The 72,089-nt window shown below is 32.2% G+C and overlaps 5 protein-coding genes, 3 long non-coding RNA genes and 1 pseudogene across 9 annotated transcripts; 5 read left to right on the top strand and 4 right to left on the bottom strand.

The window, feature by feature from the left end:
• Positions 1-1,044: 1,044 nt before the first annotated feature.
• Positions 1,045-4,034, top strand: LOC107940178 (uncharacterized). The gene is made up of 3 exons (XR_001695382.2): positions 1,045-1,138; positions 1,611-1,693; positions 2,549-4,034. It is a non-coding gene; the product is annotated as an uncharacterized lncRNA (long non-coding RNA).
• Positions 4,035-5,632: 1,598 nt separating this feature from the next.
• Positions 5,633-8,602, top strand: LOC107937830 (uncharacterized). Its single transcript, XM_016870815.2, has 2 exons — positions 5,633-5,838; positions 6,526-8,602. Exons 1-2 carry the CDS (start codon positions 5,810-5,812, stop codon positions 7,529-7,531), a joined length of 1,035 nt encoding a protein of 344 aa, XP_016726304.1. The 5' UTR covers positions 5,633-5,809; the 3' UTR covers positions 7,532-8,602.
• On the top strand, positions 8,281-10,827 carry LOC107937850 (DNA polymerase delta subunit 4). 2 transcript variants are annotated; one of them, XM_016870857.2, is made up of 5 exons: positions 8,281-8,436; positions 8,974-9,117; positions 10,048-10,247; positions 10,332-10,487; positions 10,622-10,827. In XM_016870857.2, exons 3-5 carry the CDS (start codon positions 10,094-10,096, stop codon positions 10,645-10,647), a joined length of 336 nt encoding a protein of 111 aa, XP_016726346.1. In that variant the 5' UTR covers positions 8,281-8,436; positions 8,974-9,117; positions 10,048-10,093; the 3' UTR covers positions 10,648-10,827. The 2 variants fall into 2 exon arrangements, with proteins under 2 accessions (XP_016726346.1, XP_016726338.1); XM_016870849.2 differs by lacking the exons at positions 8,281-8,436; positions 8,974-9,117 and having other exon boundaries at positions 9,909-10,247; positions 10,332-10,827.
• Positions 10,828-18,994: 8,167 nt separating this feature from the next.
• LOC107922572 (uncharacterized) lies at positions 18,995-24,365 on the bottom strand. The gene is made up of 9 exons (XM_016852665.2): positions 24,237-24,365; positions 23,389-24,047; positions 22,753-23,282; positions 22,082-22,132; positions 21,901-22,008; positions 20,130-20,225; positions 19,931-20,029; positions 19,714-19,773; positions 18,995-19,419 (listed from the first exon to the last, which is right to left on the bottom strand). Exons 2-9 carry the CDS (start codon positions 24,002-24,004, stop codon positions 19,351-19,353), a joined length of 1,629 nt encoding a protein of 542 aa, XP_016708154.2. The 5' UTR covers positions 24,005-24,047; positions 24,237-24,365; the 3' UTR covers positions 18,995-19,350.
• Positions 24,366-27,193: 2,828 nt separating this feature from the next.
• On the bottom strand, positions 27,194-39,490 carry LOC107937822 (dual specificity protein kinase YAK1 homolog). Its single transcript, XM_041109161.1, has 18 exons — positions 38,684-39,490; positions 37,458-37,657; positions 35,849-36,002; positions 35,662-35,771; positions 35,461-35,530; positions 35,263-35,345; positions 35,090-35,168; positions 34,946-34,986; positions 33,694-33,816; positions 31,982-32,132; positions 31,735-31,849; positions 31,532-31,614; positions 31,372-31,446; positions 30,783-30,857; positions 29,923-30,683; positions 28,295-28,447; positions 27,610-27,905; positions 27,194-27,445 (listed from the first exon to the last, which is right to left on the bottom strand). Exons 1-18 carry the CDS (start codon positions 38,846-38,848, stop codon positions 27,369-27,371), a joined length of 2,811 nt encoding a protein of 936 aa, XP_040965095.1. The 5' UTR covers positions 38,849-39,490; the 3' UTR covers positions 27,194-27,368.
• On the bottom strand, positions 33,927-34,855 carry LOC121225143 (uncharacterized). The gene is made up of 2 exons (XR_005923038.1): positions 34,768-34,855; positions 33,927-34,260 (listed from the first exon to the last, which is right to left on the bottom strand). It is a non-coding gene; the product is annotated as an uncharacterized lncRNA (long non-coding RNA).
• Positions 39,491-51,423: 11,933 nt separating the features above from the next.
• Positions 51,424-55,543, top strand: LOC107940168 (benzyl alcohol O-benzoyltransferase-like; annotated as a pseudogene).
• A 4,947-nt stretch (positions 55,544-60,490) lies between these two features.
• LOC107937814 (benzyl alcohol O-benzoyltransferase) lies at positions 60,491-63,591 on the top strand. The gene is made up of 2 exons (XM_016870793.2): positions 60,491-61,084; positions 62,542-63,591. The coding sequence occupies exons 1-2, from the start codon at positions 60,638-60,640 to the stop codon at positions 63,457-63,459; spliced, it is 1,365 nt and encodes a 454-aa protein (XP_016726282.1). The 5' UTR covers positions 60,491-60,637; the 3' UTR covers positions 63,460-63,591.
• Positions 63,592-68,161: 4,570 nt separating this feature from the next.
• LOC107937810 (uncharacterized) lies at positions 68,162-69,220 on the bottom strand. The gene is made up of 2 exons (XR_001694770.2): positions 68,810-69,220; positions 68,162-68,524 (listed from the first exon to the last, which is right to left on the bottom strand). It is a non-coding gene; the product is annotated as an uncharacterized lncRNA (long non-coding RNA).
• Between the last annotated feature and the right edge of the window lie 2,869 nt (positions 69,221-72,089).

Here is a 72,089-nt window from a genome sequence, read left to right on the forward strand (position 1 = left end):
CCAAATCATGATGATTTTAACTTAAAATCTTAATTTCTCACATAATCTATATTTTCTCTCTTCAAACATGAACCCACCACTTCTATTAAAAAATATAAGCTTGTTAGGTTGTAAAACACTTAATATAACTAAGTTTTTTTTAGAGAAATTTGATGGTTTTGAGTTTGAAAAGGCTTGAAGGACCAAATTGTAAAAGAAAAAAAAACCCTTCTTTTTATCCAAGAGTGTAACGTGAATAAGGAAGCCATCCTTCTTCTAAAATTTAATAAAATAAAATAAATAAAACAATTCAATTTAATATAATATAATAATAGTCGATGAAAACTAAATATTATTATAACTAAAAAAAAATCTATCCATCATAGTTATTCACTTGATCTTGATAAAATTACTTTTCATGTCCTCACGCATTTTACCACTTATTCAATTTAATTCTTTTATACTTTTAATTTCTCTCCTTGACCCCAGCACTTTGGTAAATCTACAGTTTAGTCTATACCTCAGATTAATATTTTTCAATACATCAGTATTTTAAATTTTCTCTAGTCTCCTACTATCTTCTCCACTAACACTTATAAATAACATTTTATTTATTCTGACAAATTCGACTCATAATTGCTCAAAATAATATTGTTACAATCACAAGCTTTTCGAGGATGTTACTGTAATAGCCCGATTTTGACCCTCATCGGAATAGTAATTTTGGAACCACAAATTCGAGTCTAAAAAAATATTTAATATTATTTTCTGTGTTAATTATGTGTGAATTTACATATGTGAAAGTTTCGTGAATTAATTTTATTGCTTGTGAGCTTAATTTGAAAAAAAGGGCTTAATCGCGTAAAATGAAAAATTGATGGTTAATTAAGAAAGTGCCTAATTGTTGTTGTCTTTATAAGTTGGAGGCCTTATGTTGTAATTTAGCCAATAATAATAGTTAGTGGATGGCATAATGATGATATGGGATTTATATATATATAAATAAAAGTTAAAATAATAATAATATAATAATATATGTTATAATGAAACAAAACATTAAAAGCCACCATTTTATTTTCATCTTTCTTCACCGAATGTAGAAAAGAAAAACAAGGTTTGAAAGCTTGAAACATTCGGTCATTTTGAAGCTCAATTCAAGGTTGGTTTTTGTTCGGTTTTTGATAATTTTTACGTTTTTGAGATCATTGCTTTGAATACTTCAAAACCCATATCTTAATTTTGTGAATTGTTGATGATTTTGAGAAATGCCATTGATGAATGCTTGAGCTTTGTGATAGTTGATGATGGAATATGAAAGATATGTGAAAGATTAACATGTTTTGTCTCTGAATTTTTTATGAATTTGAGTAATTAGGGTTAAATTGTAAAAATAAATTTTTGAGGGACTAAAATGTGAAATAAATGAAATAAGTGGGCTTGTATGGACACTAGGAATATTCGGCCCTTAAGGAGTGTAGTCAAATTTTGTGTATTTTGTGTTTTGAGCAAAAAGGACTAAATTGTAAAAAGTGTGAAACATTATGGGCAAAATTGTAATTTGCCAATTTATGTGTTTTTAGGCTAAATTGAATAGAATGATGTTTAAATAAACTTAATTTGAATATGCTTAGATCAAGAATTAAAGAAATCGGATTTGAATCGGGGAAAGACAAAAGTGGTCGAGTAGCCGATTTAATAGTCGACGACATCCGAGGTAAGTCTATTAGCATATAAATGTTGTTGAATTTGAAAATATATAAATGTTATTTGTTGAATTGAATTTTGTGGATATATATGTGTATTGGCCGAATTTGTGATAAGCTAGGAAGTTTTATTTCGTGTTTGATTCGTTCGAGATACGTTGTCCGAAAGCCGTACGAACCTTAGGAATAGATAGGATACATATGTCATGACATAGGATTTTCGATATATGTTATCGTGTAAGACCACGTCTGGGACGTCGGCATCGACTTGTGTTTACGTGTAAGACCATGTCTGGGACATTGGCATCGTATTTGATTCGTGTAAGACCCTGTCTGGGACAGTGGCATCGATATGTGATTACATGTAAGACCACGTTTGGGACGTTGGCATTGTACGAGTCTTTCGACTATTCGAGTATCCTTTTTAATTCCGAATAGTTCAACGGGCAAAGATAAGTTGTGTACGAATGTATAAATCAGGCTAAGTGACCAGGTATGTGATAGTTGATTACCTATTTGAAAATAAGGTAAGTTGTATACTTGAATTGATGATATGAAGTTATGTGAAATATGAATTATGTGATTGTATATTTGAATATATATGTATTCGGCCTTTGATGTATATGTGCATTGAGGAAAGTGATGATTGATTATATTAATGTTCAATTGATTATTCGGTAAAGAGGGAAGTTATTACAAATTATATAAGTTTTGATATATAAGTTGATAAATTGAATTATATGTGAAATTATAATGATTTATTACTAATTGTCTAGCTTAATTTATGTAAATGATTAAATGTTTATTTGCTTATGGCTTGCTAAGCTTTAATAGCTTACTGTGTGTAATCGCTTTCAATTTTATAGATTTGGAAGTTGGTTAAGAACACGGGAATCGTCAGAGAAGTCTATCACACTATCGACTGTTTTCGGTATTTTACTAAGTCTGAATTTAAACTTATGGCATGTATAGTCTAGTTAATATGTTTGATTTTTGGGTATGTAAATACGAGCCATGCAAAAAAAAAAGGCTTATTTATTTTGTTAAGCATGGTTTTTATACTTTTGATCAAGTGATAGATATGTTGATTTTGGTATTTTAGCTATGGCATATTTATTTATGTGAATTATGTTTGATATGTTTTGTTAAGAAGGTGGTAAATAATTCGGCATAGGTGAGCTTAGTTAAAGCATATAAGTGAAGTGAGTTTGGTATAATATGTTAATCTCTGAATTGGCCATGGTGTATATGTATATATTATGGTGTTTTAGTCATGTGCTTCGGTAATGAGGTAAATGATATACAAGCTTAATTAATCTTGGTTATGTGTTATATATATATATGATATGTGTGATATGTTTGGTTTTAGTCGTAGTGTTTCGGCTATGGTTTATTTATAAGTAAATATATGTGAATCTTGTTTGATATGCTTTGTTAAGGTATTGTTATGTAATTTAGTAATTAAGTGAACTCGGAAATGGCATATTTTGACTTATGATTTAATGGCTAAATCTTGTACAATTTATGAGGTTATTTATGGATGTCAAATTTGTTATGAAATAAATTAGAAATGTGGAGTATTTAATAAAGGTACGATTTGCTCATGCAAGTGGACTTAATATTCAATTTTATATTTGTAAAATGATATGAATTGTATGGATTTTTTTTTTGATATGGCTAAAATGGTGTATTCATATGCACAAACTTGTAATAGATAAATATACATGTTTTTGGTCTTTTAAATGATATATATAAATGATTTTAAGGTAGGTTTAAAATTTATGAATAAGACATACAAATTCGGGTAATGATAGTTAAGTGAGTAATACAAGTTTGAATTTAGCTTTTATAAATTTATTGGATTAGTCGATTAAAGGATAAGTTGATTTGTATTGAGTATATATAGTTTATGATTGAATGATTTCATTGAAATGGTCATATGTGTATAATATAATGACATCAAAGGTATATACGGCCATAATATAATGTTACTAATGTTGTAAATGTGATTGGATATTAAGTTGTATACATATTGGTTTCATTATGTACATATACAGAAGTTATGAAATGCAATGTTTGATATTTAGATAGTGAAATTATGTACGGACATATTTTATATATATGAAAAGTGAAGATATATGCTTGAATATGATTTAATTATGAAAATGTCATTAATATGATGGATTTAGGGAAATCGAATATTGAAAGTATTATATAATTTAACATGACTCTGATGTATACAAGTTTGGTTCGAATTTGTTAATTATAGAATATGTTCGATTGAGCTTTGATGTATGTTTAAATTGAATTAGTTTGAATTTTGAAATGTGTTTATTTGTGATACATGCTTAGTAAGGTATGATTGATTTTAATTGTAATTATCATTTTATATATTTGAATTTAAAATAAGTAAATTGAGGATATTCAAGTTTGATAATGTTATAAATGTATCGTTATTCTTTGGTGTATGAAAGGAGATAAATGATTGTGCTGAACTGTGTCTTGTTCGGTAATGCCTCGTAACCCTAATCTGGTGACGAATACAGGTTAGGGTGTTATAGTTACAAAGTTTAACTTTTTTATACAATATTTAAGGTTGGAGATGGGATCACATGAACTCGTGCCAAATAGGTGTTTGAGAAAAATTTTAACCACCGCTTCGTATAAGTCAAAACAAACTTCAAGCTACTTTTAGTGGGTGTTTGGTAGGCTGAATCTAACATTATGGCATGTAATGTTACAGTCTAAAATGAGATTATTGTGTTCAAGATTCTCAACATTTTGACCGACTCATAATCTTACATTCTTAAATAATGATAAGATGCCATAAGAGAGGGTGTAATCTCACATTCTTAGATTTTCTAAGATTTTGGACGGAATCTAAAATTGAAGTTAAAATAACCCTTTTATTCTTATTAAATTAATCAATATAATTCTTTTTTACACAGAAAAAATAATTATAATTAAAAACAAAAATCTCTTATTTTTTCTTATCCTTTTCACTCGGTAACTTTGACAACCAAAATATAATTCAGATTTTAATACAACAATTTGATAATTCAAATGTATTTCAATTTAAAAATAGTAAATATATCCTAAATAAAAATAAATTAAAACTAATGCTTATTTTTAATATAAGACTTAAAGGTTTAAATTTTCTATCAAATATATTGCAATCAACATTTAATAACTTCCTATTCTGTACTGCAAATTTTCAAATTCAATAATTATAAATTGAGTGTTGAAAAAAATTATAAATGATTTATTATATTTTAGTTCAAATGTTATAATTTTTTTTTAGTTTAAATCTCCAATCATGTTTAACTAGACTTGTTCATGAGTCAAATTATTCGTCCAGACCCAAAGACTTGTGTGAAAGTCAGGAGGGTTTGGACAACAACATTAAGCTAAAAAAAGATGGACTTGGGTAAAAAAAAGTTGGCACATTTAAAATTTTTTAACAAAAATGTTGAAGAAAATAAATTTAAACAAGATAAAATTTTATAATAAGAACAATATAGTAAAAATTGTTTTTAGATAATATTATATTTCATTAACCAAATGTTTAAATTTTACATTCCAGCCACATGAACCACCCATAATTTTATTACAAAACGTAATTCAATTGGTATTTTAGCTTTTTCTTTTTTAATTATCTCATTATAAGTTTTTTTTCATATTTATTCTTTTTTATACAATATTTAGAATTATTCATAGTCCCTCCTCAATCTATAAATAAATGGATAATACATTTCAATATGCTCAAACTCACATTCTCTTATATTGATAATAATTTTTATATTAATTAAGCTAACACTCAATCCACAATTACTATATTAGCGTTAATTTTACACTCTTTGTTCACGGAACGGTATGGCACGGGCTGTGAAAGTACTATTCGGCGTTACATTTTTCGTTGGACCCAATAACTAAAGTCCTGGGTGTAATTAACGCTAATCGTGTAGCCAAACATTTGGGATTTCTTCCATTTCTAAAACCCTTCCGCCTAAACACTTTTTCTTATAAACTTGAGCTCAGCCCTGTAGCTCTTTCGTTTCATTTCTCAAATTAAAGGTTGAAATCGATGTAAATTACTCTTTGTTTTCCTTTCTCAAATCCCAGTCTCTATGCAGCATTCTTCTCACAAGCTCTCATGGTTAGTCTCTCTTTTCTCTCTGAGGATTTTTTCTTTTTCTTATTCTTCTTTGGTAAGTGTTTAAAGTGTTTGATTTTTTGTCTCAATGAACTTAGATGCTGTTGTTACGATTTTTTTCATTCCTCAGCATAAATACCCTTCTTTTGTTTTTTTTTTGTGATTTGATTGTTTTCCCATGTTTTCCTTTGTGGTTTTAGGTGTCTCTTCTAAGTCAAATAATAACTTTTATTTTCTAAGAATTACTATGAAACTTAATCATTTGAGTCTTTTGATGGATTCTTTCTGACTTTCTTTATGTTTGAAGTATCAGAGTCTTTTTGAAGTTTGCCATGGCGAATGAACTTTTTTCTTAAATTGATTAGTAGCATTGATGATATGGAGCAGTTGAGTCCAGTTTTTATGCTTACAGAGCTTTTGATTTTCATAGGTTCTGTTAGTTTAGTTTTTAAAGAAAAGGATGGTACAAAAACAAAACCACATTTTTATTAAATGAATAATGACTTGAATGAAACCCAAATTTAAACTTAATTGATAATTGTTTTTCCTGCAACTGCAAACTTTACACATTTCTTTGCAAATAGAGGCACATCTTCAACAAATTTTTGCTTGCGCCCTCATATTTTAATCATGATTGCTTACCCTAACTCTATCCTCTCTTTTTGTTTTTCTATTTTTTCTTTTGGGCAGTGAAATGCTTGCATATTGCTTTCCTTTAATCATTCAGCTATCAAATTACAAAAGCAGGATTATCCATAACATTGGTTTGCTTGTGGGTAATTTGAAGTATAGGAGAACATATTCCAGCCAGAATCTACTTGAGCCAGTTAGTGGAAGGATCATCACTAGTAGTCAATTTGTTAATCATCCTTCTCAAAGAAGTTTTAGTCAATCTAGTTGTTATCAGAAATTCGCGCCTGTTGAAACTCATCCTATCCTTCGGTGCAGTAGTCTTCAGCATCGGTTCAAAAATTGGCAAGAACTGAGAAAGCATAAATTGACAGCTAGCACATTTGCTGGGGCTATCGGCTTTTGGCCTTTGCGAAGGACCCAGCTCTGGCTAGAGAAACTTGGGGCGATTAAGCCTTTTTCTGGTAACTTAGCTACATGTTGGAGCAATATCAAAGAAGAGGAAGCACTTGAAAGATATAAACTGATTACTGGGAATACAATTGAGTTTCCTGAATTTCAGGTTTATGGTAAGATGAATCCTGAAGACAGTTGGTTAGCAGCTTCACCTGATGGCTTGGTGAACAGTGTTTATGGGTTGCCTCCTGGGGGAGTATTGGAGATAAAATGTCCATATATTGATGGGAAAATGGAAGAGACTTTCCCTTGGAAGCGCATCCCCCTCTATTGCATTCCACAAGCTCAGGGTTTAATGGAAATCATGGACCGGGAATGGATGGATTTCTATGTTTGGACTCCTAACGGAAGCAGTCTGTTTAGGATTTACCGAGATGTAAAATACTGGAATGTTCTGAAATCAGCACTCTCTGACTTTTGGTGGAAGCATGTTCAACCAGCTAAAGAAATATGCAGTAAAAATGTGATAACAGATCCCCTCAGAGAATTAAAATCAATAAGGCCAGACTCCAGGCATGAATCATGTGGCGATATAGTTCGTCAAAGCAAACTTGTAGCTGATAACTCCAATTTATTAATTTGTGAAATAAATGGACAACTGATAACCTGATTTGATGACTGAGATATTGAATTTTAAATCACGTCTAATTCATTAATACCAATGCTTACTTGAGGTTTTAACAATTATTGAAAATTTTGGTTACCATGAGTTTCCTCAGAGGAAGAAGATCAAGTTTGGAAGTGCTTGTTCATAATGGTTGTTTTTCTAGATGAATGAAATTACTATTAGGGGCACTTCTCCCTTTAGTTGGACAAAGCTGAATGCCTATGGTTGTTGCAAGAGTTCACAGGAACCTCAGCTGGTAAGTGAATATTGAGAAATGAAGAAGACTATATTGCTAAATAGGGTCTTCTGAAGTTTGCTATCCATCATGCTTTTAATTGTATGATAATGTGTTTTTTTTTCTTGCGATGCTTAAAATGCTCTGGAATGGAAAAGCTAACTCTTGGTTGAATCTGGTTCACGTTGGCACGAAGTTGGACAGCAAAATCTTGTAGGCATGTTTCTAATAAAGCATTGTTACATGGTTGTAGCAACTTGTTGACTAGAGGTTGGCATGGATAATATTGCACTAACCTTAGAGAGGCTACGAGTATCCTAATCAATGAGCTTATACAAGGAATTGCCCGGCTATATATTTGATGATCCTCCAGCCTGGCTGATTCCTGTTGTAAGAAGTCATCCTTTCTGGTTGTTTGGCTCTAAGTTTGTCTCAGTTGTAATTTTAACTTCAAAGGGAGATAGGAAACCTTGTTGGGGACCTAATACATTTTATTTAGGTCCTTTTTCTTATTTCCTGGAGTGGACAATTGTGGGACATTTGAAGAAAGAGGCTACAAATTGACCTTTAGGCAATGGTAGAAAGCTGATCAAGGCAAAATTCTGCAGCCAACTGATCTTTAAGGGGACTATAGGCCTTCTTCTATGTAGATTCAATGATGACTTATCTTAAGGTTAGCATTTCTAGTTACATATCTTATATTGGGGATGGGCAGAAGAAATGCTTAGAAGCATGTTTGCTACAGATTCAAATGAGACTGATTTATCATGATAGGTGTTTCCAAAGTGTAATCACTCAACTTTTAATAAAGTGAACTACCTATGTGTTTTCTTGTGCTATATGTTCTGTATCCCTTGCATATTTAAACGTGTAAATTAGAGATGCCTGCCATTAGATAACTGTTACTTTGGGGATACCATCGTTTACGATTGCAAATTTTTGTCTGCTGCCACATTAGCAGTGGCATCACTATTACTTGTGCCTTCGATGTTTTGTCTGTGTCCCATGAGCTTTTGAATTCCATACACCATACTCCTGCTGAAATGAATGGATTTTCACACAAAATGAAGAAAGCTTAATACATAGGGTCAGTTGAATGCAAGACTAGTGACGCTTGATTGTATATGAAAAAGTATAGAAATAAGTTTGTTGAAGCCCATCTTCATGGACTCTTTTATGAAACGAAGTGTGATGTTTACTTTGGTTGCAGCGTAGTGCATGACCTGGGAGATGCATTGCCATGGGGTTTAGTTCTTGGGTATGTGCCTGATTGGATTCATCTGGCTTCAAGCTGTTATGACAATCTTTATAAAATCATTTGGCTGAGGAGCTTTATGTGGATTCATGATATGAGGTATGATTAAGACAGTAGAATTCAATATATTATTCTACACGATTGGTGTCAATCCAACCATTTTAATCATTTTTATTCTAAAAATATTATGATGTACAAAGGGATGTATGTATGATATGTAGATGATCCGCTGCTTGAAAATATCATAAAAACACTTGGTAGTAAAGGCCTTCCCAATTTCAGACAGAATCCCATCCCACAAACACCCATTGTTCAATTAGGAGGATTTATGATATGTTTGATGATGGTCGGTTTTTGAAATAGATGTTGTCTATGACGATTCATTTTTTTAATGTATATCAAGTTATGTTCCTTGGATTCATGTGTGTGTTAGATGTATAGGTTGCAAGTTGTTATTGTTGCTGATATGTGTGCATGATTGTTCTTTGCCGACCTGATGAACTCATATTAGATGATAACCAAACATATTTGCAGAACTTGAGCAGATGATTGAATAAATCAGATGTGCATTTGGTTTCAACTTCTTTATTATGTTGATTAGCTGAATTAATATTATTTTACATCAACAAGTTAAAATTACATTTTAAATCTTAATTTTCCTTTTTATAATTCAAATTATGTATAATCTAACAAATAGTGTATTAAAAATATGGTATTTTTCATATATTATTTTATTTATATATGTAAATATATGTTGTTTTGTGCGAAAAGCTCATCCTTTTTGAGCCGGTTCAAATTAACTTCTATTTCGAGTTTGAGTCGTCTAAGATTTTCAAATTTCGAATTTAATTTTTTGGCATTTTTTATTTCAGATTATTTGTTTCTATCATTCAAGTGTTTTAAGCTATAATTAATCAAAATTTAACAAATTATTTAATATTACTAAAAATAAATATAGAAACGTAAAAAGAAAAAAAGAGTTAAAATCGAGTCTGCTTAATCTGATCCGATGATGTTAGTTACACGCAGAACGACAGCCCAAGAAGAAGAAAATTCTTGAATTTCAAGAGAAGGAATGGCGACACCATCGAAGAACATGAAGGCTTTCTACAAGCAAAAGAAGAAGAAGACGACGGGAGGCACCACCAAATCAAAATCCTCAAAGTCAACCAAACCTGCCGCTACTGATATCGCCCAACTGCCCCATGGCGTTTCTCTGGATCTCAAAGGTCACTCTCTTTTTCTTTTTTTCTTTTTTTGCCCCTCAAAAAATGGGTATTTTATAAAACCGAAACAATGTTTGTGAAAAGCAGATGCTGATATTGAAGAGGAAGAGAGAGCGTTAAGGGAATTCGACATGAACATGGCGTACGGACCATGCATAGGGATAACGCGGCTGGGTCGATGGGAAAGAGCCCAAAGATTGGGGCTAAATCCTCCTAAAGAAATCGAGAAGCTTGTGAAAAGTGGTAAGGTGAAACTACAATCATTATTTGATGGGCGTATGTAGTAGCATGATATGGGCAATCCTTTTGAATCAACGTTAGATCATATTTTTCATCTATTACTCTTTCCTTTCTCAAGATGTTAGATTCAAGTGCAGGTAAACATTACAAAAGATCATTCTAAAAGAACACTCACGCATGCTGGAATTTAAGTTGGAATAAATTTACCCAATGTACGCATGTTTTTACGCAAAGCGAGCCTTTATCATTTGGGACCTCAGCTTTTGTCAACGATATTATATTTATTTTATTAAAATATGCTTGAATTTTCTTAATTAAAGTTCTTTTTAAGGTTTTGACATTGTTGATAAGGGTTCAACCTCATAGATTGTCATGTCTCCTTTATTGTTATTAGGATATTTACTCTCAAAATTTTCTTTAACTTAAAAGAAACAAAAATTTCAACTCAAAAGTGAAAGTCATGTGAGTTGTTTAAAATTTTCAATTTTTAAATTCACATTATACAAACGTCTTATATATTAAAAATTTGGGATAATTCTTAAAACTACATTTGAACTTTGATTTTGTGTAATTATACACATGAAATTTTGTTTGTGATTGAAAAATATACATTGACAATTTAATTTTGATTCAATTGTAAGGAATAAATACATTGATTTATTTTTATGTTAGATATATATCATGAATTAATTGCACCGTGCATCCCTAAACAATAACCATCATTTTAAATTGATCCCCAAACTTTAAAACTTTCTAATCATACCCCCAAACTATCAAAGTTATATCAATAAGGTCCTTCAATTACTAAAATCATTAAATTAATTGTTAAATGAGATTTCAAATCTTATGTGGTATAGTTTAAAATGAATAGTTGAAGTTGTTAAAATTTGGGTGTTGATTTTAAAAGCTTTTATAAAAGCTTTACCGTTCACTCTATTTACTCGGTTTTACTTTATATTTAATTTTTACTTTTAAAAGTTACACAATAATGTTTTACTTTTCTTTAAAACTTTCATTTTAAATTATGTCACATTAGATTTGATGTATCAATAAACTGTTAAATTAATAGTTTTAATAATCGAAAGACCTGATTGATATAATATCGATGTTTTGAATTATGGAAGCCAAAATAGAATGAGGATAATAGTTTGGGGATGTCTAGTGCAATTAACTCATATATAATTATTTGTATTCAATATGTATACTTAAAATGCTGTTATATCAATAATTATGCTAGTAATTTGTGAAAATTGAATTAAATTGTACAAAATCAAAATTTATTAATGACATTGCACATTTAACCAAAGTTCATATTTATTTTGAAGTTTATCCCCAAGAATTATAGTAAAATATTTCATTTTTAATTTCAATTAACATTTTAACAAGCTTAACTATTAAAAATTAGGCTAAATCTTCAATTGAAAATTTTAACTCAATTGATCTCTTATCGGCATAAAAATAAAATAAAAATAACATCACTGATGAAAAACTAACAAATAATGTAATCTCAGAATAAACTTGAATAAATCAATGTCAAATCGATTAATATCAACTTATCAACTTTGTATTGCTTAGTGTCGATTAATTATCAAATCGATTAATACCAATTTTTATTTGCTAATAAAGACTCGATTGGGTGGAAACTTTTTATGTTTTTCCCTGTAAATCATTTCTCAAAATAAGAGAAATGCGGGCAATTTACAGAGAAAAGTCATTTTTTTCAAAAATTACCGAAATTGGCCCATTATTTAATTATTTACCGGAATGGTCTATTTTCCGAGAAATCGCGGCTACGTCAGTGCGAGTTACTGACATGGCAACAAATCGCGCCCTCTAGGACGCACAAGTATTATTGCAAATAGATATACGAGGATTACAGTCTTCTCTTGAAGATATACGGCTTCTATTGGACCAACGGTCGGAAGCACAAGTAAATATTATTGCAAATAGATATTTCCATACATTCGCTAGTCGATTGATATTTAGTATTTAGTATTTAGTATTATGTATATAACTAATATTTCTACCATGTTCATATAGTTTCAATGGACACCATACGAGGATCTGGCAATTCGGGCAGTAATCCCGGAAGAGTTTTTACAAAATCTGAATGCTTGGCACGTGAAAGTCGTGTTGATCAACTATGCAACCTTGGAGCCGCACCAGACAGACAGAGTGCTACGACAGTTTGGATTTAGACAACCGATTCCCGTGGACCCTGAGGTGTTTGACGATCACCACAAAATTGACCTTCAGCTATTGAATACGGATTGGACTAGATACTGGTCCGAGTACATGGAAATGTGGGAAAATCGGCATGAATATATACCTACTCGGGAACCAATCATCGTTCCGGAGTTAGCGTGCGTTCTAGAATACATGCCATGGTTTAGGATCCATGGCAAGCCATATTTACTAACGCCAGAGGAGAGGCAACAACAAATACATGTCGAAAGGGAAATGAGCGGGCCTCTAAATCCAAGACGACGAAGGCAGCCCCTCAACGAGGCCTAGACATTCACCCGGCTTATCATCAGCGGCCATCCAATCACCAGGCCCAACAACAGCACCGACACAGTCACCCGACGCAGCAGTTCAACCGATGATACCCACTCAACCGCCTTTTTTGATAATGTCAGGTGCGTTTCCTAGCCCTTATATATATCCTAACCCTTATATGTATCCTTTTCCGAGTCCTATGGCAGGTTGGAGCCAAATGCCCAGTTCAGCTCCATTTCCTGTTATGCCAAGTGGACCGCCGATGTATAGGCCAGCGGCGCACGAGGGATCGCAAGAGGGGCCGTCGGGGAGCTCTCCGTTTTACCAATCCCTAGCAACGTACGGGTTTCAAACACCGTCGCCCTTCGTGACGCAAACACCTCCACATACACTATTTTTTGAAGGTGGATCATCGTCTCAAGTCCGACAACCAGATGCCGTACCGGAAGAACCAAAATCCCCGCCGGAAGAACAACAACCGCCGCCGGAAGCTAGAGAAAGGAGGAATCCAGCGCTTAACAGTCGACGGCCGCCATGTGGCACTGAATCCCCCGAGCATAGACATTGATTGTCGTATTTAAAATTATTTGTACAAATATTTTGAGTATTTTAAAGTTTATTTGATGTAATAAAATAGAAGTTTATTTGATGTAATAAAAATAGAAATTTTTTTGAGTTATTTTGATATTATTTGATGTAATAAAATAGAAGTTTATTTGATGTAATAAAATAGAAATTTTTGAATATTTTGATATTATTTGAGAATTCTACTAACCTAATTAAATTGAAAAGAAAACCCTAATCTAATTAAATTGAAAACCCTAACCTAATTAAATTAAAAACTCTAACCTAGTTAAATTGAAAACTCTAACCTAATTAAATTGAAAAGAAAACTCTAACCTAATTAAATTGAAAAGAAAACCCTAACCTAATTAATTGAAAAGAAAACCCTAACCTAATTAAATTGAAAAAAAACCCTAACCTAATTAAATTAAAAACCCTAACCTAATTAAATTGAAAAAAAACTCTAACCTAATTAAATTTAAAACCCTAACCTAATTAAATTAAAAACCCTAACCTAATTAAATTGAAAACCCTAACCTAGTTAAATTGAAAACCCTAACCTAATTAAATTAAAAACCCTAACCTAATTAAATTGAAAAGAAAACCCTAACCTAATTAAATTGAAAAGAAAACCTTAACCTAATTAAATTGAAAACCCTAACCTAGTTAAATTGAAAACTCTAACCTAATTAAATTGAAAAAAAAAACCCTAACCTAATTAAATTGAAAACCCTAACCTAATTAAATTAAAAACCCTAACCTAATTAAAAAGAAAACCCTAACCTAATTAAATCCTAAACCCTAACCTAATTAAATTGAAAACCCTAACTTAATTAAATTGAAAACTCTAACCCTTAACATTCACATAATGTTAGATTTGGAAAAATGTTTTTTCCTGGTACTAACAATTAATAATTTTATATAATTTGATAATTTTACTAACAATTAATACAATTTATCGGATAATAATTTTACATTCACATAATGTTAGATTTGGAAAAATATTTTCACTGGTACTAACAAATAATAATTTTATATCGACCCTTTGGTTTGCGACGTAATTCTCTATCCGGTAACAGTTTAAAAGGAGCAAGAGATACGGGCGGCCACTTACGTTCATCTGGGACCGGTGGGAAAACATGTCTCCAGACATTGTACATGTTTTCTAATTTGTACACTTCGTCCACATAACTCATTGGATCCAGACGGAGATCCTGACAAGCTGCAATAACATGAGCGCATGGATAATGAAGTGCATCAAACATCCCACAGTCACAAGTCCTATTTTGCAAGTGTACACGATATTGCCCGCCAACAACACCTTGTTGCGGTCTGTCAAACTCTGTCACGTGAAACCATAAATTGTCTCGATCGTGACACACTATGTACATGGTGTTTACCCTCGCCTTGGCCTTGTTAATTTCTTGAACTACCTTACTGCACCATACATGGCCTCCCTGCATCTGGCCTGCATAACTTGCTGCTCGCTTTGGAAATAGCATTGCAAAATAAAAATATGTCTCTCACACAACCGATGTTATCGGTAGATGGCGCGTTCCTTTAAGAACAGAATTTATGCATTCAGCCAGGTTCGATATCATATGGCCATATCGTAGGCCGCCGTCGTATGCTTGTGCCCACTGTTCGAAACGTATGTTATAAAGGTAGTCCGCCCTTTCTGCGTTAATTGAACGTAAAATTGCCAACATCTCGTGAAAACGATCTTTATTTATTTCATACCCTGCCAATATAAGATCATAGCGAATAATTTATACCACTTCTACCAATAAAACTAATTCAAATTGACAAACGAAATAACACAGATATAGACTAAATACCCATGTTGGTCACTTGTCGTCGTTCGCTCTTAGATGGATATTGCCTGTAGTAATTTGAAGCAACGTGTCTTAGGCAATATCTATGGTGTGTGCGCTGTCATAAGCTTCCCTGTCGATCAAATGCAGCTAGTATACCGGTGCCCCGATCTAAAATAACACAGATATCAGGTTGGGGGTACACATGCCTCCTTAACCTAGAGAGAAAGAAATCTCAGTCATCAGACGACTCCCCCGGTGTTACTGCAAATGCAATTGGAAGAATTCTCCCACCGCCATCTTGTGCCACTGCAAGCAATAGCCGATGAGTATGCCTCCCGAACATAAAGGTACTGTCAATTTGTACCAACGGCTTGCAGTATGGAAATGCATTTCGGCATTGCTTAAAGGTCCAAAACAGGCGTTTGAACACTTGGCATCCACGTAGCAATCGGCCGTTGTAGTACGCATGTTCCGTTTCAAGGTCTGTGATGGCACCTGGGACGTATCTCTCTAGCACCTGACACCACTGCCATATTTCATTATATGAGGTGTCCCACCCACTATACATCTTCTCCAACGCCTTTTTCTTAGCTATCCAAGCCTTGCGGTAAGAGGGCGTGTACCCCATTTGGCTACGAATATTGGCAATTAACACCGGCACTAAAGTCCTGGGATCTGCTTTTACCGTGGGTAGTATCAAGCTAGCTAACATAGCTGAATCCATCTTGGGATGATCTTGTGAAACACCTATAAACCGAGTACATTAAATAATGCAACATTGCATAATAAAAGTATTGTTCAGAAACCGTCAATACTATACCTGCAGCACATGTATGTGGACCTTTGTACTTTTTAATCTTCCACAACCCTGTTCTTTTCCTTAACGAGGCGTAGATTTTCCATGAACATGTGTCGTCTTAGACCGCACACTTCGCCTCAAACTTATCAGATTTGGATTTTAACGACGTGGTAGTTAACGACGTTTTTGATGCTATGTTGTTTCAAAGCACCAATAAAACTATCCTTGTTGGTAAACTGATTACCAACTTCAAATTCACTGGAATCTACCTCCGAACTTGTACGATCACGCAACTGGTGTGGTAGATCTAGAAACTCTAACGCATCATCTACAGACAGATCGACATTATGCATGTGGGCTGGAGGTGAGTATGCTCTGAATCGTGGATGTTCTTCTTCATCTGAACTCCTTCCAGCATCTTTAGGTTATGTTGGAATAGGCTTCTGTTCAAAAAATAAGCCAACTTCTGCACCATCCGGCCCGGGCTCTCGAGGTGGATCCACATCGGAGTCATCTTCTAACCCACAATCATCTGCAGCGTACGAGGTCCCCTCACCGGTTGACGTCGTAGGGAGTACGTTATCCCTTCTTCTGGGCATTTGATAACGTCCCCAATTAGATGTAGATTGCCACCCACTAGAACTTGATGTCATTCTCCAGTACGTATTTTCAGCATTAAACGTCGAGCCACCAACGTACATGTCCCATCCACCGACAGAGTGTCTTGCGGGGGATGTGCATTCGACACCGCTACCGAACATGGGTTGTTCCGTATTTTGTAACCCGCTAACCGAGTGTCGGCCAGGGGTCATGTATACATCTCGAACATCGATCGCAAGTACATCAATTGGCGATGTAAATTGTACATATAACTCAATATAAGGTGCTCCACTAGCAAGATGAGTCTGCATCATTGCCTCCAAGCTACGAGCACCTTTTATGTCGAACGAGTCATATGTCACCGGATCAACATAAGAACAAAATCGATACGTGATAGACAGAACTTTCATTAGCGTCGTTCCGAAAATTTTACGCCTAATTCTTTTACGAAGTTCTGTCAAATCTATATTCTGGTTAAAAACCAGTCGCACCGTATTCTCCGACAAAAAACCAACACCATTCTCGGTGTGGCAAGCCTCACCATCGTAGTAAATAACAACACTAATACGTTCACTCATATATGAAACTCTAACCTTCTTAGCCTCTCTAAATTGTTTCTGCTGTGACTTATGCATTCTGAGAACATTTTCTGCCTAATTTATAGCCTCGGCCCAAACATGCTACTGTAGCTAAAGCGCGTCCACAAGGGCGCGATTTTCACAAATTCTTCTCAAATAGCATCCTGCTAGAAGCGATTTTATACTATTTGCTCAGAAACGTCAAAAAAAAATTATTTCATCCATGACCTACTGTAGCAAAAGCGCGTCCACGAGGGCGCAATTTTACAAATTATTCTCAAATAGCATCCTGCTAGAAGCGATTTTATATTATTTGCTCAGAAACGTCAAAAAAAATTATTTCATCCATGACCTACTGTAGCAAAAGCGAGTCCACGACGGCGCGATTTCACAAATTCTTCTCAAATAGCATCTTGCTAGAAGCGGTTTTATACTATTTGATCAGAAACGTCAACTCAAAATTATTTCTTGCCGAACCTAAAAACCCTAAAAAGCCTGAACCCTAAGCCCTAAAAGCCAAAAAAACCTAACGTGGGAAAAACGGCAAAATCGCTTCCCCCGGAACGCGCTACGTGGCGTCAGGATATAGGACGCGATTTGTTGCCATGTCAGCAACTCGCGCTGACGTGGCCGCGATTTCCTGACGCGTACTCTGACATCGCGCTGACGTGGACGCGATTTCCCGAAAAATAGACCATTCTAGTAAATAATTAAATAATGAGCCCATTTCGATAATTTTTGAAAAAAAGGACTTTTTTTGGTAAAATGCCCGAGAAATGCAATATATAAAACCCAATCACAAAGTCCAATGTTTTCAACATTAGATCAATAATTGATGAATCCATAAATTGACACGATTAAAATGATGGCTCAACCGATTATACTAGATTTTTTAATTTTTATTTTTAATCATTTAATAATTTATTTGCTTTGAATCGAACAAGTGATCAAATTAGTCAAACCAAAAATTTGTAGTTTGACCAATTCAACCACAAATTTAGTTTCAAAAAATTGCAAAATCCAAACGAACAAATAATAGCTTTAATTTGTAAAATGTAATTAACATTAGACTAGCATACCTATCTACCACACGCGTATTTGTATAGAAATTATATTTTAAAAGCCACATATTCATATAAAAAGTAACACATATAAAAGACACTTGCAAATTAAATGAATTAAAATCTTATCCATGGTGACACTAAACCAAACTATAATGAAAAATCAAAGTTAGATTCTAATATAAAAGTTGTAAATTTAGTCCTATATATTTAATATGATCAATTTTAAAGACATAAATTTTAATCTCTATACTTTTTCAACTTTATTCCTAACCTAAACAATAATAGTTCAATTCGCTTATCTTGTATCATACTTATAGTTATAAATTTAATCTATATTCAACAACTAAATAATTCCAAATTCCTATACTTTTCGAATTTCAAATTTTCAACTTGACCCGTTAACTAAATTTTTAATGAATGATACGTAAAAATAACAAGTTAATATATCTTTAAACATATAACTATGTTTAGTGCATCCAATTTTAGATATAATAAGACTTAATGTATTTAACAATAAGGAAATTTTAAAATTTGAAAAAAAATACAAAGAAAAAAAATCATCAAATTAAATATAAAAAACTAAATGGTGTTCCACTCCAACCCAATTATGTATTCATATTCGCATATTTTACGACATTTGATACATTCAGATCGTGTAATTAAGGCTAAAAGACCTTTTCCAAAGCACTAATTGGACTTAAAAGAAAAGAACAAAAAAAAGAGGAGAAAACCAAGTTCAGAAAAAGAAAAAAAAATTATCTAAAATATTTAGGCACAAAACCAGAGCCCCGAATTATTTCAAAAGAAAAAAAAATGGTTGAAATGGGTGCTGGGCTATGAAACCAAATACATGGCAAAACATCAAACAATGACAAAACTTTGAAGGGGTTTTTCTTTTCAATTTATCTGATCCAAAATACAGGGTATGAATTGGGGGGGGGGGGGCTATTGCAGCAAGTGTTTCTCAACAACCGTTCTCCCAAACTTCTCCTGAATGTCTTTTGGTGTTTCAACCTGCAAGCACGCATTTTTTATTCTTATGTTATTCAGGCTGCCAAACATAAATTCAATTTAAGGTGTAATCGAGCTTGAATTTGAGGTTTGGCTCAGCTTGAGCTCAATCCCAATTAGGCTCTCATTTAACTAGTAAACATGGGATCCCGTGCAAGACATCTCAATTATTTACGCGCACCAGTCAAATTCAGACTCGACTCAACAATTACCGAGTAAAATTCGAGTTCTTTTAAGTCAAATCCAAATGAGTGGTTTAAACCCTATTCCAATATCTAGGGTGAGTGAGTTACTTACTGCATTGAGGGCTTTAAAAACAGCCTTGACGGTGTTGTGAGGGTTCCTTGAGCCAATAACCTGAGAAGATATATAGTTCAGATTAGCCATTGTAAGGAACCCACCCTATTCACTTCTACATGCAAGTATGAGAAATGAATCTCTAACAATCTTCCAAATGCATGAAAATTCTTGGCAAACATATATGCCCGACTCCGAGTAAAACAAACTCTATTACCTTAGATTTGACATTCTTGAACCCAGCTAACTCCAAAATGTTTTCAACAGTTCTTCCAGCTTTCATACCCGTTGTAGTTTTTGCAGGCCAGAGATAGACCTACCAATGCATATCAAGTTTTAAAAAGAGTGAACAATTAGGACAAACATAGATTGAGATTAAAAATGGCGATGAAAGAAGATAGTTATGCATTGCACACCTTAGTCTTCTTATATGTTGTTTGAATTGCATGGGCTATCGTATGCTCCTCATGTCGTTCAATATAGTGAAGATTCTCAAAGCATTTCTCATGCACCTGTTGGTAAGTTACACAAGTCATGTAAATTTATCGAGCTTCTAACGTTAAAAATTGATTAATGATTTATTCAACATGTTCATGATGGACAATATTGATGATATTATACACCTTTCGAATTAAATTGATTTCACTACTCCCACCCAGACATCATAGCATCATGGTACGAGAGTAACCATATAAAAACCAATCATAAGAAAAAACAGATAACCTTAACAGGGATTTAAATTGCGGTCGCGGTCGCGTTTTCGGTCGCATTGCGTTTATCGCGGTTGCGGACATAACGGATGCTATTGCGGTCATTGCAGGTATCGCGGTCGTGAATTTTACATTACTTATTGTGTATTGCGGGTATAGCGGGTTTCGGCAGTAGCGGTTTCGGACGGTGCCGTTACCGCTATATAACGGCCGCTATTTCGGTAACGGACCGCTATTTAAATCCCTGAACCTTAATATTAGCAAGACTAGGCCCCAAAAGTAGAAACTAGGTCAAGAGCTAGAACAAGGTTTATTTGAAACATACAGCTTTGAACACACAACGAAACATTTACATTATAAGAGTTTCTAGTGTAGCGCTGTACGAGTTTGTTGTATATAAAATCTAAAACATGGATATCGTACTAAACATACACAGAAAAGCTATCAATAAAATGAGAAAATACACGAGGATTTTTAAAATTTTGAATATTCTCAAAATATTAGCAACTGTAATTGTAATTAATAGTCACCTTAGAAAATTTTAGTTTACTGAAAATTCATTAGTTAAAAAGTATTAATAAAAGAAAAATAATGACGTTAAAAGTAAATAATATAAACACATTTGCAAATTTTTTTAATAGCATAAAATTTTAAAAATATATGTTAGAAGCAAATAAAAATTATATTTTGAAGTTTAAGCTTTTTTTATTTTATAGTGGGACTACGAGTATTAAATGAAATAAGATTATCAGAAATTTTGAAAAAAATCACATTTTTAGGTGGAATTTGAAGGAAGTAACTCAAATCCCTTCTTGAAATTATTCACAAATTTTGAAATTCTCCATTATTTTTACCCAAACAAGTAAAACCATTTTGAAAATTTGAAAACCTAGATGGGAATGAAACCCCCCCAAAATTTTCATACAAAGACATCCACATCCATCGTATTTTTTGACATGAATATACGGTTGTGATCCTCCCAATAAATAAGAAAACCTTTAGAAAAAATGAAGACACCGTCACACCTCCATATCCAACGCTCACACCTCAGTCTAACTATCCTAGTAACATAGGTTAAATTTGTAATTTGTACATCAGGACGAACCAGTGTCAAATTTTCATATGCTTTACCCTTATTCCCACTTACATCTCTAATTCGTAGGTCACATCTAACACTCACACTTGAGTTGAATATATTGTAATTTGTACATCAGCACCAACCAGTGTCAAATTTTCGTATCCTTTACCCTTATTCCCACTTAAATTGCTAATTTGTAAAAGGTCATATCCTCAAGCTCATGGCATGTTATATATTATATTTGAGGAAGTCAAATGTAACTGCATACTATGCCTTTTTCAATATTAAAAAGGAACTATACTGGTATAGGGTTAAAAATGTAAAACATGTGTCTGATTCACCTATCGATGAAGAGTGCAAAACTAATGAACAGTACAAATAAAAGCAGTGAACAGTTACCTTTTGAAGTGCAATAGGGACTGCTGGGGCTTTGGCTTTTGCATATCCAACAACACCATGAAAGTTTCCACATGCCATCAAAGCGGTGTACTTGACCACTTGCCCTCCCTGGACAATATCAACTTCAAATGAGTTACATAGAAATCAATCTAATAACAAAACACAGATGACATGAGGTTACCTTTGTTACTTTACAAGTTCGGTTTACATCAATCAACCTCACATCAAAACCCTGCCATCATTCAAAAACAACCCAGTTTGTTACATGCAACACAGAAATGTAATATCAGGAAAGTTTTATCTTTTGGCATTTCCAAAAATGAAATGGGCTTTTCTAAGCAAAACTCCTCATGCACTATCCCATACTCAAGTTCAATTATAGCTATTGAAAAGGCAGCTTTAGACATTGCTCAAATTTCAAAGGAACAGATAACTGCACTGCATAGTCATTACGGCATACCCAAACAAGTAAGCTGGTGTCTATAAAGCACATCACAAGGTCTTTTATACATACATCACATATTTCTCCCATGATGCCAATGGCACTTTTTTAACTTAAATCCTAAATAAACAATGAATATATGCATTCATATAATTTAGAGAATATGAAGAATAAAATCCAGTTAAGGTAGTTCAATAGAATTTTCTCAATGCTATAACCCATTTCATTCTAGCAAGGTAATGACAAATGGGAGTGAAGGAGAAGAAGAACTTCAACTAGCAGAGCCTGCCCATGAAAGGCATGAAATAAGTAAAATATATTAGGTTAGATTCTGTCCCTCAACCATTCAAAAATAACTAAACTGTTTGAACTTGGAAGCAATATAAATAGAGGATATTGTATGCACTTACCTTTCTGTAAAGAGGTGTCCTTTTCTTCTCTGTCAAAGCATTTCTTTCCTCTGCAAGATCTCTGATCTCCTCCTCAAGAAGCTTTCCCTTCCTGCCGAATGTATAATCCAACTCTGCCAGCTTTTCTTCCAGTTTCTTGTCAATAGCATTCAGCTTCTCCAAGAGAATATTATCCCTCTCTTTCATATCATCAAATTCTTCTTCATCCTCCTCATCATCATTGCCTACTATTTTCTTCTCATTCTCATTCTCAAGTTCAGCACCTTCCTCATGATCACCAGAAGGATCAACTTGTTGTTGCTGAATAACTCCATAATTGGCAGGATTATTGGGATCGTAAGCTTCCTTCCATTGAAGAAGCCTCATTGCCCTATTCAATTTTTGCTGAAGGATAAATTTCTCCTTTCCTTCAGCCACCTTAAGTAGATTCATCAAGTCACCAATGACCCTATATTCAAGACGAAGTTTAAAATGCTTTTCCTCAAACTTGTTAACTTTCTCCATCCATTTAAAAGCATCATCGAGTGTCCCTGTCAAGTACAAAAGCGTAAATTTTGTCACCAATATATCAACTAATGAAATTTCATAAATATCACTTATAAATCAACACAATTAAAACAAGACTTGTTCATTTACCCGCCTCACAGAAGTTCTTTAACAGCTGCTCATGCATCTTCTTTTTCTTCTCAAATTGCAATTCCCACTTGTTGTCATCCCTATCATTCTCATCCTCACTATCTTCTTCGGTATCCGAATCCGTGGGGACCTCAAGCATTAGATCAATATCTTGTTCCGTTAACTCCTTCTTTTCAAGCTTGGCTATCAATGGCGTTACACCCATATAATCTTCATTATCCTCTTCATCAATATCCTTTGTATCCAAACCTTTTCTCTTCCTATCCTCTCGTTCTTTCTGCTTCTCCAGTTCTACTTCAGCAACAAGTTCTTCAAGCAGATCATCGATTGCCTCGTCCGATGTAAAGCTTGTAGAGAAATGACATCTCATAAAAGAAAGTGGAGACTTTGGTGTTTGGTGATTGGGAAAATAGGAAAAAGTTGAGATTTTTCGGCAAAATGGGGAATGGGGTTTTAAGAGGGTTTTAGGGATACGATTGCGGAGGCAAGGAGCACTTGAGTAATGGGTGTTTGGCGATGAGATTTTCCGAGAAAATGAAGGCGGAGTTCTAGGAGGGTTCTGAAAGGTCTGGTTAAGGAGCCTAAACCATGAAGATGGCTGTGACTTGGTCGACATTTTCTTCAATATCAAGTTAACAAATGAGAAACATAGAACAAACCTGGCAAAATAGGAGATAGATAATAGTGAGAAAAATATAAGCTAAAATTTCCTGAACAGATAGATAGATGTCTTGGATTTTACACTAAACCTTTGCTTAAAACATTAAAAGAAATATAACAGAGTGAGGGGAGAAACAGAGCAGATAAACATTGTTGAAGTTAAAAGTTTAGGGTTCCAAAATGTTTACCTGGGGGTTAAAGAGGGTGGTGCTTGGTTAGGTCTGTGGTTGAAGGGCAGAGAAGCTGGGACACAGTGGTGGTGCGAGGCTTCTTTGGCGGCCAGGGATCTATGAACACTGATGAGAGTGGGTCGGGAAATTTTAGAATTCTTTTATATATTTTATTTCTTATAAATATTTTTTAGGTGCAATTGCCTTTTAAGTCCCTATATTATAGAAACTGGATAAATGAATCCCTCTATTTTTTTAATCTCTCTTAAATTTATTAATTTAATCCGCATACTATTAAAATAATCAACGAAAACCAACATGGTTAACATTCATTAATTAAAAATTGACCTAACAATTATTATTTTATTTGTATTTCAATTTTAAATAAAATATTTTATTTTCGAAACCATAAAAAGCTTTCAAAATATTAGCTCTGTTAAATAGTAAATGTTAACTTTATCAAAATTTAACAATATTTGATTTCTTTTAATAATATAATGATAACTAATTTGATATGGTCACGTATTCACCAATTTTTAGATATAATTTAATATGTATATATAATATTTACAAATATGGGATTAAATAAATTTCAAATATAAAATATTCATAAATTGTATAAAAGGTTAAAGTATGCATTAAGTCCTTGTACTTTTTTTATGTTTGGAATTTAATATACTTACTTTTATTTTAAGAAATTTAATCCTTCTATGTTTTGAATTTAAATTTTTCTATTAATTTTAGGTTCAGTATAAAAGTAATATTTTAATTGCATGGCTATCAAGTGAGTATTTATTTAATTTCAAATTGTACACCAACAAATTTGACAAAAATAAATTTAATAGTATTAACAATTGAACATGATTTTCCAAATACGAAAAGTAGGAAGAATAAATTCGTGAAAATAAAAGTAAATAGACTAAATTCTAAGTGTCAAAGAATACAAAGACTTAAAGCTTATTTTAACATTATATAAAATGCTCCTCAATAGTGTTCAAAAATTGAAACCAATCATTCAACAAATCCAAAATAACCAAAAAAAAATCATGTAATATATTATACGACGGGCAAATGAAATTGGTAGATCCTATTATCGAAACTAAATTGAATTAGTCCCTTTACTATTAAATAGATCAATTTAATCTTTATATCATTAAAAAAAAGACTAAATTTAAACAAAATTAACATTTACTCTTAACAAAAATGTCATTTATTGTTTAATAAATTTACTATTTCGAAAGCTTTTATGATTCTACAAAAGGAATACATTGTCTGGTAACTATTTGTTACTCAGTAGAAAAATAGAAGAGAGAGAGGCATCCCTTTTCTGATCCTTTCTGCAAAGCTTTGGCTCATGCTACATCGAGTGATGCTCCAATTACAATTGATCTTCGATTGGTCCTTTGCTTGGATGATGCTGCCTGTTCAGCTTTTATTTTGTCTGAGGAACTTTTACCATTTGCTGGTTTTTCAAGCACCTGTGTGTGTGTGTGTGTGTTTAATGTTGTAATCTTATTTCTTCAATTAATCTGACGTCACTTGAAAAAAAAAAAAAAGAAAAAGCAATGGCTCACCTCAATTTACTCATTTACTTCCCAACTCATATTCCTCAATTTAACTGTGTCATCTAGCAATTGAAAATGATAAAATATGTGTTCACCATATTCTTCAACGCTATGAAAATGATAAATTAATCAAATTCATGCTTAAATATTTTAAAAATTATAAATATTAAATGTGGTTCTTTCCTAACAGATCATTCACTTTATTAGCCTTAACACTTCATTTTGGTTTCCTAAGGTAAAACTTTATTCACTTTCTTACCTTGCTCTTCCTTCACATTTCATATTCTATTCACATAAAGTTATAAATCATATACATAAATAAATATCTAAGTATTTATTCAATATAAGAAAATAATATTCACAATTCTTATGATAAAACTATTAGATTTATTTGAAACTTCAGTTACATAATATATATTTATGTATATAATCATATTCCAGAACGAAAGATCAAATCCAACAGCCTGATTCATGATCATCCCTAAAAGCAAAGAAACTGAGGAATTTTTATTACGGATTTATACTATGAAATGCCTGCAACTGCTTGTTCTTCTTCTAGTAATGAAAAACTTCAGACATGAATGATACCCTATTAGTTTCTGTGAAGAGATTACCTCAACCAACGTTTACAGCGCATTCTGCCATGTGAAGGTGATGGCAGGCATGCTTACAGTCATAAAGTTGCACAAAATCTCGATAGAGGCAGCATTCTCAGCGTTGCCTACCAGAGGAACAGAAACAAAAGCCAGAGCATCAAGGTACTTAAAAGTCTTAAACTCCCATCACTCACCACTTCAAGTATTCTGTTCTCGCATCATTTTCCGAAAGCATGTATCTGGAGATGACATAGTCCTGTACATTGCTAGTCGACAAAAATCTTAGCAAGACTTAACACAATATACTTGCCGACTAGGCCCAAATGTGTTATCTGATGTCTTAATCCAGTCCCAGAATTTCCTAACAATGACTCTACAGAACTTATTATTTATCTCAAGTAACAGCATTATGTTGTTCTGAATCTTCATTTTTCTTGAATAATTTAAGCCTGACACACATCTGGACATGGATAGAGGAATATGATACTCCAAAGACTCCAGGTACAAAGATTCACACCCCTAGTCCGAATAACATAGTAAGAGCATACACATCAAAAGGAAAGAATTTCAGCTTCAACATCTCTGAGACATGCAATAATAGTTTACCACTAGTTAGATGCTCCAAAGTATAGTCATTGGTTCGTACATGAACTTCTTGTTGAGTACTTGTAGGCAGCTGCATTGAATAACTAAGTAACACAGTTAGATTCCTTGAACGGGTTCGGTTGCAACTTTAGAATTGAAAGTAAATCAGAAATCTACCAGGAACAGTAAAGAATCATGACCGAAAGAATGGGAATTGCGTGCAAATTCATTGAAAGACGAGCAAAACCACCACTATAAATTATATTTATGCAAAGCACGATAAATGAGCATGGTCTAGATGAGCATTTGCTTATAATGACCTCACTAATTAAGTGAGAACTGTTTGAGTACATATTTCTTGTCAAACACCCAATACATAATCCCACGCCGAGTTGATTCAGACATTAGGCAATCCTTCCATAGTCCTTTCTTCCACGAGAACCTGATGGAATATTTGAGACGGGATGGTTGGCCCTACGCCCTACATTAACAATGCCAGGATTGAGTAAAACAGAATCAGTTCATTCTATTCCCTAAATTATCCAACAATAGTTACATCATTTTGATAGACATTGTTCTATGAAATTACTTTGCAAAGTACGAGGTAACTAAGAGTAGTTTGATGGTGTTAAAGTTAGGACATACCCCACGGCATGCCATTACTGAATGTACTATTTCCAGGAGAACGTGGGCCCCCAGAATTAAAGCTAGGAGGGAGCTGCACTTTCATGTGATTCCATTCGCCTCCCCGAGCACCAGTGGATCTACCAGGATTGAACCGCTGAGCAGTTTGCTGCCCCAAACGGCTAGGATAATTTTGTGTTGTATGTGGCATGAAGTGAGAGTGCTTAGACAGAAAACGAGGATATCCAGCATGCATATCATTAGCTGAAGGAGGGCTGCCCACTTCTACATGTGAAAATCCTACAGGTCCATTTTGTCTGTACTCAAACATAGAAATAAATCAAGAATAGTGTTGAACACTTCAAAGAAAGACAAAAGCAGATATTTGACATTATATACTGCATATCCATCTCTATAATGCACAACTCATCTTGGGCTGCATCAATCATGTGGAACATAAATACCAACTATAACTTTCAATAGAGAAAATATAAAGCATGCATATAAGCAAAAACCAAAAGCCAACTATAGCTTTCAGTAGGGAAAATAAAAAAGCATGCATATAAGCAAAAACCCTAAACCAAAATTATATTGAAAGGAAAATAAAAAATACTATAAGAATTATTTGAACATGTATATCTTGCAATCAAATTGACCAGGGGGAAGGGACCTGTAAAGCCATTCACTAAGAAGGTTATGCAATTACCTTTGAATTGATAAATTTGAGCTTGTGGTTGAGGGACGGTTGAATCTTCCAACTCCAACAGATGAATCAGCCGAACCAATATGCATTCCTCTGTTAAAGTCAGCTGATAGACAGCCCTCTTCTGATCCATCCTCTTGTAGAAGAAGTTCATCACTAAGGTGACAACAATGGCAGACAACATAAGAAGTTAAAAGATCGTATAACAAATATCACACCAAAAAGTCTACGAAACAAATAACTTACCATCCCTATTAGAAGCAAACAAAATATTCCTTAATTTTCGATAATTAGTTTGACATTGGGGAAAAAAAGGTTTCTTAAATATATTACAAGAATTTAGAGTACTTAAAAGCTCTAGAAAAGAGAGAAAATTCCATCTACTTGCAAATGGCATGCCCACCTACAGAGAAGAGAGGCATTTGTAAGTGAAAGATCATTTATTTATTTTTGGAGGTGGGGGTGATAAATGATCTAAATGAAGAATGAGATAAGATAGTACAGTTGAGCATATAAACACCTTAGTTTTCTTGAAGTTATAAGAACTTAAGTATATGCACTTTCTAATGAGGCAACTCTGTTACAGAAGCAGCAAGACGCAAAATATTGCAACTGTGACTGGTTTTAGGAGTACCGTGAGTTCCTGATGCAGCATGGAATATTTTTTTGGACAACAACCAACCTAGCATATTAATCAGATAAAACACCTACGGATATGTTCTAGGCTAACCAACCAGTATTGAGCCAATAACCCATTATTTTGTGAAATTCAAGTCCTTGATCAGTTTAGTTTGAGCATGAACAAAGAAGCTTCCAAAATTATGACTTGTTATTATAAGTTGGTGAGACTATTTGCAAGAACCGTTTACATAGGCATGATGGAATCTCACTGAAAGCAGACTGTTTAGAGAGTAATTTATTACCATCTAAAGCTCATACTTGAACAAATTATAAACATAGAGGATAATATTTTGTGTATCAAGATGCTGCCATTTTCTCTATCCCATATCTTATTATTTCTAACAGCAAGCAATCTATGCAAAATATATGCATAAAATCAGTAATAAAGAAATATTGGTGTGCAATAGTGAACAAAAAAAGGTAAAAACAAGGCTACTAAAATACATGACAAACATCAGTATGCTAAAGAATGTTTAGGCACCGTGCAGGAGAGCTATGTTACTCGAACTTGGATATGAGTGTTGGACGTGTGTGTGACCAACCCAAATATGTTCAATCTTATTTTCAAGATTTCCATGCATGTTCAATCTTAATTTCAAGACTTTATGTATCTGGAGGGTCCCTGGAGCAATACCCCCAAACACATTTAGAAATGCATTGAACAGAGGTGTCAGACATAGGTACTCCAAGAAAAATGAAGATTAGAGCAACATAGAAGCAGGGGCCTGAAAAGGCCGCTGCAGGCTGCAGGGCAGCACGTTGGCACCCAACTAACCCTTGAGAGGGTAAAGAAGGGTAAAGACCATTATTTTTATGGTTGTTTGCATGTCCAACAGACAATTTTTATAGATTAACAGAACAGAAATGAATAGAACATATAACACGGCTAGGACAAAGTATATCTCAATATTTGACTAAGATGAGACTGCAGTTCCAAGTTCTCTACTCACCTATAATTTGGATCCCAATCTCCAGGATCAAGCAATGGCATGCTGGTCTCTGACTTATCTTGAGTTGCTCTTGGGCTATGCTGCAGTTGCACATTAGAACCAACTCCTAGCTGTTGGTTCCAGTTGGCTGCGTTAGAATTTGACAGCAAGTGAGAGGGGAGACCACCATCCGCCTGAGAGTTTCCCTCAGCTTGGCTAGAAATGGCGCCATCAGTTACTTGTCCTTGCCAGTTTGGAGATGATGAACTCTCTTGAGATTGGGAACTTCCAGAATATCCCCAACTTTTTCTTCTATTAAACTGGCCAGCTGCAGCCATCTTACTTAAAGGTGATCCCTGACAACTGTTTCTTGCAGGAGAAGTAGGACCATAGTGTCCAGGAGAGCCACCTGAATAGGAGCTTGGAGGAGTAAACTGCGAGGGACTAGTGCCAAGGGGAAGTGGTGCAAAGTTTCCAGCTGATGGGCTCACACCAAGTCCTTGCCCCTGAGAATAATGCATAAATCTCCATCTAGCATCAGGACTACTTCCAAGCATTGATGCACCGCTCTGTGGATGCATGTTCATTGCAGATGGACCAACAGGTGAATAATATGCAAACATATTACTACTCTCTCCGTAACTCCCGTAACTACTTCCGAGCCCAGTATTATCATTATAGCTGCCATGACTTCCTATACTGCCATAGCTATTTGCATGAACATATGGCACCATTGGGAAATGTGGGCTGTTATGAAACGCAACCATGTTCCTGTTTGGAATCTACACAATGGAAAATACATCAGTATAAGACTGCTACTAAAATAATGTAGTAAGTCTGCTACTCTGGAAATAAAAATGCAGGACCATTATGAAGCTTACATTGGGGGAAAGACCAGCAGCAAACCAATGCCCTCCACCAGGGTGATGATCCACCTTAATGTTTTGAGCAACAGGCTACCAAGAAAAAGGCAGCAATTAGGCCAGTATAGTTTCCTCTATTTTTTCCCCCCGAAAATAACAGATTAGCATATCTTTTTGTGAAGCTTGTGATTCAACAAGAACAGATTGCTACTATAAAAGCAGCTCAACCATGAGAAGGCCAATAATGCCAAATCTTTCACACCAGCCAAAAGAAGCTTTATGCTCAGCATACACACAAAGGAAATTGAAATTTCTTCAAACATGTACAGAACTCTATGTTGAATTATTTCAACAACCTTAAACTTTTATAAATAAGAGAGGAGTTCCTAGAATATAAAATAAGATTATACCAGTGTTAAGAAAAAAAAACAAAATGACCACTCCACTATGAATAAACACAAATCAATATGGGAATCGGGAGAGGACTAGGCAATTCCTCTGTATGCATGGTACCAAACATTGAAATAAAAGTCACATAGATAATATTAATTTATGAAATATGGTTCAAGCTTCTTCAATTGCAGAGCTACACACATAGGTCCCTTACCAAGTGAGGGGTCTCAGGGGGAGGTCTGTATGGACATGTGAAAGGTTCTCCAGTAACAAAAGGGTGTTTTGAAGCCTGCAAGATGAAGTTGAAGCTCCTATTGCTTCATATTTAGTTGGAATAGCATAATAAAGAAGTACTCAAGTGAAATTTCAACTACCTGAAAAGGCGACCACCGTTTGGCTGGATCAAACTCAACTAGTCCCCTCAAGAAATCAATCAAAGCTAATCGTATTTGACCCTCTGTCACAGATTCATTATGCCACAGCCTTTGGTAAGTCATTAAAGGATCGTAATCACAAACTGAAAATGTTTTTCCCACCATGGCTTGCTGGACATTCAATGCAGAAGTTAGATGCTAACCTTTAATGATATCCTCTTCAGGCAAGTTTTTCCGGTAAGGATAATTTGTGACAATTGCTTCAAGGTTCTTATGACTGAAATACTCTTTCCCCATCAACGGTTTTTTTAACTCCCTCTGAATAGAAACAAGCATCAATGACTATTCGATGAAGAACATAAAATATAAACAAGACCCAGTCATACAGAAATTTCTATTCTTTTAATACTATAAATGGTTGTCTTCAAAACTGATAATAAGAACACTTACAGCTTCATATTCTTCTTCTGTTAATGCTTGGTAAGCACTTCTGCTACCAATGGGGACTTCACCATTCTCTATATCGTGGGTACTCCCAATGCACTTAAAGAACTTACTTGTGTTTTTTGCCTCCTTTAGAACATAATCAGGGGGTTGCGATCTACAACATTAAAACCACATATATAAAAGGCTTCACAACAATTGCAAAAATAGAACTGACTGAACGGATGATAAGTGCTAAAATATCTTCTTTTAGGGTGCTTGGTCAAGTGGAAAAGTGGAAGGATGGAAGGAGGGAGTAGAAAAGTAGAAGGAAAATAAATTTTGAGCGTGCTAGGTAGGGAAGAAAAGTGAGTAAAAAAAAAAATAGGACCATTTTCCATCCTAATGCAACCAATCCTTCCAAAATTGGAATGATAAGAGGAGAGAAAATGAGAAAGGGGTATCTGTTAGTTCAAAATTATGAATTTTTAAAAGCTTCATTTTCTTTCCTCTCATTTTTCAACTCTACCAAGCAATGAATGAAAAGAAAATTACTTTTTTTTTTTTCAATTTTTCCATCTTTCCTACCAAGCACACCTATGGAAGAAAAATTATCTTTTCTATCTTTCCATTTTTCTACCCTGTCAATTTTCATTCTTTCCAATTTTCTTTCCACTCTACCAAGCGAAGCCTTAGTTTATAGATTATCTAATGGAAACCCGGTTAATTTTGGTCGAAGGGAAATAAATCTGAAATGAAAATTTGTATGAAAACACTAAGAAAATCATACGCAGCATATACTTATTTTAAAGCAAGAAAATAGCAGACTGACTAAGAAATAGCAACTGATTAAACATGGTACAAGAAAAATAAAGTAGGATGGATTCTAGAATTCTAAAGATGGGACACACATCATCATGTTCTAAATTTCCATAAACTATTTCAGCTAGATGACTTAGTTCTAGATCAAACTCCTAATGTAACTTTAGCACACAGCATATTCTAGGGATACTTCTATTTACTTCTTGTGGTGAACTAAACTATTTTTTATGGAATATTATCCTAGTCCAGTCAAAACTAAACTATGCAACAACACATGCATGTGTGTCTTAACAGATTTCAATTTTCACACATACATAAATAAGGCATTATAATTCATTAAAGAAGCTGAAATTCCAATATGAACCAGAAGATTTAATGTCATGTTCAGAGGAGGTCAATCTTGGGCCATGAAAAGGGACTCAGCAAAAAAGGCAACACAAAATCTCAACAGATAAAGAATTCTAGAACGTCCTTCACAGGTACTCATAACAAAGAAGCCAAACTAAACCATTCACATCAATCAGAAAGTTAAATATCATATACTACAACATTAAATCATCTCATATAAGGCATATATATCTCTCTCATAACTATTCGTACCTATCATGCTAATTTAGGAGAGGAATGATCTTAGAGGATCGGACTTGTCATTATGATGCTTTTGGATGGAATAATAGAAACTAAAGAGAGGGTGCGAGAGTCAAGGAGATTAACTATCAATTTGCTGCGTTCAAAAAACATATGCTACTTTGAGAAACCAACTAAATTTTTTGTTTCTCTTTTCTTGTACATTCTCGTTTATCATAAGGGCAATTTAACTTTGAAAATCTATAAACTCGTGAAAGTGTTGCATAGAATGCTGGAACTTCTTAGATAATGATGCGATAGATGTATGACCACCAAAACAAGAGGCATACCCAAGTATTCTAATCATTCGCCTCAGAAGATCAAATTCTGAAGCACCTGGGAATAAAGGCAGCCCCAAAAACAGTTCGGCAACTATGCATCCAAAGGACCACATGTCAATGGCTGTTGTATATCTGAACAAGGATCAAGGTTCAAACTAAAAAGACCAATCATGGCCATAGCCACAAAAATCAGAATTATCTAATCATTAAAGATAATAACGAATCACAATCAATGAACATAATTTCAAATAAATGTTTTTATATTATTACTATAGATGACAAGAAGACATGTAAAATATACAAGGCTATACTGATTGCAGCATAATACAGAGAACAGCAGTATGACAGAAAACTGAATCTTCCATGTCAATATCTCAAAAAGATCCTCTTCATATAGAAACACAAAGATCATATCTGTATTGCAGATAAACAAAAAAGTTATTACACCAATTTAGATAGAGTTTCAAATGTTATATTGTTATCATGCAGGTAGTAGAGTTAAATACCTATGCTCTAAGATACAACAATGAATGCAGACCTATCTTTATCTCTTTGTTTTCCCCTGTACATCTAAGGCTGCACAGTAATAAATGATATAACTGAATGAGTAAAGCGAGGATGAAAGCAGTCAAGCCAAAAGCAATGCTTTGAACAATCTAGTCAACGTGAAACAAACTCTGGGTTTTGGGTATGCAATGCTTAAGCATCAAAGCAGTCAAATTTGAGGGAATAGGAAGAGCTCAATAGGGTTGCTTAAACCAATCAAATTTGATTGTATGCACTTCCAGTCTAATGTGGTACTTATATAACATATCAAACAGCAGATGCATACCTTGAATCTCATGTTAGAAGACAAATAAAAAGGGATCAAAAGGTCAGCACTAATATAATTTATTCAACATGGAGAACAGAACACAATATATTGAAGAGATAAGTTATGAGATCAACCTCAAACTATTATCTATTGCAACAAACTCATGCCATATAAAGGTGAGGTTCAATTTGCAGTGATAATTGGATAATGATGGTTCACAGGTTGAGCTCAGTTTTTATACAAGATAACTCTTTCAGTTCATTTTAAACCTGAGGATTGGTTAGGCCTGCTGAAGTTTATTTCATCAAAATCCATCCAGAATGACACTGAACATGAGAAGAGATGCTACAAGGAAGGAAAAAAACAATGACCCAACGAAAAGACAGAGCAGTAAGCAAAATCAATAGATGGAAAAGAGTAAGGCCATAATTCATGCCAGAAGGATACTGATATCCAAGAAGAACTTCAGGAGATCTATAATACCGGCTCTGCAGAAAAAAGAGAAGGGATGAAAATATAGCTATAAGTCCCCCCTGAATGTGATAACAATGAGTAGAATGAAAGTGGTAGCTAATTGCTATGGATGGAAACCTGAATGTAGGAGTAAACAGACCGATCTTCCATGCAAGCTGATCCAAAGTCAATTATTTTAATTTCTGCTGGCTTGACACTGTTATTTCCAGGGCAGAAATATCAAATTTCGTGGAAAAAATAAAATGTATTATATGTCCCCAATCTAGAATGACCCTGAAAAAGCAACTCACCTCGTGCATAAAAGAATATTTTCTGGCTTAAGATCACAATGAATTATTCCAGCATCTTTTAATAAAGCCAATCCACGTAGAATCTATATAAATAAAAAGGTTATGATGAAATCAAAAGACAATTGAAGCAGACGTCTACAGCTAGTCCAATCATTATTCAGCTCAAACAAAATTCAGCTATAAGCAAACTTCAACTACCTGTTTTGAAAACAGCTGAACAATGCTCAATGACAAACCCCTGAAATGATTTATCTTGATAAGTTCGTACCTAGATCAGGGAAAAGAATATCAATAACATGCTGCAAAAGAACCTATAATAAATGCATCTATGTAACAGGTAAAAGAAATTCACAAATGATGAATCTTGTGTCATTGTAATAATACAATAGAAGTACTCACAGATTTGTGTCAAGAAGTTCAAAACAAATGCACAAATGACGTTGATATACAAAGTAATCATAAATGCGGACAATGTGGTGCTTGTCTTCTGGATCATACTTTTTGTTTATCTGTCAAAAGCAAACAAGGTGATGTTTCACAACTGGTATTTCTAAAAGAAGGATATATAGAGCTGTAAGAAAATTACCGTGGTCAAAATAGAAACTTCAACCAGTGCCTGCTGATAGTAAGCAGGTTGGTTTTTAATTATCTTCACAGCAACAAAACTGCTTGTTTCAGGGACCCAGCATTTAGCAACCTGCCCGAAAGTCCCGTGACCAAGAACATCTTTGACAATATATCTACAGAAAACCATTGAAACATGAGTAAAAGCTTCCTTCAACAAGCTTAATTTAAATGATAATAGACAACTGCAAAATAGTTTTTTAAGTGACATTGACATATCCATGAATGAAGCAGTGAAGCTACATCCTTCATGAATAATACCTGCTCATTCTTTTTTAGGTTTTTCCCTTCTTTTTTTTTTTTTTTTTTTTGAATGGTTGGGATATCCTTTTACTCTCACAATTGATGATTTTTTTGGATTGCATTAACTAACAAGTTCGGTGCATCATTAAGGAGAAAAAAAAAATCAATACACAGGTAACATAAGTAATATCGTACTGAACTATGCACGTTAAGAGCAACTATGCTCGCTCTGGATATGTATATAACATGAAATATTTTCATACTCAGGAAAGCCAAAATATAGAATTCAGTACACAGAAAAACAACTTGAAAACAGGTTCTGTTCTAAAACCATGCTAGTCACAACTAAAGCAGACCAGTTGACGGCACAAACTACCGAAATGAGCTTAAAAAAAACAAGTTCACATGTATACGTCTAGCCCAAAATAGGTCATCCAGTTTTGTTAAAATTTTCCCCTGGCATCTTGAAAAACTATAACAATACCCAGGACATCAAACAACCAAGAGACACTAACCTGAAGTTGAAATTTGTTTCTTACATGTTTAATATGGTAACTAAATAATATTATGATTTTTCCCACAAGGGAATAACTAGCCTGGCTAACCGATGCTTGAGCTGAGAAAAATCAGGCTTCAGCTAATACCTGTTAATTGTAGAGCCAATGTAGTCTCATTCTTAACCAGCCCCAGCCCCTATCCCAGTCCCTTTCTAAAAATTTCTACTTCAGTAACTAAAACGTGAATATAAGCACAAGCATTTTGCAGAGGTTGCAAGGAAACAGAAACAAAAAGTATTCTCTGGTGCTAGACTTAAGTAGAAAGATACAAGCTCAACAGATAGATTGAAATTTTAAAACAGAACATCTCAAGGAGGAGATAAGTTAAGGGAGGAATGGCAGTTTGAATTTGTAAAATAATCAAAAATAATTATTACCCGAGCTTCACAAACCCAAAATTCCATATGCACACTCGTGTACAACTAATTCTAGCATGCCGAATTCAAGGTTCACAAGCCAGAAACTAACAGAAACTAACTACGCAGGCGTTTTCCAGTGGCTTAGAAGAGCTAACCACATGAATAGAAACAAAACTACATATAAAACTGATCTATATATCCGACATATCACATTTAAAAATAGTCTAGGATCAAGTAGCTACCTTCAGCAATACAATGGAAGTTTTAGCAAAAGAAAAAGAATAACCATCCTTTTCCCACCATTAAGAAAATCCAAAATGCACATGTGAGGTCAATCCGCAAAGAAATTAAAAGAAATACTTCAAAAATTATAGTTCAACATCATGGAAAAATCATAAAAGTAGTAACAAACCTTCGCTGTGTTTCTAAATTGATCAAGACAAAATTCACTGTTAGAATAAGATCTGAGTTCACATTGTCATAGCCATCGTTGAGGACACCAACAGATGGGCTAGTCAAAAACCGCTTTGGATTCAATTCTTCTGAATATTTAAATTGTGAGTTGCATATTTGGTACGTTTCAATTATGTCCTTTGTCAGTCTTGCCACCAACTGCACAGTTAAAGCTGCATGTCAGCACAAAGATTTGCCTTATATGAGTCCATGCATCCTGCAAGGGTTCTCCTTTTCCTTTTCTTTTGTACTTCTTGGGTGTAAAAGATATACAAAATCATATGGAAAACCCAAGCAAGATCTATTTCGTATTTCATATTCAGCAATATGCCAATAAATTTTTACAGTACAAAATTCAGTGCCAACTCTTTAGTGCGTAATCTCATACTTCCTCAAACAGCGATCACATTCAGACATTGAAACATGAATGTCGAAAATAAGACAAGAATAGACAACATTATGCACAAGGCAAAAAAGAGGTATTTGATAATAGATCATTAAGTGGCTAGGAGGAGAATATCCATATTGGTAAGGGCAGTGTCAGGACAGGATTTAACAACCCAACAGGTGAATGACAAACAAATAACCATCCATGCCCTCATCAAGACTCGTATTGTTCAAGGAGTCTCTGCTCCCTAGTTTATCTTTTTAATGGACATCATAAATCAGTCCGAATTGTATTATCTCGAGGCTTGTCAGAGTAGATAGAGCTTGGGATCTAAAACCAATTCAGTAATCTTACTATGCTAATATAATATCAATACATTGCATTCTTCTACTGGGATGCAATTTGACCACCTATTCAGCTTAAGCATTCAGACATGGCACATTATAGTTACCAAAATAAGTAAACATTTCCCATTCATGTTCACAGCTTTCTATGATGTATTTGCAAGTAGTGAAGCATTTACCCTGCACATGGAGAGTGGAGACAATAAGGAACAGTCTCTTCTGACCTCTACATTGCTTATATGTTTACAGTTTACATATGCTTTCCTTATGCTAAACAGAATCACTAATCAAACCACAACTAAAACCAGCTGAACATCAGTAAATCAATAACAATTTAAACTCAAACCCAAATGAAAAGCTCCTGAGCTTTCAACACGTTTCAACATGCCAAAGAAATACCTTACAAACTTTTGAACTAAAAATGAGCAGACAATTAGAAAAAAGAGAACTTACAGGCCTCCTGACAACAACACGCAGCTTTCTATCAGCTTCGTTTCTAGTTGAGTAAGGCCAAAAAACCAGCTGCCTCGGCCTCCACCGCATAGCAGAGCCTTCATCGGAGCCCGATTCTGAGGTCCTCGGAGGCTCTCCTTGATTACTAGGACCAACTTCATCCATAGCTATCCTCCAGAAAGAATCAACGTTTTCTAACCCCAAAATTTACCATCATCCCCAATAGCTCCATTAAAGAAGAAACCACTCAAAATACCATAAAAGCAAGAAAAACCCCAAATTTCATCAGCAATCGGATTGTAGTCAAGATTGAAACTAGTTATTTTTCAAAGACCAATCAGCTAACTCAAATCCCATTCCTTTTTTTTTTACATTAATTCTATTATTCAAAACCTAAAGACAGAAGAATCAGAAAACTGGAGACCCAGGGTGATCCAGATATGATAAAAGAACAACCCAAAATTTGATTAAAATAAACAAAGGATTGAAATTTTTCATATATTATAAATAAATAAAAATGCAACAAAACCCCCCACAAAAAGTAGATTTTAACAAAATAACCCGAAACTTAGATTATAAAGAAGAAATGCGAGAAAGAAAGATGGAGAGATGAAGAAATAGATAGAAACAGAGAGTTTCTTTTTTTGGTTCTAAGGACAAAGGCACCGTGCTTCTTCCTTTCTACCTCCCAATAGGAGGTTTTTTTTTTTTTTTTTTTGCCTTTTTAGATTTTTCTTTGATGACTGGCGTTGAAACACTGTACAGTGGCATTTCCCTTATTTATTTATTCCATTCTATTATTTCTGTAAATTTGTTATTCATCGATGTTTCCTTTTAGATTTTATCATTTTATGTCCTTTTTTTATTGGCAGTAAATGTGTTTGGAATTTATTTATTTATTTATTGGATTTCTTTTTCTTTCTAAAATTGAAAATTACTATTTATCAAATAAAAAAGGTTTTTATTTATATTTAATATAAATCTAAAATTTTATACAAACACCGAAACTAACAACACATTTTCAATTAATCCAAAATAATTTTTAATATTTTATAAATCTCGGTTTGATTTTATTCACACTAGTTTAATTTTGCACATTTAATCCCTACAATCTAAAGTTAAAATTTTAACCTTTTTTTATTTTTCAATTTAAAATCTTACTTAAATCATCATTTCTATTAGTAATTTTTGTCAAAAAATTTTAATTAACATGTATATATTATGTTAATTATGTCACGTCAAAATTAAAATTAAAAATTTTTAATAAAAAATATTTAGTATAAATGATTAAATTGATATTTTAAATATAATAATTAAATCTCAAAATTTATCTAAACATTTCAACTTTTTTTATTTATTACTTTGGTTTTTTTTTATTTAAATGAAATCATTAAGTAATAAATGTTAAATTAGAGTAAAATAGTGAGAGGGAAAATTAAGAACAGAAGGTGGTTCATTGTCTGAATCCAATCCAAAAAATGTTTCAAAACATTAATTAAGACATGTTGATGATGTCCTTTTTAAGGTTTTTATTTTAGTGGTTCAAAAAGAAAATACAATTTCTCTCTATACATATGGTAAGTGTTTAGGTTGGATCAAGAAATAGGTAGATTTATACCTTTAGTCATTAAACTAATTTTACTTCCATTAGAAATTTAAGGACTTTAATAGGTAAAAGTAATAGATTAAGGGCTTATTTAAGGTTAAATTATTTTATTAGTCCTCGTACTTTTTGAAAGTTGTGAATTTAATCCTCGTACTTTAAATTGGTTGATTTTGAAACTTTAGTGTCGACTCAAACGATAGCAGTAAATTTTATTTGGTTAAATTCAATTACTAGTCGTGTCCATATTCTCCAATTGGATCTTCTAAATCCATATACTTTTTCAAATTTTGAAATTTCAGTATTGACGCAAATGACAATTATTAATCTACCAATTGGATTTTTAGTGAGTAATTTGTGGAAACAACAAGTGGACATGACATTACATATATGATGACATATTTGTCACATCCAATTTTGGAAATAACAAAACTTAATGAATTTAACAACTATTGCTTGGTGAGGACTAAAGTTTTAAAATTTTAAAAAGTACAAGAACTAAAAAAGACCAAATTAAAGTTCAATGACTAAATCCACAATATTAGTAGAGTACAAGGACTAAAAATAATCAAATTAAATTACATTGACTAAATTCACAACTTTCGTAAAGTGCAGGGACTAATAGCAGAGTTTAATCCTTATTTAACTACAAAAATAGTAGCTTAAGGACTTTTTTTGACATATTAGCCCCAAAACGCATGATTTGTTTTAAATTTAACATAATATAACATTTAGCCTTCAATGTTTACATTTTTTGTCAACGTAGCCCTTATTATTTTTTTAGCTAAAATTGACCATCAACCTTTTAAAAAAAAATCAAATCACTTTTTTAACTAAAAATTAAAATTTTTAATGATGTTGGAGTGACAATCCACATGTCTTCATACTGACATGACACTATGTATCTCATATACCACGCCAATAAATAATTTTAAAATTATAAAAAATTCAAAAAAGTAATAATTTAGAAATTTAATATATATTTCATAAAAAATAAAAAATTACAATGAGTACATGTTTAAAATTTTAATGTTAAATCAATATTTCAGTTAAAAAACAAGGTTAATAGTCAAATATGACCCCTTTTTTTTAGGTTGAGGGTTAAATTAAGCTTTAAAAAAAGAATAAGGTCCAAATTGATAAATGATGTAAATATTGAGGACTAAATTTGGCATTATACCTTCTAAATTTTATGTTTTGGGTTTTGTTAATGATGGCCTGCGAAAGCCCAACCAAAGAACCCATTAAACAGATTATTTTGGGCTTATATATGAGTGGGACCTGGGTTTAGCAATCTTTATGCCATAGGGATTAGTGAATGACGAGAGAGGTTGAGATTAATGGTTCATTTCTTAAGTGGGCTAAGTTCTAAGTGGCTAATATCGTTACTGTTCCATTACGAGGAACTCCAAGGATTAAAGGAGGTACACTCCTGTTGTTGGATGGTGAGGGAAAATCTATGTATCCAAGTCCAACCATGCTTTAATGTTTTTCCTGGTTCACTCCTGGGGTGGAGCAAGATTTTATATTCATTTTATATCCTTATTTAATAGTGTCATTTTATTCCAATTATCAGAGAAAAAAGAATCCAAAATTCTAGCTCCGTTGGCACGAGGAAGTTGAGATTGTGAAGAACATATGATTTAATCCCTTACTCATTTTATAAAGACGGGTGAAAAAACAGGAGAGAATCGGGTGTTATTGTTTTTATTTTAACGAGATAAATTAAATACAAAATCTAAAGTTTAGAATGGTTAAAATTATTTTAGTTTTAAATTTATAATCAGGTAAGTTATACAAATAAATTTTATAATGATGTAATATATATTTTCATGACTTGTTATTTACTTAGTGTGGGTTTGGATAGGCGATTGGGTGCAATGTAGTGCGTTTAACTTACTTTTTGTCCTACGCTACAGTATCGCCGCCACCGCTGTTTTTACACTAACTGCAGGTAAACGCACCGTCCATCTAAACTTACCCTTAATGTGTAAAAGCTTTTAATCCCAAAGTTTACACTAGAAACCCATTTCGTCTAGACATTTATTTTGGTTGAATATTTGGAAATGATGTTTTGTAGGTCCCACACTACACAAAAACAGGCTTTTAGCGGTATTTTTAGCGGCGTTTGGATAAAAAACGCCGCTAAAGATCGATCATTAGCGACGCTTTATAAAAAATACCGTTGAAATTTAGAATTAGCGGCGTTTTCCAAAAAGCGCCGCAAAAAACTAAGCCCAAAGGCGTCGTTTTCAGAGCTTTCGAGGATTTAGCGGCGTTTTTAAGAAAGCGCCGCTAATGCTCAGGGCTTTAGCGGCGTTTTTGGGAAAGCGCCGCAAAAAAAACTAAGCCCAATGACGCCGTTTTGTAAGCTTTCAGAGATTTAGTGGCGTTTTTAAGAAAGCGCCGCTAATGCTCAGGGCTTTCGTGGCGTTTTTGGAAAAGTGCCGCAAAAAAACTATGCCCAATGGCGCCGTTTCTGAGCTTTCGGGGATTTAGAGGTGCTTTTAAGAAAGCGCCGCTAATGCTCAAGGCTTTAGCGGCGTTCTTGGGAAAGCGCCGCAAAAAAACTAAGCCCAACGGCGCCGTTTTCTGAGCTTTTGGGGATTTAGCGACGTTTTTAAGAAAGCGCCGCTAATGCTCAGGGCTTTAGAGGCGTTTTTGGGGAAGTGCCGCAAAAAAAACTAAGCCCAACGGTGCCGTTTTCTGAACTTTCAGGGATTTAGCGGCGTTTTTATGAAAGCGCCACTAATGCTCAGGGCTTTAGCGACGTTTTTTGGGAAGCGCCGCAAAAAAGACTAAGCCCAACGGCGCCGTTTTCTGAGCTTTCGGGGATTTAGCGGCATTTTTATGAAAGCGCCGCTAATGCTCAGGGCTTTAGCGGCGTTTTTGGGAACACGCCGCAAAAAAAACTAAGCCCAACGGCGCCGTTTTCTGAGCTTTCGGGGATTTAGCGGCGTTTGTAAGAAAGCGCCGCTAATGCTCAGGGATTTAAAATAATTTAAATTATTTGTTAAAAATAGAAAAATTAAAATACTATTATTTAAAATAATTTTAAAGTTTTTTGGATACATTATTGATTTTTTTAGCTTATATATTAAATAATTTCTTATATAATCGTAAAAGAGATAGTATTAATTTTAAAATATTGAATTAATTATCACTATAGTATATGGTTTAGAGTTTAAAGAGTAGGCCGGGATATGGATTTAGGGTTTGTGATTTAAGGTTTAGATGTTAAGTTCTATGCTTTAGGGGTTATGGGATTTAGGGTTAGAGGTTAGGGATTTGGGGTTTAAGGTTTCAACAGTTAGGTTAGAGTTTAATTTTAGATTAATTAGTTTTATTAATTTTTATATTAAATATGTTCTTATATATTTCTAAAATAGATAATAATAAATTTAATATATTGAAATTATGAGTACATAGTTTATATTATTTAAGAGTTATATAATAGATAGATGATCACTTTATGCATGTAGATTGATTGGCTAATTTTGGGTTTAAGCTTAAACCTTAAGTTTTATAAATTGAAACTTGTTAAATGATACAATTAATTAATACTTGTATATTTAAAAACATTTAAACCTAACCATTTGATATTTTTGATATGGATCGATATATATATATATACACACAGGTAATTAATTATTTAAATTGGATAGGACCAAAATATAAGAAAAGATAAAATAAAAAAATATAAATGAAATAAAAAACTAAAATTTATACATGTATCAAATACTTTTAAATATTACTTAAAATTTTAATAATTATTTACGTAAAATTTAAAGGTCTTGTTCTTTAGCGGCGTTTGTGGTAGAAGCGCCGCTAAAGGTCTTGTTCTTTAGCGGCGTTTGTGGTGGAAGCGCCGCTAAAGGTCATGATCTTTAACGGCGTTTGTGGTAGAAGCGCCGCTAAAGGTCTTGTTCTTTAGCGGCGTTTATTTTTAAAAACACCGCAAACGTTAGTGACGTTGTCAACAGTGGCATTTTTTGCGGCGCTTCAAATACTTTTAGCGGCGTTAAAAAGCGCCGCTAAAGGCCTAAAAAAAGGCCGCTAAAAGCCTGTTTTGGTGTAGTGCCATAAGCCAATTTGGATAAGCACTTCCTGTATTATTTTGCAATTGATAGACATTATTTAGGTAAGTAAATGATGCTTCCTTAATCCAATTTGGATAAGCCCTTCGACTATGATGTTGCCATTCATTAGGGTTTGGTTGGCTTAAGTTAATGTGTAATTTACTCTTTCTATATTAAAACCGAATCATTTTATATTTGTATGTTTGATATTATTGTGAATAAATAAAATTAATAAGGGCCGCTGATTGAGTCATAACTTGATTGGGATGGATATTATCCTCAATGCAAGAGGATGTGGGTTCGAGTACGGTGAAACACGTTATCCTCTTATTTATGAGTTGAGAATGGGCTATAAGTAGTTTTAAGCATTGTCTCAAAAAGAGTAAAGATGATTAGAATTTATAGTGAGATTATTAAAAAAATGCCGAATTAAGTTTTAAATATAAATTTCTTGACATTAATAATAATGATGTATTATTAAATTAATTACAAATTCCAAACTACTAAACATTCTAATAGCTCTTCAATATAGTATTTTGTATTCATCCCTAATTCTATATTTTGAATTCTAATTTATTACTAACACAAATTATAATAGATACTGCTTATAATGTCAACAATTCATTTCATATTAAACTTTATTTTTCACATATATCTTTGAAAACAGATACATATTCTTTTGTTTGAAGTAAATTAATTTCATATACATTAATAAAAATATATGTACTTTTTTAAAATCAATGTAAAAGGTAATACAAAAATCCTTAATATATATTATATATGAAAATTATGGTAAAAATTACGAGAAATAAAACTATAACATTTAAGAAATAATTCATCTAAAAAAATATCAATATTTAAAGTTCACATTTCTACCTTTTATTTTATGCAAGTATAAAAACCTATAAATAAATTCCTATAGCAATAAAGAAGTATAAATCAAGTCACTAGTAGTTTAAGGTTTTTTAACCTTATTTTCCTATTTTAAATTCTTTTTTTTTTCTTTTTTTACTTTATATATTTTAATTCTATTTTGCACAATTTGTTTTAACACATTTATTCTCTAATTTTTTATATTAAGCAACTTAAAATTAATGAAAAACATATTGAAGAGCTTGAAACATGAAGATTTCATTGATTCAACCAATTAATGAGTTGAACAAGATACAATATTTAAATTACATTATTTATGAAAATGTATAATTTTTAAAATAAAAAACTAATTTAACCTTATATGTTTTGATATCATGGATGTAAGTTGTAACTCTCAAAACGCCTAATGCGTAAAGAGGTAAATATATCGCAAACTGTAATTTTTATTTTAAATAGATCCCAAACTTTAAAAGATTTTAATTATATCTCCAAATTATAGAGGTTATATCAATAAGGTTCTTCTATTATTGAATCGTTAATTTAATTGTTAAGTGAGATGTGAAGTCTTATATGATATAGTTTAAAATTAAAAACTTAAAGAAAATTGAATATTGTAAAAATATTGGTGTTGATGTCTTCGAATGTTTCTACAAAAGTTTTATATATCATTCATTCACTCTCTCTTTTTTTTTTCGGTTTTAGTTTCTATTTAGTTTTAACTTATAAAGTTATATAATAGCATTCTACTTTTCTTTCTAAATTATGCACATAAAATTTGAAATGTCATCTAATGGTTTTAATAATAGAAGGACTTGATTGATATGACATTGATAGTTTAAGAATAAAATTAATATGTTTTGAAATTTAGAAACTAATTTAAAATAAAAAGTCACAATTTAATGATATCTAGTACAATTAACTGCTGATTGCTATAAATTAAGGTAAGGGGGAAAATGTTGCCAGATATGTTAAGTAATCCTTAAATTAATCTCAAAGTCAATCGCATGATGCAGACTATGAATGAAATTGCAATAATATTGTCGATGAAAGTAATTCCAAATATGATTTTTTATGGCTTTAATATATAATTTAGTACTTAAATTTGGGTATTTGTATTTGATAAAAGTTACATATTTTGATACTTAAATGTATTAGTGTTAATTTTTAGAATTTAATTTGGGTTTTAGAGTTGACTTAATGAAAATTCATACATAGCTAATAATATTATTAGCAATTAACTTTTATTAAATCAACTCTAAAACTCAAATTAAATCATGTCCATCGGATTGTATTTGACAAATTAAACATAAAATTCACAATAAACACCAAAGTTATTCCATTAACAAAATCGTGAAAAAATCAAACCTAATAATATCAAAACAGCCTTAAAACCCAAATTAAATATTAAAAGGTATGAATATTTGAGAAAAGAAGAACACATATATTACAAGATATGAGCATGTATTTGTTTGAGCAACTATGGATTGCGGCAAGGGAAAAAAAGTTACCAAAGATGTAATATAATCCTTAAAGTAATCCAAAACTCATTTGCAGGATGTGGACTATGAATGAATTTACAATAATGTTGTGGATCAGAGTAAATTCCCAATAATTAAGAATAATCTTTTCACTTGGTTTTTGATTGGTTAATGACTTTTGCCGCACTCCAAGTGTGGTTGTTCACTATCTTCTTTCCTTTTCTGATTTTGGGAGTTGATCGTTGAACTTGCTATAGTTGGGTGGTTGCTGTCTTCAAAGTGGGGTTGATTCTAAAGATGGCGCTTCAAACCATTTCTCTATATTCAACTTTACATGATTAATTTCTCAATTTCTTTTATGAATTTGGAGAAGTTAAATCTAATGAGTAGCTGCCACAATTGATATAAGCACGTGAGTGCTATTGATCCCTGGTTTCTTGATGACATTTTTAATGATGGAGAAGATGAGTGATTGGTTCATAATTTCATATTTGGATTTGAAATAATTCCTCCAATTATCCTTTCAAATTTCTATTGTTGGAAAATATGGATATCACGTATATAATAAGGGTAATGACATATTATTTATTATCATGATAGGTTAGCCCAAATTAAAAGTAATCTAATTTTGTTAAAGTTTTATTCGGTTTTAATTATTAAATAAAGTATAGGTCAAATATGTGTAGATACTCTAGTAATTAAGTTCTAATCAATTTCTAATTAAACGATGCACTAATTAGGAATTAGGGCTAATGTGTCAAAGTTCTATATATTAGGGTTATAGTCCTCAAATTACATACAAGATATATTTTCTAATATCACATCCTTAGGAAAGAGAGAGCAAACATTCTCTGAATTAATTGTGTGCTAATTTGGAAGATCAAATTCCAAGATCCAGAAAAACTTCAAGGAATTCATGGATTCAGGTACGCTTCCACATCTAGTTTTATTCTTGATGATTTGACATGATAGATCTTAGTTTACAGTTTTAATTTTATATTAGATATTATTTACGGTTCTAATTATATCCTCAAATTATGATTTTTATTTTAAATTAACCCCTAAATTTCAAAACATTCTATTTACATTTTAAAACTATCAATGTTATATATACCAATCAATCAATAAAATCATTAAATGGCATGCCAAATATTATATGAAATAATTTAAAATAAAAACTTTAAAGAAAAGTAAAACATTATTGTATAACTTTCAGAAGCAAAAAATAAAATAGAAAAAAGAGAGAGTGATCGAAAGCTTTTGTAAAAGCTTCTAAAACATCAAAATTAAGATTTTACAATATTTATTTTTATTTAAACTTTTCATTTTAAACTATACCACATAATATTTGACATATCATTTAACGGTCAAATTCATTATTTTAATAATAGAAGGATCTTAATATCATAACCTCAATAATTTAAGAGTATATATAGAATCGAGCATCCACCAAACTATATTACTTTGTTAAACTTTCTACAAGACATATCCAAGCTTCACCAGGTATATACATACACACTAAGGCTACTTTCAAATTGCTTTTAAAAATTGTTTATAAAAAGTTTAATTTAAAATTTAATTATTTAGTATTGCTAGTAAAAAATACATCTTAGGTATAATGTTGTAAAATGAAAATATACATTTAAATAATTTTCAATTTCAATAATATTTTGATATTTTTGTAAGTATATAAAAAATAATTTATTGTAAGTCATTATTAATATTTAAATAATTTTAAAAAAATTAATATTAATTATTTGTAAAATTTAATTTGAATATATAAATTATATTTTAAATATTAAAAATATAATCATTATAAATGTAGATATATAATGTTATATATTTGAAATAAATTTTGTATACTCAATATAAATATTGCATAAAATCAATTGGATTAAAAGTAAAGGTTTAAAATATTTTTTTTGACTTAAAAAGTGCTTTTTCGGAACATAAAAACTAAAAAAAAAAAAAGCGTTTTTATTTTTGGGTTTAAAAATACTTTTAACTTAAAAGCTGTGTGTTTAGCATTGTTTGTTACTTCAAAAAAAATCCTTTTAACAAAAAAAAAACAAAAAAAAAACTTAAGTTTCATTGAACTCTAAAACGCTTTAATGGGATATGCATATACATAGTATACACTAATTAGCTTCGCGAGATATGTCACCTCGCCATTTGGGGGGCGATTATTGCCCTCGATGTCGATCGTTTCTATTTTAGTGTTGTGATAGAATTTATGAGAAGTATTGTTCTTAAAAATTTGAGGAAAAATCTTGATGCTCCATCGATAAATGCCATTAATGAAGTACTGAACATGTATGGAAATAAGGATAATAAGTATCATAGTCAAGATAGTCAATATGTGTTTGATTTACAATACGTTTTTTTTGTTTAATTGTGGGAATATTGAATTGGTGTGAGCTGCATTTTTTTTATGTTTATCGTACTAATTATTGATATAAAAATATGATAAAAGAGGTCAAAAGTGATTTATTTGGTGGATCAAAAGCTGTAAGTGATTTAGTTGAAGAGGAGGGACTATAAAGAGTTAATTTGGAAGAAACTTTGAAAAAGAGAAATTGATTCTCTAAATTCTGAGAAAGTATTTAAGGAAAACATTCATATGCTACATGTTTTTATATGATTAGTGAGATGGTTAATAGTGAGTGTTTTGTTAAATTGACTAAGAGATTTAGGGTGGGTTTGGATGGATGATTGGGTGTGGTGCGTTTAGCTTACTTTTTGTCTCACGCTACAGTATCTAATCTCACCGCTGTTTTTACACTAACCGTAGGTAAACGCACCGCTTATCTAAACACATCCTTAATGTAATAGATTGCAGGGTAGTGATGTGATGGCACTCTTATTGCAGTGGTTGGGCTTGGAATGGCATGATACTTGGCTATATTGGAGCATGGTGAAGCCTCTAAATATATGTAATGGTTTCTTAGTATTTTTTATTAAACAATATACTTTTATAATCTAAAGTATATATTTTTATTTTTAGTTAAATCAGAATCGATCTAACTTATAATAAAAATCAATTAATCTTAAAAATAATTAAATAATTAGAAGAATAAAACAATTAGTTTTTTAGAACAAAAAGAAGTTGAAAGTGTTCAACGGAGAATAATAATATTAAGTAATTAGATAAAATAAATAAAAATAATATTAATTCATAAAATAAAAACTATTGAATATAAAATAATAATCATTAAACATCTCAAATAATAACGAAAATTATATTTTTTTCAGTGATGAAAATAAAACCTATTAAATAATGCTAAAACATGATTTTTCTAATAATTTTGTATATGTTATTTTGAATAAAAATGACTTGATAATATATATATATATTTATAGTGCTAAATATTAGTATTAATTGGTATATAATTATATTGCTAATTATTAAGTGATAATAATTATTAAATTGATAATGAAAACATTATAATTATTTTATATTAATAATTTTTTATGAATATAATTTTGTGTTTAAGATTTAATAGAAACACTATTAATAAAATATTTATAATTATAATGATTTTTTATATTATGTTATTGATTTTCTAGATTTAAATAAGTCGAGAAGTATAGATAATAAAAATACAAAATTTTAAGTGATAAATTTCCTTTATCTTATTTTCTCAAATAGATACGAGTCATACTATTTATCGAGTTTGAACTTACCTTAAATTGAACCAATATGATTAGATGCAATTATTATTTATAAAAGAAATTATTTTATTTAATTAAAATGTGTTTATTTTCTTTTGAGTTTTGACATATAAATTAAGAATAAATAAATATATATATATTTACATATATATTATAGATTAGATTATCAATATATTAATATTGTCTTATATATATATAATGTTTATCTCACACATTTAATTTTTTTAATTATAAAAATTGTTTTCGAACATTATTTATTATTATATTCAAAATAAATTCATATTTATTTACAAAAATTATATTTAATTAATTAAAAAACTTAAATTTTATTATTTTAATTTATCTAACTATATTGAATGATTTTATAGATTTATAATTTTATTAATTAATAATATATTATGTTTTTAAGTAGATATTTTAAAATCTATGACCAAATTAATTAATTTTAAATTAATATACTATTATATTAATTAATTTTTTTATTATCACGTAATAATAGTAATAAATCATTATTCTAATATCAATTTAATAATATAATTAACAATAAAAGGTATTTTTATCGATTCAAAAATTTCTATGCTTTTATATATATATATTATAAATTATAGATTATAGATATATTGTAGATTAAAGTTTATGAAAAGTGTAGACTGCAATTATTGTTCACAGATCGTGTGGCTTGTTTGGCCTGATAAGCTCGGCATATCTTTAGTGGAGTTTTATTAAGGAAATTTTATCTTGAACTAGCGCCCAACCTAGTCACAGTTAAAATAAATAAATTTAAAAATATTTTAATTTAATTTAACTATAAAATATAAAAATAAAATTATTTTTTTAAAATAGTGAAACATGTAGTTGAACCCAAATTCAAACCTCTAAATAGGTGAAAAGTAAAATAAAAAAGAAAGCAAGAAGAAACTTGTCAAAATCTTATTGCCCTCCATATTGCTTTGATCTTAGTAGTTCACCTATAAATAGCTTAACCAAGCCAAAAATAAATGTACTTGTTAATCATATAATTAAGAAAAAGAAGAAGTTTCCATGGCACTACTACAACCCACTTCTCTAGTGTTCACTGTAGAAAGGCAGGAACCGGAGCTCATCGTCCCTGCTAAGCCAACCCCTCACGAGTGTAAGTTGCTGTCGGACACCGACGACCAAGCTGGTCATCGTTTCCAAATTCGAGGGCTCCATATTTATCGGAACAATGCTTGCATGCAAGGAAAGGACCCAGTTAGGGTTATAAGAGAAGCACTTGCGGAAACCCTGGTGTTTTTTTATCCATTTGCTGGTAGATTGAAGGAAGGGCCGAACCGGAAGCTTATGGTGGATTGTAGCGGTGAAGGTGTACTGTTCATTGAGGGTGATGCTGATGTTACACTTGAGGATTTCGGCGATTCACTTCACCCACCATTTCCATGTTTCAAGGAGCTTCTTTATGAACTCCCTGCCTCCATTGATTTGCTAAATTCTCCGCTGCTACAAATTCAGGTATTCATTTATTAATGTTTCAAAAACATTAATAAGACAAAAATATCATTTTTATTAGTTTAAAAAAATATTGTTTTAGATCATTTCTTAATTAACTTAGTATCTAGGTTAACTCATAAAACTAGTTAAACGAGAATATCATAATACATAGCCATTTAAAATATGCCATAATCCTTGTTTTTTTTAAAATTTTAAAATTTAATCCTTATATTTTTATTTTTCAAAATTAAAGTTAATATGTTAACATTGTTATTTATTTTTTGTTAAATTTGTTGTTATGACATTTTGAAATAAATGAAAATATTCACTTGGTAGTCATGTAATTAAAAAAATGACGTTGTAATAAACTTAAATTTAACAAAAAAATTAACAATATTAATAGTCGAACCTCGATTTTGAAATATGAAAAATAGATGGACTAAATTCCTGGAAATGAAAGTATAAGAACTAAATTTCAAATCTTTTAAGAGTATAGGGATTTATGACATATTTTGACTTAGATAGTTCGATGATGATGATGATTATCTATAATTATATGATATGTTCGCCTAAATCGGTATTACAAGTCAACTCGACATCAATTCAATTAGGAAAATTACTTAAAACCTAAATTTTTAAATAAAAAATTAAAAATAAGATATCTAAAAAATGAAACTAAGCATAAAAAATTTCATTTATAAATATTTTACAACTACCTATAATTCATTTAGTGAATAATATTTTATAAATATAATTTAAGGGAATAAATTAAATTAATATCATTTTAAAATATATAATTTGTAGGCACCAATAAAATAGTGAAAGATTATTAATTTTTAAAAAGAAAGTAAATTGAAAGTTAGAAACTATCGGGGGTAAAAACATATAACAAAAAATAAATTTGAAAATTCCGGAATCAAAAATTAAAAAAATAAAAAATTCATAAGCAAACAACTGAAAATTGTAAAACTGAAGATTAAAAATAGGGGTGAGCAAAACTCGATTCAACTCGAAAAAATTGAAAAAAAATTCGAATTTCGAGTTAAACGAATCGAGTTATTCGAATCAACTCGAATTTTTTTTCGAATTTCGAGTTCGAATCGAGTTGGGTTTTCGAATTCGAATAATTCGAATATCAAACTATAATATTTGACAGTTTTACCCTAAACTCCTAAACCTTTTTACTTTTCCCTCAAAACTTTTACTCCTTCCCACTTTCCCCCCAAAACTTTTACTCCCCTCCCCTCCCAACCCCCCAATCTATCCAAAATCCATTTCCCACCAAAATTTTACTCTCCCATTTACTTTTTCTCAAAATTTTACCCTCAAAACCTTTTATTTTCTCTCAAAATTTTTACTCCTTCCCACTTTTCCCCTAAAACTTTTATTCATTTTCCATCCCACCTCCCACCTCCCATCTACCCCAAACCCTCCCCCCTCCAATTTTTTTTTTTAATATTTTCCCTCCAAAATTTTACTCCCCTTATTTACTTTCCCTCAAACTTTTATTCCCCAAAACTTTTATTTTCCCCCTAAACTTTTACTTCTCACTCTTTACTCTCAAATAAAAAATCAAAATTATCCAAAAAAATCACTAAACATAAATAGTAATAATTTTATTTATATTTACTATTTATATTATTAAATTAAATTTCACATTTTATATTATTTATATTATTGAATTTTTAGTCATATTGAATATTTATATTAAAATTGAATTATTAATTATGCCATAAAATATTCGTGTTAAAATTTTATATTGGTATCAATTTCACATTTTATTTTTGAAATAATTTTATTAAAAAAATCATATTTTTACATTTAATATATTTTTTAATTCCAAAATACATAGTGACAAGAATCTGAAGATAATTGAAACAACTAAGCAAGCAAATAAACTAATCAGTATATAAAAAATTAATAAATAAATTATGAGGTGATGAAAGTTAATAAAAAATTTGATTAAGGTAGACAAATTTTATTACGATGGGTGACAACGGTTACAAGGACCCAAAATTATTTTTTAAAATTTAACTCGAACAAATATATTCGATTCGATTCGATTCAAATTCCATCTCACTCGACTTGATTCGAGAAAACTTCAAATAAAGTTAGGATGATAAAATGAGATTCGAAAACTCGATTAACTTGAAAATTTTTTATTCGATTCTATTCGATTCGATCGAATGCTCACCCCTAATTAAAAAAATGGGTAGTATAAAATTGAAAATAAATAAATTACATGTTATCCAACTTCGTATTTGTTAAAAAAGAAAAAGAAAAAAACTACCTAAAAACTAATAAATTAAAAAAGAAGATGATTAAATTTTAAAAACTAAAAATGATATAAAATAAGAAAATATGTTTGCTTATTTTTTAAAATTTGATTTAAAAAATAATTAAAATTAAATTAAATTAAATTTGAGAAGATATCTTTTAAAAATTGATGACTTATCAATTTAGTCCTTATCAATTAATATTAATTTTTTCTTTTAGACAAAACCTAGTTATTATTTACGACAATTTAATAGGTGACACGCTTCAAATGCGGAGGTTTCATCTTTGCCCACCGATTTAACCACACCATGAGCGATGCTGTTGGTCTAATTCAATTCATGTCCACCATGGGTGAAATGGCACGAGGCGCGGTGGCTCCCTCAATCCCCACCAGTTTGGGAAAGGCACCTCTTGAATGCTCGAGACCCCCCGCTCATAACATGCGCTCACCTCGAGTACGATCATGACAAGGCCGCCACCGGCACAATCATGCCAACAGACAACTTGGTTCATCGCTCTTTCTTCTTCGGACCAACTCAAATTTCAGCTCTTAAAAGATCTATCCCCGACAACCTCCGTTGTTCAGCGTTTGATATCTTAACAGCATGCATATGGCGTTGTCGTACAAAAGCCTTGGAACTTGGCCCCGATGAAGATGTTCGGTTCATCTGCATAGTCAATGCAAGGTCCAAATTCGACCCGCCTTTGCCATTAGGGTATTACGGGAATGCACTTGGGTACCCCGCCGTTGAAACAACCGCGGCAAAACTATGCCAAAATCCATTAGAATATGCAATAAAGCTAGTGAAAGAGGCCAAGGGAAAGGTGACTGAAGAGTAGATGAAATCAACGGCGGATTTGATGGTGATTAGAGGACGACCGAACGTTAACACGGTTCGATCCTTGATAGTGTCGGATTTGAGTCGAGCTAGGTTCAGGGAGGTTGATTTTGGGTGGGGTAAAGCAGAGTTTGGTGGGCCAGCCAGTGGTTGAGAGGTTATAAGCTTTTATATACCTTCCAAGAACAAAGAAGGAAAGGAAGGGATTACAGTCCCAGTATGCTTGCCTGCTCCACTCATGGACAGCTTTGTTAAGGAGATAAACCGAATGCTGAAAGACGATGAAGCAACTGGAGGTTAGACTGGTGATTCTGGCATCGGATTTGTAAAATAATTACTTGAAGATCATAGATGTGATAAAAAAAGAAAAAGAAAAAGAGTTTCAGTATTGTTAAAAAAGATTTGATTTGTAATATGTCTGGGTTGAGAAGTGAGTGTGGTTTGTGATTTCTAAATATATGGTATTTGCCGTACGATGAAAGAAGTGTTGAAATATTTGTATATTTAAAATAATACCCATCTGTTGGATGCAATCTGTAAAATCTGCCCAAACTACAAAATGATGTTACCAGATCCGTTGGTAAAAGACAAAAATTAGACAAATTGAAGGGGGTAATATTCCATCAAGGCTTGATGTAAACGCCAAATGCTACAGTAAGCAAAACAATAGAGAAATAGTGGCCAACGAATTAGGATCGAATGTATCCAACCAAGTCTTTGTCGTGCTTCAATAATTACGAAAAAAAATAGTCAACCCTTCAATTCATTCTATTTTAATCGCTTAATTATTAATTTTTTTTATTTTAATCAAAAATTAAATATTTTAGTCATTTTTTCATTAGTTGCCTAACAAAAGTCTAACGTGCGGTTTGTTTTATTGGCCTAATAATAAAATTTAGCTCTCTAATGTTTATACATTCTACCAATTTAATCTAAAATCTAAAAAAAATTAACAAATTTAGCCCCAATATTTATATGATTTGACATTTTAGTTCTAGTTATAAAAATTGTAAAGAAATTTATAAATTCTTAAAAATTTAAAATTTAAAATTTAAAAAGTAAATATAAATTATAAAAAATTTAAAATTTTCAAAAAGTAAAAACAGAAGTATTTTTAAGATTTTGTACCCAAATGACTTTCAATAGAATCTTCCATTTTATTCTTTCTTTCATTCAAATGATGAAGTTAAGAACATCAAATATTGGACTTTTTTTAATAAAACTAACCCAAAAAAATTAATTAATTACGTAATGACCTATTTTTTTGATAAAATATGTAAATAATCTAAAGTCTGCAGTAAAAATTGATGGAGCTAAAGTGTTTGGCGCCACCTGTATAAATATTAGGGAAATACTGTAATTTTTAAAAAAATGGGGGGCTTTAAACAAAATTTTGTTTTTCTGGTGGAGCCAAATAATTTGGTGCCACTAGACTCCAACGCTTGTGCTACCTTTTGTCCTTTTTTTGTTTTTTGTTTTATTTTTTAATTTGTGTTTTTGAATTGTTTATTATTTATTTTATAATATTTTAATTGTTTTATAATATTTGTTTATTCAAACATGTTTTTTTTAATTTTTTTATTATTATTTTTATAATATTTTAAATGTTTTATAATATTTTTTTATTCAAACATTTTTAAAATATATATTTAAAATTAAAAAAATATTTTATTTGGTGGAGTCATTTAGAATGACTCCACCACTTTATTGCAAGTTAATTTTTTTAAAAATGTGTTTTGTAATATAAAAATTTAAAATGTTGGTTGTGTGTTTTTTAAAATTTAAATATAATTTAAAAAAATATATTATAAAACATTTAAAATATACATTTAAAGAATTATAAAAAAATAATAAACAATTAAAAAAACCAATTTAAAAAAAACCGTTTGAATAAATAAATATTATAAAACATTTAAAATATACATTTAAAATATTATAATACAAATAATAAACAAATAAAAAAATGCGTTGGATGGAAAATTTGTTTAAAGCTTCCTCTATTTTTTTTAAAAATCGTAGTATTTCCTTAGTATTTATATAGGTGGCGTCATTCTATATGGCTCCAAAAAAAAAGTGATTTTTTATCCTGATTGCTGACATGGCATGTTGGTGGTGTCAAACACTTTGGCTCTACCAACTTTTACGGTAAATTTTAGGTTATTTACGTATTTTATAAAAAAATAAGTCATTTACATAATTAATTAACTTTTTAGGTTAATTTTATTAAAAAAAACCCAAATATCATGGCCTTGATCTGCAATCTCCCTCCAATGCTTGAGCTAGAAGTGATAAGACATGAGAACATTAGAGCTTGAAACTGTTACTATTTTAGTAGCAAAAAGTAAAGCCTTTGGAGTTGATGTCATCAGCACAACCATTTTTTTGGGTTTATAGATTTGTTAATTTTGATATTATTTTTGAGTTTTAATTAGGTATTTGAGGCAAACAATATACTAAAAAAAACTAAATTAAAAGAAATTGGAAAAAAAAATTAAATTTTAGGTTTTTTACACGTTTGGTTGTTGGAAAAATGAGAGAAAATGTAATTATAAATTATAAAAATTTAAAAAAGAAAATATAAAAATATTTTAAAGATATTATGAATATATTTTATAATTTTTAAAATTGTTTTAAATTTAGGATTAAAATAATACATGCGTTGTTACCCTTAAAAAAAAGTTAATATATAAATCCCTCTTTCCTTCCCTTCCCTTCCCCTGTTCTAAGAACACTCTCAAACGCTTTGATTAAGAGTGTCACTACACACATACATACATATATTTTACGCTACATATTTACCCTTAATGAGTTAATTACCTTGATCATTTTTATTTGCTTATTACTATGATCTTATTTACTATATTAAATTTTTACTTATGCTATTCGTGTATCACTTATATATTTTAGTACAAATGCCATATTGTAAGTGAAGGAAATATAACGGTTACTAATTGTATCATAAACTTAAGTGTTCCTTCTACATTTTTTATTTTGATTCTGCTATTTGAAGTTGCAATAATATACTGTGAAGAAAAACATGATTTGGTGAGATGGTATTTTCCTTAGCAACATCTTATTTGATGTTGATGGTACTAAAGTATTACTCTATTTCTCTCAAGAAGCTGTCCATCTTTCTTGAGACTTTGCCCCCTTGACTTTCTCCGGTTTGGAGACATCAGTCTTATGGTTGGGTGTCGCAGACAACACCTTTTACCCAAGACAGCCCTACGAACAACGAGCTCTCCCATGAGCTCTTCAATCTGTTCTTTTAAAGCTGTCAACGTGGCTTCAGTTTTTTCCTCTATAACAATCATCATAGCTTCAAGAGTATCATTCTTCTTCGTCAGCTTACCAACTATAGTCTTGAGAGCCCCTTGCATGGCATCTATATTGGAGCTGGGAGCCTTTACTACCTGTCCCTTTTGTTGATCTTTCACTGAGTTCAACTCTGTGGTGCGTCCCTTAACTACCTTGAGTGTTTCCTTCATACCAACCACTAATTCCTCTAGATTAGACACTCGACCTTCCAAAGCTGATAGCTTATCCCTCAATTTGCTTGCTTTCCTAGCTCTCCCCCGCATCTCCCTTGACTCAATCTAATTATCTACTTCTTTCACCATCTTAACAGCGTCTTGTCGAACACTGACTCTTGATACTAACTATCATGGAGTGGTCTTAGGCAAGAACTTAGCTTCAAATTTGCCTAAATCTAAATCAACCTAAATATCGAAAAAAAGAGAATTCACAAAGGAAATTCTCTAAGGCATCGAAACTTAACGGAAGCAAACACAAAAGCGGAGAAGCAATGAACGAACAAAAAGGAAAACCACAAGAAAGCAAATAAACACCAAGTGTTTGAGTAATTGCTCCAAAAAAATTCTATCATTGAATGAATGAGTGATTGCAAATAAGGGGGAATGACTTTATTTATAGTTGAGCTCCCTACGATCCAACAATACAATTTAAAATACATCACCCACTAAGATTAAAATCTATCTACAAGTTGAGAGTCTTATGAGATCTAAACACTTTATAAGATCCTTTAGCATTACAAATATTTACCCTAGTAAAATACAAATCACTGGAGTGTTTATATATTCACCAAACTTGAAGTAGATGAGCCTTGAGTTTCTACAAGCAATGGGCTAATCTCTATGGGCCGGTTGACCCCGAGTAAACAGGATGAACTGTCAAAGTGTGCCTTGGTCATGGGTTCCTTTACGCGGCTTGTGGCACTAGCATGTACTAGAATGTTGTCATGTAGAATATTCCTATCACCTAGGAGTGAAGAAGAAGCATGCTTGTCTAGGTGACGAATGATTGAGTACTCAACCCATCCAGCAATGTGTGGTCTAGTACTATACTTATGTTCAACTTGCTTCCGCACTTTCAACCTTTTTTTTCTTTTTTTGGTATATCATTTATGGTGAGAGCCTCAGGTTTAACTGGAACACCGTTTTATTTTTGACTTGACTGATCCACTATAGCAATTCCCATGTTATTGTTACTTTAATAACAATGACTACTTTATGGTTAGGTTTAGGTAATGTCGTCTCTTGCTCAACGACCACCTTTTGCGGGTGTGTCTCATCTGCCGTGGCCACTCTGTTAATACCTTATTATAATCCAGAGGATTTGCAAACTTGACTAAGACATAATCATTATCAAGGTCAACAGGTTTCCAAAGAAGTTTGATCCTACCAACAAGTGCTTAGTAGCCTATAGAGCAACCAAGGAGCCTGAAAATAGTCGTTTGCTTCATACTCAAATCATGAACAAGATCTGAAAAGTAAATATTAGGGTAGGGGATGTCCATAGATATATGAATATCATCATTATTTAAGCAAATTTCATCCTGGTCCAGATATATATCATTGCCTTCCTCGGTTTCAATATTAGACATCAACATGTCCCTGAAGGAAGCCTTACTTGTTGTTTCTTTCTTCTCCTGGTCACCGCTCTCCACCCTAGTAACTTCTCTGTTTTTAACCTTCTTAGCTCCCCTTTCTAATTCCGACGCCACAGTGGAGCTCGACCGTTCACGGCTACCCAACGGGTCAACGCAAAGTTCCGTTCCAAAGAGTTAAAACACTCTTTAAACTTAGGATTTATTTTTGAAAGGAACTTTAATAATAATATTTTTAGATACAGGGATGGGAGTAAGCATGAGTTTTGGCCCATTTTACTCCAAATTTTGTGAGTTATTGTTTACTAATAATGTCTCACTCAAAACGGGTAAAAGACAATTTTAGGCCAGAAATGAAAATTACAAAATTCTGGGTTTAATCATTTAGAGATAAGTTTGAGCAATAGCAACTTACAATTCCAAGTCAAGTGAAGCGAAGTTGACTTAATTTAATGTAATGGGTCGGTCAATCTTTTGATTTGGAAAAAGTTGAGAAATATCGTTGTAAAAAAAGGTTATAAATCTAAGTGGGGTCAAAATAATTTAAAACCGGCTGCCTTGAAATTCACACCACAATTTCTCATCCCTTTCCTTCCCTCAACAACCCACATTTTGTCCACCATATATAATTAAGATAATATTAGACGATAACTTGGTCACAAAGTGGGAAATAACTATCCATTTCTTCCTATAAATACCACTCTCACAAGCACTTAAAAGCAAACCAACACTCCATCCTTTTGCTCCTTTTGGTATCATGGCAACTTCCTCCACTTCCCTAGTGTTCAAGGTTCACCGACATGAACCTGAACTAATACCTCCGGCTAAGCCTACCCCTCATGAATACAAACTATTATCCGACATCGATGATCAAGAAGGTCTTCGGTTCCAAATTCCGGTTATCCAATTTTACAAATACAATCCTTCCATGCAAGGAAAAGACCCTGTTAGGGTGATCAGGGAGGCACTCGCACAAGCGTTAGTGTTTTATTACCCGTTTGCCGGTAGGCTAAGGGAAGGAGCTCAGCGCAAGCTGATAGTGGATTGCAGCGGTGAAGGTGTAATGTTTATCGAAGCGGATGCGGATGTTACGCTGGAGCAATTCGGTGATGCACTTCAACCACCATTTCTATGCTTGGAGGAGCTCCTTTATGATGTTCCGGGTTCTACTGGGGTGTTGAATTGCCCCGTAATACTTATTCAGGTACTTATTTTACCTATCCATTGATTTAAAACATTATGTATAAGCTATACTAATTCCGTTATTTTAAACATCACATAAATATGCAATATTTCTAGAATACATCTCAATATTTTGTGAACATAATATTCAAAATCATTGATATCGATTTTGATAATTTTAAAATATTAAGAGGCAGTATGTTCACATCAAACACACTAGGGTTTCTCCTTCCTCATTTATTTTTTAAATAATCCCATCAATATCAATGATTAAAAACGACAAGCACAGCCCACCAATAATATGTTTTCTAGTTTTAGTTGTATGGTATAATACCAACTTTAATATTATTTTCCGAATACTAAACAACCTTGCAAAATTGAAATAATAGAACAAAATTAGGTGAAAGAATTGTATTTTATTTTCCCCACTAAAATAATAGACAAAATAATCTTGGTATTTTAGATTAAAGAGTAAACTGGCCTTTTGTTAAAAATTGGTCGTTGCACGTAAGCATAAAGTAAACGTGGCATGCCACGTATAACAATCTGATTGTTTTATCAGCCACATCAATTTTAACAATATAAATGGATCAATTTTTTAACACAAAAAAAATTATTTCATCTATTCTTTTAATAAATAAAATAAAATAAAAACTAACTTTTAGTCTTCAATAATACTTTTGCTCATAAAAGGATGGTCCTCCACTTAAATAATTTATTTATGTTTTTAGACTAACCTCCACTTAAATTATATGAATGAAAGAAAAAAAAGGAATCTTAATATTTGAATCACATTATTTAGAATCATAGGACCCACATTGACCAAAAATTATAATTTGGATGGTGGGCCCTATCATTGCCATTTTTAAATTATAATTTTTTTTTGTCACTAGCAACCGTCCGAATGAAACATACGTCAAATTCCAAGACTTTTGATAAAGGATAAAAATGCATTTTTCGAATAAAGTGTAAAATATTAAAAATACGTAAAATAATTTATATAATTTTTTATATAAATTATAAAAGACATACGGTAAAATTCTAACAACAACGAGATTAAAGTTAAAAATCATTTATATATAAATTTGAGCTAATATTTATATCTTATTTCAAAATATTGAATATCATAGCATGAACGTTAGTCTGAAAAATAAAAAAGTGTAGGCCAAGCTAGCAATCAATGAGAACTGCTTTATATAAAGGCAGCACTAAGCATTAATTTGGTTTGTACACCATTAATTTTTAGTGCTCGTGAAATGAGCAGTGGGGTGGCCCATCGGAAAAAAAAATCAATTCTCACAATTACTATACTGACTTATGTACCAAAAATAATTAATGTTATGTAAACTTTTTTTTTTGCAAATTCTTTTTGTTAAACAAATAATTAAACTTCAAATCAAATAAATAATATAATTTTTTAAAAGATTTATATATGATTTTGAAGATAGATCACCCAAATTTAATATTCTTGGTTAACAGGTAACACGGCTTAGATGCGGTGGTTTTATCTTCGCCCTTCGCCTGAACCACACCATGAGTGATGCTGCTGGCCTAGCTCAATTCATGTCTGCTGTAGGAGAAATGGCTCGTGGTAGGCTTACCCCATCCATTCCACCCGTATGGGAAAGGCATCTGTTGGGGGCTAGAGATCCACCGAGAGTCACATGTAAGCATTGTGAGTACGAAGAAGTAGAGGGAACCATTGTCCCCTACGACGACATGGTCCATCGGTCCTTTTTCTTTGGCCTCACGGAAGTCTCAGCACTTCGCAAACTTGTGCCAAAACACCTTCGTAAGTGTTCAACATTTGAGCTATTGACTGCTTGTTTATGGCGTTGTCGAACCATCGCAATTCAAGCTAATCCCGAGGAAGAGGTACGTATTATATGCATCGTAAACGCACGTTCCAGGTTTAATCCTCCATTACCTTCGGGGTACTATGGGAATGCATTCGCGTTCCCAGTGGCAGTAGCACAAGCAGGGAAACTTTGTCAAAACCCATTAGGGTATTCATTAGAGCTAGTGAAACAAGCAAAGAATGATGTAACAGAAGAATACATGAAATCATTAGCAGATTTAATGGTGATTAAGGGTCGACCACATTTCACGGTTATTCGATCTTACCTGGTGTCGGATGTGACACGTGCCGGGTTTGATGATGCGGATTTCGGGTGGGGCAAAGCAGTTTATGGTGGTCCAGCTAAAGGTGGAGTAGGGGCAATACCTGGAGTAGCAAGTTTTTTAATACCATTCAAGAACAAGAAAGGAGAGGCTGGAATTGTGCTACCAATTACGTTGCCAGCCGAAGCTATGGAAATATTTGTGAAAGAATTAGATGGCATGTTAAAGGGAAAGCCAATAGAACGTAAACCCGGTTTCATTTCATCTTCCTTGTAAAATTAACAAGTGAAAATCTAAAGTTCAGCATTGGTAAGGTAGTTTATAAGTCATCTTTAGGCGTGGCACTCCTTTTATATGTTCACTATCTTGTATAACTATATATATTTGGTATGCATGGCGTGTAAAATATTTCATACTTGTATTTTTACATTTTAGTGGAAGAATTATTTTCGATGCTTGACAAGTTTAAAAATCTAGTTTTTTAAAGAAACTGAAGAAATTTTGACGAACACCATAAGTTTTGAAAAAAGTCACCTATCGATCCAATTCAACCAAGGAGAAGAAGCCAAAAATTGTAACACCCTAAATCTGACCTAGATATCCAGACCAAGTCCAGAGAGTTACATTGTCATTATTAGGAAAACCACATTTGTAAACGCAGTCAAAATGAAATCATTCAACATTTTATAACTATTACAGTAATTAACTAAATATTTAATCTTCCCAAACATCATAATATCAGATAAAGCTGAAATTACTAATAGTAAGATTTAAAGAAAAGATAATCGGATTGACCGAGCTCCCGCAGCACCGATTTGTTCAAGTTTGAGAGCCACCTAAAATCCAATCAACGACGAAATGAGTTGTAAACCCAGTGAATAAAAGACATCCATTCAATTAAAACACATTTATAAGATAATTCTCAAATTCCAACATTCAGTTAAATAACATAAGCAGTTCCAGTTTCAGATACATATGCAGTTATTCCTACCCCCATTCGCTACACACCATCTCCGGCCATCCCAACACACCGTTAAGGGTGTTTAATGCCCAACCAACCCTATACACTATAAAGTGTCTGTCCAACACGTTTACAGAGATGTAGGCTAGCTGCTAGATCAAAATGCAATAAACGCCAGATTCATATATACACATCATGGCTTTGCCACTGATTCAGAGCAGATTACTTCCACCTTCACAATATCCCAACCCATGCAAATGCAGATTACAAATATCAACAATATGTGTTCAGTCATTCCGATTCAATTCTTAAATAGATAGTACATATCAATATCATTAATAGCCATCATAGTACACATACACTTATATAGTCCATATCTCAATCTTAGAGCATCCGATAGACCTCGTACAATAAAATTCAGATCATAAATACATTGTGGAGGTCAGTGCTCATGTTAGACAACATTCACGACCTCACAAAATAAAGTTCGAACCCTATTTATATGCCACACGCCCGTATGCATGCCCGTATGGCTTACACGGCCTAACACACGCCCGTGTCGTCTGCTTGTGTGGTTCAAAATCGTAAACAATGAGTCACACGGCCTAGCCACTCGCTCGTGTCCTTGCCCGTGTGGCTCACACGGCCTGACACTCGCCTGTGTCATCTGGCCGTGTAGGTCTAAATCTTAATCACTGAGTCACATGGCTTGGACACATGTCCGTGTCCTTGCCCATGTGACTCACACAGCCTGGGCACACGCCCGTGTCCCTGGCCTGTGTGGTCCTTATTTTCAACTCAGTGAGTTACACAGCCTAGACACACGCTTGTGTCATTTACCCGAGTGAACCCTGCACTAACATGGCCACACATGGCCTAGACATACGTCCGTGTCCCTTGCCCATGTGGCTTGAATTCGGTGAACAGTGAGTTACACGGCCAACCATATGGCCGTGTAGTGTCGATAGGTATGTTTTTGGAGTTTGAAATTCGTAAAAACAGGGGTTTTCGGTACTCACCTAAAGAGATTTTGAAGTAATAACAATGTAGAGGATCTCCGAAGCCGAAAATTTAATGGTGACCACTAGAATTGACATGTTTTTGTTCACTACTTCTGATATTTCCGCCTAAATAGGAAAACAACCAATCGTCTATCAGCAATTCTCACAATACACTCAACACCCAATTCAGAGCAAGTTACGAAGAATAAAGGGGAAAACTATGAAAACGAATGAATTGACAGTGACTTACTTAATAGCCTTTTGATCGATGTGATTTATAGAGTATAATTTTGACTAGACCCGTATCTACTACGATGACAATCAGAATGAAGAAAATAAAAGAACTAAAAAAGAAAAAGAAAGGAAAGGAAAGAAACGATAGAAAGGAAAAATAAAATAAAATAAAATAAAATAAAGATGATGACAAATTAAAGTTTTAATAACTTCCTATCAAATTTCTAACACTTAGAAAAAATGAATGTTCCCTATCGCATACTCCGGGATTCAATCACAGGACCAAATAGTATCGTATACTCCGGGATTCAATCACAGGACCAAATAGAATACTGACACTTAACTATTGAGGTTTACAGTAAATTAACTTAATTATGCATCTCTAGGATTGAGGTTGCTTAAAATGGACTAGAAAAATTCTAAGGATTTGACTCGAACTCTTGACCTCGATCTCACAAGCAGAGCACATAACCACAGATACAGGAACTTAATTACAACAAAATCCAACTTTCAAATCATCAAATTTTGGGGCGTTACAAAAACCGTTTATGAAGAAAGCTGCCTTTCAATCTAATTCCACTAAAGAAAGTAGGTGTAAACTCGTTTTCAAGATCAAGTATCGACAACCTTGAAGCAGACATTATTGATTCAAGATCTAATATCAACAACTTTTAAATTCAAATAAAATCAAATTCTCAAAAAAAAAAAATCTCAATCAAATTTAACTTCAAAATTAAGTCTTGACCCTTGAAGCAAAGAGCATCTTTCTAAAATTAAATCTAGATGACAGTTATTTTGAAGCTCAAGATGAAAAATCAAAATTCTTTTCTTTATAATTAAAAAAATAAAAAAATATACTCCTTTCAAAATTATAAATAAAATCTGACTTCAAGTTTTAACTTAATTTACTATTCAAATTTTGTGTACATTACCATATGCCATCAAATACATGGGATAGTTGTAATGAAGACGATGACAACAATGATGCCATTTATCAATCCTATACAATAAATAAAAAAAATATTATTCATTTAATTAAGAGTTAAATATAAAATTGGTATTGAACTTGTCTTAAATTAATATTTAAAGTTTTTTATTTTAGATTGATATTTAAACTTTTTTTTCCGTCAATTATTAGTATTCGAATCTAACTGAAACAGGTGGCAGTATCAGACAATAACACCTGTCATTAGTGACATCATGGTGATGTAATTATTTTCCTTTTCTTTCATTTTTCTTTTTTTTCTATTTTTTACCCTTCCACTTTTTCTTTCTGTCTTCTCTTTCCCCCATTTTCTCTTTTTCTTGTCTCATCTCCACTGCCGTCATCGTTGTTGATATGAACTGCACTCTTCGGTATGAGCAATCACCGTCACTGTCACCGTCACCGTCACCGTCACCGTCGCCGTCTTCTTTTCTTTTTTCATTTTCCCTCTGTTTCTTCCCGTTTTCTTTTCTTCTTATTCTTTTTCCTACCCAGATTTTGTTGATTCTAGAGAACCCAAATTTTGTTCGATAGAGAGTTGTAGCCTGTAGGGAGATTATCGCCGCTATCTACGGTAGTTTCACAGTGGCAGAATTTTGTACAGGCGATTAAGGAGAGAGTTAAAGTGAACATGGCACAGAAAATGAATCTGTAAAATGGCGAGGCTTGGCCAAAAATTAGAGACGGTGTCATCGGAATTTGCATCGTTGTGGCTGTTGGAGATAGATTTTGCATCACCAATGAAAAAATGAAAAAGAAAATAGGAATAATGAACTGATTAAGTTTAACCGATTCATTGCAAGAAATTTTGTATCTAAAAAATTATTGTATTAATTTGAAAGGGGAGTCACTTGAGGCAAAGGGAATACCATGGCTTTCTTTATAATCTTACGTTTTGTGCTTTTTATCTTCATGTCTGCATCTTTACTTTCAATTGGAGTTAAAATCAAAATGAGCATAAAAGTCCAAATTTGTAGCAGATTAATTGGTTGTTCCAAGCTGTTTTATGTTACCCCCAAAGTTTGTTGAACAAAAATGGTTGGTTGTAATATGCTATTTTTACTGAATAATTAGTGCCTCATTGCTTGGATTTCTTTCGGCTGACAAATGGGGTGGGTTCGAAACAGAAGAAAATCACAGTGCACTTCAATTTTTGAACCTTAATTCCCAATCTCCCCTCTCGCTTCTTAGCAAGAATGGCCTCCAAATTACCAGACGAATCACCATGCAATGCGCACGGAACAAACAAAGGAAGCATCGTGTTCGGGAAGAAAATGAAAAGGGAACTAACCCAAATTTGTAAAATAAAAAATATATTTGTTAAAAACCCATCCATTCCAACCGATGCTCAACCCCATGGGTTCCTCCATTGACAGTCCAAAAAAGGAAGAAGGGAAAAACTCCCCAAAACAATACCAGAATCCTTATATGATATTATCCTCTTGACATGGATGAAAGTTTGAGAGCGGCTGCTCATACCGAAGAGTGGCGGTTCATATCAATAGCAATGACAACAGTGACGATGAGGCAAGAAAAAGAGAAAATGGAGGAAAGAGAAGTTAGGAAGAAAAGGGGGGAGGGAACGTGAAAGGAAAATTGGAAGGGTAAAAAATAGAAATGGAAAATAATGACATCATCATGATGTCACTAATGACATGTGTCATTGTCTGATACTGTCACCTGTCCTAAAGTTAATTGTGTGTTAGACTCGAGTACCAATATAGTCGGCAGAAAAATGTTCAAGTATTAATTTAAGACAAAAAAAATTTAAGCACTAATTTGAAAAAAATAGACAAATTCAAGTACCAATTCTATATTTAATCCATTACTTAATGATTACTATAACTTTTCAAGTCAGTTACATTACTTTATTCGAAGAAAACAAACATTATATGTGTAATAACCCAGTTTTGCCCGGCCCATTCAAAATAAGACCAACCCAATATCATAACACTGCCCAAATTAAATACAATTAAATCCAATAAAACTTGGGCCAAGCTTAACCCAATTACAGGGCCCAATTAACCCACTAGCCTAAAACACAAAACAGAGAAACCTAGCAGCAAAATCAGCAGCCGCGACAACCTCACCCACGCCTCAACATCGCCCCACGTTCAGCACTTTGCGCACGTCCTCCACGACTTTCATACATGCGAAAAACTAATCCAAACGGCAATAGATGTAAAAATAATAGAATAGATTTTTATTTATTGTTTTTTATTATTATTTGGGGGGATATAAAAGGGTGATTTCAATTTGTAAAAGGGGGTGAGCAATATTGTATGAAAAAAACAATAAAGAAAATACGAAAATAAGGAATCAAAAAGGCAAAATTTTGAAGGTAATTGTTTTGTTCTTTTTTTCTTTTTATTTGTTTTTCCTTTTTCATTTTCTATTTTTGTTGATTAAAACAAAAGCGGAAGAAGGAAATAGAGGAGGACTTACAGTCGCATACGGCGTTGAGGGATCTTCATTCCGCCGTCGGAATGGGTGGATCTGGAGTGGAAGAAAAGGGAGGCTGCGGCAAACTCAAAAATGGCAGAGAAAGGGAATGGCTTTAGGGTTTTAAAATGGGATTTTATAAGGGTTCAAAAGGGGCCATTTGCGCGATTGGTCCTTTTCTTTTTGGGGTTGTTTAAATTAAATTTATTATTTCTTTTAAATTTTACTGCATATTTTAATATTGTTTCAATCTAACCCGTGTTGTTGTGCAGCGTTTCGGAGGGAGGGATTAATTTCCCTTTTGATCCTCCGCTGTCGATTGTGTGTTCTATTTAGTCTATTCGCATTTTATTTTTATTTTTATTTTTTGTAAATTTGCCCCAAATATCTTATTTAAGTTTAAATTAATCTTTTTTACTATATTATATTATTCGTTATTATTGTATTATATATTATTATTACATTTATGTATGTACGCGCATATGTAGGTTAATATATATACATGTATATGTTTTAAATGATTTTAAATACATATGTATACTTTATATATCTTATTATTATTTTATTTTCATAATTTTATGTATATATATATGCGTATATCTATTTATATTTTATACTATTCATACTTTTTTTATATTTTATATATTATATGTTTGTATATTTTTTATATATTATTCTTTTATATATTATTCTTTTATTTTTTATATATGTATAATATATATATATTCATACCCCATTCAAAACTATTATGAGCATTTTTTATATACCTATATATCCATATTTTTGTAATTTATTAATATATTATATTTATTTTTTTATGTTTATTATTTTTAAAATGTATGTGCATATTTTATATATCTTATTATTGATTCATTTTCATGGTTTTTGTATACATATATATATATGCATTAACATTTTATCATACTTTTAAAGAAAATATTTTGGTTTCGTTAGCATTAAAATCCTCATATTTTATTAATTTTCAAAATATTTGGCATTCATGGTTCTCGAAAAAGATCGTGTCCTAACTTACTGGATTGTGATCATTTTTTCGATGAATTTAGAAAGCTAAGTATTTATTTTGCAATAAATTCAGATTTCCAATAAAAGCTTATTCTCGGGAATCCAAAAATGTCGGGTCCTAACTTACTGGCCGTGACATTTTATCTTCTTGAAATAAGAATTTTAAAATCAAAAGATGAACTTGATTTTGAAGATTTAAAAATATTGTGCCCTAACTTACTGGGTGTGATGTTTTATTTCTTTGAAATTAGGATGTTTTATTTTTAGTTCATTCGAGTTAAAAGTTTGCTTTTAAAATCTTTTTCAAATTTTCGACAACAAGACACAAAACAATCAATTTGGTACTGATTTTTGGCGTTACGAGGGTGCTAACTCTTCCTCGTGCGTAACTGACTCCCGAACCTGTTTTCTCAAATTTTATAGACCAGAATAATTTTTAAGGTGGGCCGATCACACCTTAATAAATGATCGGTGGCGACTTCAATTTTTGTTTTTAAAGTCGATAACTTATTTTTGTTTTCAAAAAAATAGTTTCGATAATATGTATATCATATTAACTTGGGAAGACGAATTTGAAAGGTTAAATTAACTAAATAAACATGTAAAATAGATTAATTTGGGGAAATAAATTCCAATGTTTAAATTGACTCCCTAAATATTTTAATTTAAAAGTTTACATCGTGGTTGATTGAGTCTTAATTCCATTAATATGAATATTGTTGTCAATATAGAAGGACGTAGGTTCGAGTGCATTGAAGCACATTATCCTCCTATTTATGGGTTGAGGAGAAGCTATAGATAGTTCTAAATACCGTGTCAAAAAGAAAAAATAAAATCAAAACTTATAATAAGATTATTCAAAAAAAAAATTACATTGTGATTCTCTCTACTTATTTTACATTGACTGATTGACTCAATTTGTTAGTATGTCAAAAAAAAGAGGAAGTCTATATTTAGTAAGCTTGTGCGTGGATTGTACTTCAAACTAACAAAAAAAAAAGTATTATTACGAAATGTTATATCCTTTGCCAGTTGAATCAGCCCTCAGCCTTGTTTGTTTTCAAATAAGTCCACTTAATTAAGGAATCCACAAATGAACAAGATAAAAGTATTGATTATTCAATAGGTTTTAATAAAAACTAATTAAGCCAATTACTAGAAATAAATATAAAGAATATAAAGAATATATTTTTAATATTATGTATGTCTATTTTATAATTCATATTTTTATCAAATAAAATAACAAAAACACAACATATTATAAATATAAAAAAAAGTTATAACTTATAATTCCTTAATGGTTTATGATAAAAAAAATTATTAGCTTAGGCTTAAGATAAAATGGTAAAACAATTATTTAAAATAATTATTCAAGGTTAAAATAGTTAAAAGAGAAAAATAGTTTAGGTTTTTTTTTTTTAATTTTCAAATGTGTTACAAATGTTACGGGTCGCGGATCAAAGCACGATGAATACGCATAGAACATTTTATGGAGGTCAATTGATTAAATAAGACTCATTCAACTAACTTGAAATGACCTGATTCGTGGAACATATGGGGAAGCACATTTACTTGAAGCTTTGGTGACGCAATGAAACACTTCAGTAAAACTAGAGTTATTAGGGTAATTATTGTAAATCCTAGAGGATGAGAATGTATAGAGTTTAAATCCCTTAGGACTATTGTCTTGTTGATAGGCACTAATCTCAGCCGTTGATGTAATTTGATTTGTACCATTGAATTTGAGAGAACTCAACTATAAATAGAAGCATTTCCCTCATTTGTAATTATTCGGTTATGATCCTTCAAAGTAATAAAATACTTTTGAGAGTATTTACTCAAACACTTGGTGTGCTATTATTCTCTTGTGGCTTTTCTATTCAATACAAGTTTCTTAATCTTTTCGAGTTTGCTCCTGCTTTGTTTTTGAGTTAAGGGAAATTAACAAGCCTACTAACCAGCCATTTTTGGTATTAGTGAGGTAGGGGCAACATGGCCTCGGAAGGTTGCGCCTTGGAAGGTTGCTAGTTCGTTGTTTTGCCGACATAGAAATAATAAATTAGTAGCCTTATTAGTTTCACCTATTGTTTAACAATAATTTCTTTTTACTGAATCGTCATTTGATTTGAGGATTTAGTATTAGAATTCTTAGAACACTATTCCAAATGTTTTGCTACATGCGTGGATGGGCTAAAATTTCTTAATTTAAATTCATCAAAGTTTATTTAGAATATCAATCAATTTGCGACGAGCTTTTGGA

This window comes from Gossypium hirsutum, chromosome D13 (assembly GCF_007990345.1).
Source record: "Gossypium hirsutum isolate 1008001.06 chromosome D13, Gossypium_hirsutum_v2.1, whole genome shotgun sequence".
Taxonomy (NCBI): Eukaryota; Viridiplantae; Streptophyta; class Magnoliopsida; order Malvales; family Malvaceae; genus Gossypium; species Gossypium hirsutum.

Excerpts from the sequence above, each read along its gene's own strand:
- LOC107922572 (XM_016852665.2), bottom strand. The coding sequence starts at position 24,004 with ATGTCGACCAAGTCACAGCCATCTTCATGGTTTAGGCTCCTTAACCAG. Across the intron at positions 22,133-22,752 it reads GGACACCTCTTTACAGAAAG|GGTTTTGATGTGAGGTTGAT; the intron begins GTAAGTGCATAC and ends GAATGATGGCAG. Across the intron at positions 20,030-20,129 it reads CAACATATAAGAAGACTAAG|GTCTATCTCTGGCCTGCAAA; the intron begins GTGTGCAATGCA and ends ATGCATTGGTAG.
- LOC107937822 (XM_041109161.1), bottom strand. The coding sequence starts at position 38,848 with ATGGATGAAGTTGGTCCTAGTAATCAAGGAGAGCCTCCGAGGACCTCA. Across the intron at positions 31,447-31,531 it reads AACGGTGGTCGCCTTTTCAG|GCTTCAAAACACCCTTTTGT; the intron begins GTAGTTGAAATT and ends TTCATCTTGCAG. Across the intron at positions 30,858-31,371 it reads CCCCTGAGACCCCTCACTTG|CCTGTTGCTCAAAACATTAA; the intron begins GTAAGGGACCTA and ends TTTTCTTGGTAG.
- LOC107937830 (XM_016870815.2), top strand. The coding sequence starts at position 5,810 with ATGCAGCATTCTTCTCACAAGCTCTCATG. Across the intron at positions 5,839-6,525 it reads TCTTCTCACAAGCTCTCATG|TGAAATGCTTGCATATTGCT; the intron begins GTTAGTCTCTCT and ends TCTTTTGGGCAG.
- LOC107937850 (XM_016870849.2), top strand. The coding sequence starts at position 10,094 with ATGGCGACACCATCGAAGAACATGAAGGCTTTCTACAAGCAAAAGAAG. Across the intron at positions 10,248-10,331 it reads CGTTTCTCTGGATCTCAAAG|ATGCTGATATTGAAGAGGAA; the intron begins GTCACTCTCTTT and ends TGTGAAAAGCAG.
- LOC107937814 (XM_016870793.2), top strand. The coding sequence starts at position 60,638 with ATGGCAACTTCCTCCACTTCCCTAGTGTTCAAGGTTCACCGACATGAA. Across the intron at positions 61,085-62,541 it reads GCCCCGTAATACTTATTCAG|GTAACACGGCTTAGATGCGG; the intron begins GTACTTATTTTA and ends CTTGGTTAACAG.